Raw genomic sequence first — 72,089 nt, forward strand, 5'->3', positions numbered from 1 at the left:
GAAATTTTTTATGGAACTGTCTAACTAGTGCAGTGCTTTAACCCAGTACAGTCACTGCAATTATGAAGAATTATCCAATAAACTGTTTCAACTTTAAGACTTAATGAAGAAATTCAGTAAGTTTCAACTAAACTGTTTTCTTTGGTCCACACTGACTAGAAGATGCTACTCTGAAATAAAGAAGAATACTAAAATAAAAAGAAACAACGAAAAATTCATTGGTTATGTAAATTTACTGCCATAATTGTTTCATTATTAAAAATGTTTTGGTGAGAACATTTTGTTGAATAAAGATTGGTTGCAACAAAAAGTAAATCCAAGAAATAATCTAAAAAGATGTCAAGTACTTTTCCAAAAGAATTAAAATAAATCAGGATAGTATATGAAACATGCTGACTCTTTGTTCGTCTTTTGATGGTTAAACACACATCAATGAAAGATTTGTCAGAAGCAACTGTCTCACTTCCTACTCTTCAGTGAGCTAAGCACTAACTGAAGTCTCTGTATTTGTGAAGTGTTTATGATAACTTCAGAATTAGCAGCTTCCCATGAATATCAGATTTATGGACAATCTGTTAAATATTTCAATCAAATTTTCTTACCTGAACTAATCTGTCTAAAAACCAAAAACAAACAACAAAAAAAAAAAGGCAAAAAAATTCCCCATATTCTCCTTAAATGTCATGTAATATTGCCAGTGGGAAGCAAAGCATGTTGCTATCAAAGAGAAATTTGCTAACAATCCAGAGGATGTGTGATATACAGAAGCATTTAGACTGACTCTCCACTGCAGCTTTTCTTATTCTTAATTATTGGCTGATATATCCTTGTGGTGCCTGCTACAGTTCTGAGTTTAGCATTAAAATCCAAATAACATAATTTCCCAAATATCACGGAGACTGAAATAGTATAATATGTATGCAATACATTGGGTGACATCTGCTCTGTACCACAGTGTTTAGTAGATATACTCTGCTATTCTATTGCAGCATTTCAGAAACATTTCACTGCAAACATTAACGAATTGTGTGCCACAGGAAAGGACTAAATGGAAGAGGACAGGAAGACGAAAAGATTGGGAATGAGGAAAAGATACTGAGAAATCATCAAGGGGTACAGTAGGGAAGAGAGCTGACTGGCTACAAACTGACAAAGAGAAAACAACATGTGAAGGAATTGAAGCATGTTGCAAATAGTATCTCCAAAGCAGATATGCATATTTGAAACTCTCTGGAATCTGCCTTTTTGTTAATGCTTACTTTTTCAACCTACCCTTCTCTGTACCTCCCAGCTAATTCCATCATGTTTCTATCTACACCTAGAATATAGGGCTCCTTTTCTTTCCCCCAAAATTTCAATTTCCTTCCAAAACTCAAGCAACAGCTGCCTGTCCTACTTCCTTGATTCTTACACTTTCTTTTTCTGTGAGTTTATGGCACTGTTGATTCATAATCCCTACATACGCTGGAAGGACCCACCCCCAAGGATTTCACCACATCTTCTCAAAAATCCTTAGCCATGTAAACTCTGTTCCACAAAGCAGCAGGATGTTGCTTTTGTACGGTTATATTTAATTTGTGATCTGATCCAATCCTAGACCATATCACTCCAGATACAGCGTCCTCACATCATCCTTTTCCAGTACGCTTGGAAAAAACAATTCAAGCTACACCATCCTACTAATTCAAAAGCACTCATATAAACGTTTCTTGCCAAATGTACCTGTACTTAGACTTTATATCCAACCATCAGTATATAACATATGCACTTAATCAATGTATAACTTAGACATTTTATTAGCACATCTCCCAGGGAACTAGTTCAGTTAATGATAACAAATGGTCATGACTATCCCATAACTGGGATAGCATTTGCAGGGGGAGAGAAAGAAAGAAAAATCCTATCTTTGTATGACCAGTGTCATGAGGTTAAATAGTAATAGATTTCTACCCTCTTGCTTTTTAGTGTGGAAATTACTAAATAAAACATTAAAAAAAAGGAAATATGCATGGAAGATAATGAATGGCTATTTTACTAACTTTGCCATTTGTGTTTCATTTCTGTAGGGTAATAAAAGACACATATATCTGCAAAGCTGTAATGTGATGACCACACTTGGAGCAGTCACATCCCCCAGTCTCTGAAACAGATTTTTCTTTAGTTCAGCTTGCCGATGCTCAGCAGTTCTGAAAATCATTTTGGACCATAGAAAAGTCAGGAATCCATAACAGAACTGTTTATAATTCAGGACTAAATTTTCCAATTACATATCCAAAGCAAGTAATTAACTTTATGAAAACTAGAGTTGCCATAGATGGAAAATAGCACATGTGCAGATTAGATCTCTTAAAAATAAAACCTGAATTGCTAGGGGAAGTAACACCATTTGTTAATTCCAACGCTACACATTTTTCTGGAACATGTTTTACCCACATGAATTTTGTCCTTAACACTATAATGTCTGCAGATATATATGTCAGCGGTTCCTGCCTATTCTAACTTGCATATACTTCTCAAAAGGAGAAAAAGAAAAAGTAGACACTAACAGAATCCATAGTATTTCATGAGAAATTCTCCAAGCAAGCTTTTTCTCAAAGACTTTGAGCCCAAATGAAAAATTCAAGGTTTTAATAATTTTAATAAGTTTCCGATACGCATTCAAATTTGAGGTGTTTATCCAAATACCCTCAAGCTTCAGAGAATCCCTTATCACTGCTTCAGTTCCTAATAGCTGTCATTCCAATAAATATCAGAGCAATTAAAATCTCTATCAATCAAAGATATTGCCTTCTTACAGGCCTGTCATTTTTTTAAAAGCAAATCCTGATATACCTTTTCTAACAGCACTTGAATTTTATAGCAACATATAATAACCATCTGACTGCCTTTATTTCCATTTAACTTTTATCTTTAATGTCTCTGCTGTTTCAACCAAAATATTTATAGGATTTTTTCCTTTGCACACTTAATATTATTGTCTCTGTTTCCTGCTGTAATTTTCCTTCCATCCTAGGAGCAGAGAAATCCAAGCCAGTGAAACCAGTTCTAGGAGAGAAAGCTGAATTTTTCACAAATTTTATCAAGAGAGCAAAGACATCTTCCTGACATTAAGATGCAAAATTATTTCCATGGACAATGCTGACCATTTAAAAGACCTTGGACAAAGACCGTAAGAACAATCTCTCCTTTCACTATAATGTCATTTTATAAACTAAAATTGACACTTTTTATGACATGACATCTCAAAACTCCTGTTTAGACCTTCCTTTTGCTGTCATTTGATTTCTTGGAGGGTGAAGGGGGTTAAATGGGCTACAGAGGAGCTTGCAGCACTTGTGACATAAAACTGTTATGGCTTCGCAAAAAGATTTAGCTGCAAGGATTAAAATTAAATCTTTGACTTAAAAGAGGTTGAGGCAATAAATATCAGAAGTTAAATCTGACCTGTAAGTGGAGTCATAGTGAGAAGAAATTAAAAAAAAAAAAAAAAAAAAAAGAGTTTCCTCTTACTAAAATGAGGAACAATTACGAATTCTGCACTTCTTATGCTGCATTCAATCTGAAAGGTGGATGTCCACAAGCAGTTATCACATAGCTGACTGCTTTCCTGGAAGAAGAGAAGGCAGGCCAGGAAAAGATAAGGAGATATGAAAGTTTTCACATATTCTGCAGATCTTACTACTGATCGACATAGAGGTAAAATGAATGTGAATCAAGTTTGGAAGGACATTCTCCCGTTTACCTCCACCTAGACATGACCAAGAAAAGATTTCCACAACATGCTTCAGGCAAGTGCTCATCTTTGTTAGCCTTTTGTTCCACCCCTCAGGTTATAATCTTTTTTCTCTCCCTTCCTCTATCATTCATGTTTCATTGTAGCCAAATAAAACCATTTCTAAATCAGACCTCTTTTATTTTGGTTTAGGGCTTTTTTTAAAATCTACTCGTTTGGGAACAAGTGCAGTTACCTGTTTATCCTAAGTCCTATGGGCCAAATTTTCATCTGTAAAAACAAGCATTGAGAGCTGCCTAGTCAGATGACACTTAAAGGTTAAGGAGGTTGGATATTGTTTAGAGGACAAACTATCATTCCATTATTTTCAAATACAAAACAGTGTTTTGCAATGCAAATCCAACAGTTTCCTGTATATTTGGTTTATTCTGTTTCATGATTTGGCCATTCCACACTCTCCAGAGCACTATTAAGTTTAGGAGACCTGCATGCAGTGGTTTAAAGAATATGAAAAGAGATATTGTCTAGCGTATGACTGAGCTTCTGCAGATTGGATTCTTGAGCCACTTTAACCTTGAATTGTTTTCACAGATGTCACATAGATATTTTCAGTAAACTTACATTTCTTCATAACATATTCACTACACAAAACCCACTTCCCAGATAGTTTGATTAATTAGATATACAGAGATACACGTGTGTGCATGTGTGCTTCAAAACATGGTATAAATTTAAGATAAAGGAGCCAGACAGGTACTATTTAGGTGATCTGAGTATGTTAGTCATACAGTTTTTATATGCATAAATCTGTTGTTCTGGATTGATGTTCAGTTCTATTTATTCTGTTAGGAAAACAAAAGGTGATAGTAAATGTAGTATACTGCAGCTTCAGTAATTCTGGATGAGTAACTAATAGGAGAGCCAGAAAACTGCAGACCAAAAACTCAGTACACTGGTCATAGCAGCCAGATCCCTCAGAATATCTAGACCTCCCAAAATGCTGCTAATGTAGTTCCTGAAATAACCCAGCGTTCACATCTGTCAGCTCAACACTGGAATGACAGAACAGAGGTCTGGTGCTGGTGAAAGGTGCATCTTCCTATTCCAGTAGTATGACTGTAGTGTAGTACATTATGGTTTAGTATCTCTTGACAAAATATTTACTCTTCGTTTTGAGCACAGCTAGTGAATGCAATTTTAATTATTTCCCAGACTATTTCTCTGGATAAAGTTTTCCATTGAACCAGATTCACCTTTCGTTGGTTTATTCATTCTCTGTCAAAAAAATAAAAGTTTCAATCCCTTAATTTAATTAGAATGTTCTTGACTGAGATTATTAAATCTTGGAGAGATGTTTAATTCAAAATTTGCTGTATTCACAATAGTAGTGATTGAGAATAGAAAATCAACTTATGCCATAGTAGTTTGTTAGAATATTTGTTTACTCTTCAGCTGAAGCATGCTAATTACAATAAGAGGTCTTCATAAGCAATCCAGTTAGCAAATATGATTGGTTAATAGAGAAGGAATGATTTGCGATTAAAAACATCCAAAGACAGCATCTGCAGAAGAAGGTTATCAGACCTGGGACCACATTGTAAGGCATTGAAAATCAGGTTGTCAGATATACTTCAGCTGCCATGTAGATGTGGAATCAGACCTGGTTTTATTGTATGTGCAAATAGAAACTCACATGTACGTTTGCCTCTTCGGAACCACAGTGGCAGTGCCGCTACAAGGACTGGTCATGTCTGAGCCATGCAAAGGTAACATTTTCTCTACTCAAAAAAAGAGACCCTCACAAAATCAGAAAATTCAGGAAGGGATCATAAAAATATTTGCTCAAGCTGCACCCCAGAAAAAAATCTGAACTCTTTAAGGCATTTTTTATTACTGTGTAAGAAGCACTACAAGCTCAATAAAAATTTCTTTTTGTTGCACTTGGGGTTGACTGAGGAATGACTCCTCTTCAGTGTAGTAATTATGAATTTGGGTTCCAGAGTAAGGATTACTACTGGAACACAAGTACTTGCTGTTGGCCTCTCCTCAAAATCTTACAACCCAAGTTTATATAGATGTTGGGGAAACCTTAAACAATCACTATATCAAAGGTAGATGGTAGTTAATTTTTAACTGATTTGTGCAGATATAGGAAATTTGTTAATTAATAAGCAGAGAAAGTCCATTAAGTATCCTGCTCCATTTTTGTTAAACAGGAAACTTGCTTTTATTGACACAAGGTTGTTTTAAGTTTGGGGATTTTGAAATGAGAAAAGACTTGTTAACTTTTCCCACAGGCACTGGGGGGAATCCCTTGGATCTCCTAGCAATGGACAAGGTCACTGTCTGGCAGGTGTCCCCCAGATACCAACCCCATAAGACACGTTAGTCAGGGGATGCTAAAACTAAACAATCCTGGCAGCCTGTGAAGCTGTAAACCTGAGTCAGAATTCACTTGCCTCTACCCTTAGTTTACCTTGTAAATGTGAATGGAGCATTTTATTGTAATTATCTGGAAAGGGTACAGATTGTAGTTATCTTATAGAAGCAAAACTATAAAACCTGTAAATGTAGAACTTATAGCAGCCGTAATACATGTTGAGCATTAAATTAAATTATGTCATAATATATAGGCCATTTATTAAAAATGTAATGTCTAATAGCTCTTTTTTTTTTTTTTTTTTAATGAGGAGTTCCATATCTAATATCTTGGCAGTTGAACTTTTCTCTTTAGTCACATAGGTGCAGAATGTGACAGTGTGATCACAAGCTGTGTCTCAGCCTGGTGCCATCAGAAATGAAATGCTGGGCAGCGCCCCTATCTCTTCATCGTCTGGAAGATGAAAAAGATGATGTAGGGCACGCTACCAGCATCTTGACTGACCTCATGGAGCAAACGTGCACATACCCTTATCTACTGCCCTCTATTTCTGCTAATGTGGTCACTCAAAAAGGTAATGGAGACTTGATGCTACCCTACTGGAAGTCACCAATGACCATTTTGCTCTCTGACTTCAAAATGCAGTCTCTGTTCTTCAGTCTCTCAGCAAAGAGGGTTCTAAGGAATGGTCTTGGCAGCATCAGTGCATTGAACATGCTATCAAACTTGTCAAACACTGACATGTGTTAATATACCTGAGGATTTTGAGCAGGTCCAGGATCCTGTAATCCTTTCCTGCATGGGTGATTTACCCTCAAAATAGTCTTGATAGTACCCTTAGGGCTCCCTGAACAAGGATTGGAAGGAGGATGCTTCTTGCAAGGCAGAAAAATGGACAAATTCACAAAGTTGTGGGTTGCTGAGCCCAAGAATGCTAAAGTCACCAATTCCCAGTGTTAAGTGAATAACATCCTTACTACAGCTACTTAATGATTTTCAGTTGAAATTATTTTCTCTAGAAAATCTCAGGGTTCCCTCAGAATTCTTTTCTTTTTAATATCAGTGTTTTCAACACACTTGCCACTGCCACTTACCAACAATCCACTTTTTCTTTTGAAACTGAGTTTCCGAAGTGCAAGAAATATCTGTAATACATATTGTACCACTAACACAATGGGACCCTTAAATCCAATACAGCCTCAAGATTCTGCTGCAACACAAATTCATAATGATAAGGAGGATCTCTATGCCATGGGAGCACAACTTCATATTTAAATATTATTTTTAGGATTCCCTGGTTCACAAACAGATACCCAAACTGTCAGATGAGCTTCCAGCTGTTCCTGTTAGGTCAAATTCACGGTTAGTTTGCAAATGTTCATTAGGATTTTAAGCTGTAAGGAGACTTGATGGAACATTGCTGAAGATTCACCTTCCAGAAGCACACAAATGGTTCATGGAAACAGTGATGCACTTTATGGAGACAGATACTCCTAGTAGCAGACTTTTAAGTGGTATTCCCAAGAAATGGCTGTTGGATAGTATTCAGTATGTCCCAATTATTGTGCTTAGCCAAAGTGTCTGATCTCATCAGAGAATGCTTAAAACCTTGCCAGAAATAACAGATCAGTGGATGTAGAACAACTCTAAACAAGCCCTTTTGGTGGCAATTTATGTAGAAGTAAACACAGGTTATCCAGCACTAAAGAGAAAATATGCCATTTTTACTACCTGAGCTTCACTGCTGCAGACACAGAAACACACCTGTTACAAACATGAGAATGAGTATGTGGGGATATGGACTGTGCAGAATAGACAGCGTTGATGTAATCAGACAATATTCTCCTGTCCCTCCACCCCAGTTGCAATACAACTGTTGTATTATATGTGACATTGTAAATCAAGATATTTCATTACTATAAACATTAAAATCAACTTGATCAATGGGGTACAGTAGACCCCACTGCCACCAGAAACGCCATTTACAGCATCTAAGGTAACATTGCAGATGGTAATTTTATTTTCTGGAAAGTTTTCTTTTACATTTCAAGTGCTGCACTCAGTGGCTTATTAAAGGGTTTGCCAGAATAAGTTTTGTCTAAACAGTGGTAATAAACTTTACTACTGGCTCTTTACCCTGCAAGATTTTGCTTTTCACTGGTCATTGCTATTCCACCAGTCAGTTTTCCACTGTGATTTTCCCTTTGTCTGGTCTGCAACATATTTGTGGCTAAACAAATAAACAGCATTACTTCAGTAGATGGATCTTCAGACCCAAACTCCAGAGTAAATTCCATAATCAACTAGGCTGAATGATGCTTTCAGCAGGCCTAGGCTGATATTCACTATAATTCACATTCCCTAGGTACACCACTCCGTAATAAAGCTTGAATGTCAGGCATGTCAGCCAAGAGTTAACATACCTGTTTGAACTAGTCTTGTGCCAATGGAAACATATCACAAACTGAAAACATTTAACCCACTGTATAATCATAAATGGATTCTTTTTAACTGAATGAAGAATAATCACTTATATACAAGCACACAAATATGTTAAATGTTAATGTGTAATAAAGCCTTAAACCACTCATGGTTGGCATGTTCAGAGTAATGTCACTGTAAATAAATACATTGAAGAGCTATTAGAGTCCAAGACATTTTTGCCATCAGTAGCATTAGTTTAACTGGACAAACTTTCATTATATTCTGACATTTGGTGCATACAGTACGTTGTTTATGCACTAAATGTCAGAATATAAAGATGGTTTAGCCCTTTTATTTATGTATTTAAGAGATATTAATTTAAGAGTGACCTTATTTAATCAAAACTGCTGTTTAATAAAAATCATGTCCACAGTTTTCAAAATAGAGTTTTTGGTTCTGAAGAGACATTAGTTGTTTAACACTCAGCTATGTGCTTAGCCCTCCTTAGAATCCTTTTTTCCCTCTAAGCTAGCAACTCCAGCATGCACAATGGTTTAATCATATATTGTTCTCTGAGTACTAACCCTTTACAAATCATATGACATAAAAAGAAAAATAAGTAACATTGTAAAGACAGTAATGAGAACTGTTGAGCTAAAGTGCCTCTTAAAGAAATCCTAATAAATTCCAGAATTTCTAGTCTTCTGGCAAGCTTTCCATTTAGAATAAAATCAATGATCAATGGTTGCAAACAGTCAGCATCAGGCTTGCATGCCTCCAGAGCAGAAAAAACTCATAGACGAAAGATGACATTTAAAGGAAAAAAGCTGACATTGACTCCATCACTGTCATTGCTTCTGCCATAAAGCAGCTTCAAATATTAAAACATTTTTCATCTGTGCTGCATTATTGGCACCAGAAATTGTTTTCTCTCTGTCTGATACTCACTTGAACTGCAGCAGAGCTCCCCAGAGACTCCAGATTGTTACCAAGGCCTCATAACATATTGGCAGTTGATGTGGTGGTGTTCATGTACACTTGCCACTCACAAAGGAGCCTCCCCCTCCTTTCACACTCATAGGAAAAAGAAAATGCTCCAACAGGAATTTCAGTCAAGTTCAATGAGTTCACTGACTGGGATGTGGGAGCTGGTGTGCATCATTTTGTGTGGCCTCCTTGAACTCAGTATAGGTTTGGCTATGGGGCTGGGGTGGGTGGATATATCATCCACACTTCTGGGTTTTTGCCAGTGTATTAACAAACTGACTATTTGTATTGATTTTCTTTTTGTTTGTTTGTTTGTTTATTTCAAAATCTCTGGTTTTCTTTTACATAAACGCCTCTGAATTCATCTCACATTCCATACTCAAGCTGTTCCCAGGTAAATGTTTTAGAGTTCGAAGTGAAAAGCAGAGCTTTTGTGATCAGTGCATTTACAATCTATCAGTGGCAGGGGAGGCAGACTTAGGTGCACCACAGAAAGCCTTCACTTACTACAGGATAATCTTGGTATAAGTTTTTATGCAAATACACTAGTACTATATTGGTCAGTGAGAACTGGTAGACAAATAAACCACAATTAATATATCAGCTCACCAACAAAAAATTAGGCATCTAAATCCTTATTAGCATTAAAAACACCTCTGAAATGAATGAATATGGTGCATTTTACATCATCTAACAAAACCCCACAAGCCTAGTATGTTGTCAAGTACTGGTACTCAGTTTATGAAAGACAACACAATTAAATGCAACTTCACATCATCAAAAATGATTCATGTACCCTCCTACTAGGAGGATAACTGAACCTTTCAAGAACAGAGGCTTCTGTCAGAAGCACTTGCCCAAGATCTAATGTTCAGAAGGATGTGGGGCAGCGGGACAGGTGGGTCAGCTCTACCTCTAGTCCCTTTGGTGCATTACGACCATCACAGAGGCTGGAGCCTGAGTCACCTTTGACTTATTATCAAGTGCAACAACAAACAAAGCAAAGACAGGCAATAAATTATCTTCTGTTATTTTTTTACTGTCTCTACCCTCCTTGGCCGTGAATACACCCACTTGGACATTCCAGGTGTAAAACAGAATGAATGCTGCAATTTGCAACTGTGTCCAGCAGTTTTTTTAAGACCAAGGTCTCTGCCCTGTGACACATGAGCAACATTGTCCACCAGACACTCTCTGTGTCCAGCAGTTTTTTTAAGACCAAGGTCTCTGCCCTGTGACACATGAGCAACATTGTCCACCAGACACTCTGAGACAATTTTCAGTTATGGGAAAGCAGAAAATTAAGACTCAGGCAGACAGGAAAGGAGGATTTGCTCACTGTTCACAACTTCACCACCTTTATCCACCTTTTGACTAACAGAGCCAAGGGACTGCTACTCAAAACATCTCCAGCAGCTGGGGCATGACAGCACGCAGAAGCTGGCCATAGTCTCTGTGCCTGCAGTGTACCTCAGCTCTTACAAGCTATAAACCATGAATGTCAGCATCCCACACACTGCCAGACACTGCCAGGGAATTGACCTGCAATGCTGCTCTCAGTGCCACATTGTCTGGCACCAGCTGGTGTCAAAACTGGTATCCCTGCAAAGCAAAATGTGACCCTAAAGGATTGGCCCATTGCTTGGATGGCAGTGCTGGTGTACCTTGTTCTATGGAGAGAAGCTTGAATTTCCACTGCCATTATCTCATGTCTCACATCATGAGATGGACTTGAACCTCCTAACTGTGGATAACAAAATTTGCATGCACCAATACCCAAGCCTGTAACAGGATGGTCTGTTTTAGCAAGCTGAGCAATCAGCTCTAATCTCAGCTCTGACAATGGCTGGCTCTCTTGATAGTGGCAAATCAAGGTTAGCTTGGACGGGGCTTAGAGCAACCTGGTCTAGTGGACAGTGTCCCTGCCCATGGCAGGCAGTTGAAACTGGGTGAGTTTTAAGGTCCCTTCCAACGCAAACCATCCTATCATTCTAGAAAATCTTTGTCTTTATGTCATCTATCCCAAAGAGACAGTTACTTGCTTTTTACCAGATCTGCTGGGGAGCTGGCTAGTTGCACGCAGGCCACTGTCCAAGAGGAAAATGCAGAACAGGGATGAGCAGTATTTGTTGAACTCCTACAGTAAGAGAAGGAAATCAGAGATAGAAAATGGTATATAGCGCACAGGGTGATTTAAGGGACAGGAATGAATGTGAGAGAAGGATGCTTTATGTTGCCAAATGGTTTGATTTGTCTAGGTAGAAGACATCCAGAATCCCTCCACTTTGGGATCTGGCAATGTCACTGGGACCGTTTCCTGGAGACTAACAATGTTGGAAAAAAAAATAAAAACAAAATTGTGTGTTGAGGGGTTCAGTCTATGAAAAGGAAGTAATCATTTGCCACAGACCTTTTGCTGGATATTATCTCACGAGTCATGACCCATATCAAGGGAGCAGCTGTTCGAGTCTGACTTGAAAAGCCAGTGGTTGATAATGTTCCCCATATATTCCTGCAGGTAACAAGTGATATTTAGCTGAGAAGGTCTGTATAACTTTGCTTACCGGCCCTTTTAACTCAAGTAGCTGCCTGAGAGTGAATGACAGACTAGAGAGATTGTGTTGAAAACAAACAGAAAGAAAAATCAAATAAAAAGTATCTGTGTGGGTTGTTTTATTGTGGAAGTGAATGACAGCATTAGGATTTAGACCTCCTAGTTCAACACATCCTGCCTTCCCTGGTTTAATAACTATACACACAACTAAAAGACAGCACATAAAAACATGTAGCGATTTAGTGGATCAGGGTTGCTGCATTTGGATTATCAGGGCATTTAGGGGAAAAAAAGAGAAAAAAAAGGACCACACAGGGAGACAACGCAAAGAGCCTCTTCACAACCATCTGCCACATCATCACGTAGCTCTGTAAACTGACAGACACTCCTTTAGCAGGGCCCAGGCACGTCAGATGAATCAATCAATCAAAAAAATTCTTATGAAACTTAATCACGGAGGGTCGTGTTAGGGAGTGGGGAACAGATTAAATTACCACGGTATTAGATACGGGAAATGATTTCTGTCAAAACCATCTTTACTGCAATTATAATATGTTAATTATGTATTTCATTAAGTAAGTGGATTAGAGTCTGCACAGATGAAATCACGCTGAAGGCTTTGAATCATTTGCTGAGCAGTGTGGGAGGACTGGTGTGAATGGAACTCAGTTAATTTTGAAAACTTTCACATGCTAAACATGTGGGGGGGGGGCCCCCCAGCTGCAGGAAATAAATGCCTCCCAGCTTGCTGTGTAAAACATCCAAAGACCACATTAATTTTAGTGATGTAATCAGATCATGCCTGATGTGGTCCAGGAGCTTGTCAAAGATGCCATAAATGTGTTTGTGTGTAACGAAGCTTCTCCCAGCCATAAAAGGAAGATGACTTGGGCAGGATACCAGCTTTCTTTTAGTCTGTGCTCCAAATCAGAGCACCACCCAGCACAGAAGGAAAACAAATATCTCCCTTATGTTAGGTACTGCATAGCCATGTAGGCAGCTGCCAGCCACAGGCTGACTGCAACATTTAGTCTGCAAATGCACTTAAATAGCACAGCTCTGCAGTATCCTGCAGCCTTTGTGCTCCTGCTTATTTCTCATTCAATGACCAAGAGGTCCTGGATTTATAGGAAAGGGCTAGTTAGTGATGTATGAACAGTGGCCTCGGTGAGCCAATAATTTGCCCTGTGTTCCTGTGTACCTGAAGGGACTCACGCTGGGTGAAATGCTCAGATATCTTAAGTCAGCACAGCTACTGGTGTCAGCAGAACCAAGCTGGTTTACACCATGGGAGGATCTGTCCCAGCAATGCAATACTTAATTTTTTTTAGAACAGATTATTGAGGTACATAGGTAAGGCAAAAAAACTGCCTGCATAAGCTATGGGCAAACCTGAAATGACCATTTTCTTAGTTTGAATTCTAGGCAAATGAAAGAAAGAGCATGTTTCTGTTTCAGCAGTTCAATGTTCCTTGTTCATTTAATGTTGTGTTTTTGACAGAGAAAAGAACATGAAATAAGGGGAAATCATGGTAACTATTGTTCTCTTCACTCCCCAATAAATTTAATGGCTCATTTTAGAGGTTTATCTTGGAAAAGCAAATTAATGAATAAATAAAAATAAATGTGTCAAGCTCTAATTAACAACAAGAATTGGGCATCTTGTCATGGAATTGTAGTCTTAGCAGTAGGTAACCTTCCATTCAGGAGGCACTACCCCACATATTAAAAATAAAAGGACATTCAGTGCCACAAAGGAATAAATCTTCCAGCTCTTGCATATCCCTCTCTTCTTTGGAATAGCTTCAAGGGTGGGAGTCTCATTTAATATATATATACATGTGAAAAAAATTAGTGCAAAATAATTAATTTTAAAAAGGAGAATATATACAATATACATAAATTTGCCTCATCCCAATTATTTAGTTATCAGTAATAATCACAAGGGATTTTAAAAGAGAAGGAATCTGAGACAGCATAACACCCTGCATGGAGTGAACGTTGGTGTAAATGACTGGAAAAGGTTGGCTGATTTGATGAAAACCCAATCAGACTCTCTAGGGAGATATTACTTTCCTCATTATTCCACTGATTGGCCTTATTTCATCTGAAGAATGCAGCACATTCTTTACAGGGCTGGCAAGCCTCTTTAACAATATCCAAGGAAAAAAAGCCCGATCACCTCTGTAATCGAAACAACAAGGAAATTAACCAGAGTCACTTTCCTTGGGGAATGGTTACAGAGCCCCCAAATCTCCTGACTGATTGGTATAGGGAGGCTGTGAAGCAAAGGGGGTGGGATTTTGTCAGATTTGGCACACAGCAAAAGCCTTTCATAAATTTGCTAAAAGCAATTAAACCAGCAGGCTCAAACCATAACTCCGCCTTCTGCACTGGAAAGAAAACAAATAACACTTGAGTTGTTTGCTTGTAGCAACCTAATCTTAACCAGTAGTGACATAATTTACTAAGGGAGTTCGTTCTTGTGATACAAAATTTGTTATGCCCACATCACTGTGCAGGGCTTTAGAATAAAGCAGCAATTTCAACTCAAGTACAAAACACACTTGTGAAATTCAGTCTGAGAACTGTGTTATCAATGGCCTCAAGCTTGCAATAACTGTTAATTAAGTGTATTTTTCATTATTCTTTAGTAAAGAAGCAAGATTTAATGATGTAAGTTAACAATAGATGATAATTTAGAGTAGTGACAATAGTTTAATTATTCACACACACATAAAAGTTAACTTCATAACTTATTTCTTTGTAAGAACAAGTTCATTTAAAATATTTTGAACAGTGCATACAATTACCACATACGGTGTCTTGCCACACTGTTTTTGTGGATACAAGTCAATTTGCTACAGAAGTATCCTCTAGCAATAAAGCAGGGGAGGAATTCTCAGCTTAAATTTTTTTTTCTGTTTGGGAGGAGAATAGGATTTAGTAGGGATAGATAGCACTGGGCCCACTAGCTTAAAAATTGAGGTCAGAATCCTCAAACAATGGACCTCAAGATTGCCTAAGCTATTTCCAAACCTTCCATAAATGCTTTTGTTGAATTACAGAAAATACTGTAGGCAGAGAATAAAAATACAGCTTAGGATGAGCTGGAAAATGATGCTCAAAGCCTACTTGAACACCAGCTTCTGAAGGCATTTGAATGTCTTGAGACCATCGATATCCTAGACAAAATCTAGACTAGAGTCAACAGCCTTTTGTAAAGAAGATGTTTCTAGTATTTGTAACAGAGATATCAGTTTGACTCAAAGACTGAGAGTACCCAAGGAAATTGTAATCGTAATACATTTTACTATTAAATGATCCAAAAGAACCACTTATTAAGTAAGCAACAATGAAATAATGATTCAATCTGCTCAATCAATTAATCTGTTTCAACACTGTATTTTGTACATTTCACTCTCATTGAAATGAACAAACCTGGGCGACCGAATAGTCAGAAATTTTAGACTAGGTTTCCTGACTGGGAATGTGGAGATGTTCCTCAGTAACTACTCAAAATGTCTGTCATGCAGAGAATTAGAGCTTGATAGGAGTATGCCGTATCTATTTTCAGCTGACTTGTTGATTTACTTTTTTTTCCAACACTGTACCTGCAAAACTGCAGGGATAGTGTGATAGCAGCCTGATCCATTGGCCCAATCAGGCTGTTCTTTCTCTCTGACAAGACTACATTTTAAAAGATAGATTCAAGACCAATTGAAGATTTCATAGAGTCCTACACCATGACAAGCTATGAGGGTCTCTATTTTCAAAGTGTTCATCCCTTCAAATAAAGAGAAAGGAAAAAAAAAAAAAAAAAGAGTCAAGGCAGATGCACAGTCTTACACCCATGAAAACTGCAGTGGAAATAGCAGTAAGGTGAAGATTATGAAGAATATATCCATTTGCAAAAACTTTCCTGTTTTGCAGGAGATTTGCTTCTAAGCAAGGCCAGCTGAAAGTACCAGGGCCAAGCCACGTGTTTAACTTAAGCATGGATAACTGACACACACATTTTGGACTTCCACATGTCTGTGGACTTCCCTCGAAGCTTGGGAAGCCCCCTCAAGTTTATAGTGGCTGCAGTGTAACAATGGTGGGAGATGTTACATTCCTGTCTCTGAATGGTCTCAAACATAATTGATGGTGTCTTTTTCTCCTGCTTGGATTCATATTGCTGTGAAAGCCTTGCTATTTGTTCTTCAGCAAACCCAAGACCTTTCTTTTTGTCAAGCTTATCAAAGTCACACAATTCAGTATTGAATCTTCTTTAAATGAACAAATATTCTGGGTATAATAGAGCGTGAAAATGTGACTATGTCAGGGTATGCTTGTCCATCAGTGCATTGGAAGCAAGGAGAGACACCCTGACCTTTGGACCTGTGGTTAGGGAAGTACCTTTGTTAGGTGATGCCCATGTTCTGGAGACAAATATCTGTTTCTTTATATTAAAAATGCTGCTGCTTTTTGCAATATCAAGCTCAGTGCCTTGTGAATGTCTATAAATTCTGAAGAGAAGACAAAATTCACTGCTTTGCAAGTGATGTTTATTGGGAGCTGCTGAAACCAGAATGATAGTTTAAAAGATGAGCTTTTTAAATAAACTAAAAGATTGCCATGCTATCAAGCATCAGCTCCTTTCCTCTTTGGTCATCAGAGAAAAGGAATTTGAAGGAAAATCTCAGGAGTGGAAGTGGGGAGCATGAGGAAAAAGACATCCAGTGCCACTGAGTATATCTTGAGGAGAAAACAGCAGCACCTCTGTCATTTTGTGTGCATACTGTGGGGTCTGAATCCTGCATGCTCCTCTTGCATTCCTCTGCGGCTCATCTTGAGACACAGAAATATCTATTCTTGGGTCCTAAGGGTTGACCACTTGCATAATTTTTCCAACAGGCTTTGAAGGTCACAGCCATCCCTGTGTTGCTCTGATAGTGACGTTTGCCCTTACACCTATTGAATTAATGCTTTTGGCCATTAAAGAATTAGAGTTTCGACCACTTCTTTGAAGATAGATCTGCATGGTGTTTTGCAAGCCCCAGTCAGCACTCATGCACCTCTGCTTGCTCAGAGGCTGCAAGGAGTCAGGCACAGCAACAATATTGAACAAGACACCTCAACCTTGCCTCAATGCTACACAAATTCACACTGTTCTTAGCTCACAATGCAGACAGACCTTCCTCACATCTGCCTGTGGAAAGACCACATACACCTCCACAAAGACATGCAATTAATGGCTGATGTATCTATCAAAAGAAAGATGTGCTTATTTGGGGGAGAAACAGGTGTGAAAATACATTCCAGGATGCTGCAGCAAACCAGCGATCATTCAAGACCACACCTTAAGCTACAAGATTGTAAAGAACTCAGTTGGACAAGAATACCCATTGCCTTTGATGAATCCAGTGCTACCTATCATTTATTTATCACACTTTTCACTAAAGAAAGCTGATTTTGTAATGATGGGAGATTTTAACATCTGATTACATTGCACATGACAGGATTTATATCCTCTATAGCATCTTTCAATTAAATATGTCAATCTTGATGTGCCTTCTTGATAAAAAAATAAAACTGAGATGGGAGATCATAGTGCATTTCCATAGTACAGAAATCAAACACGCACATATCAACAACCTTAATAAATACAGCAGCTGAACTGGCAGTACAAAAAGGCTTGTTCAGTTCAACTCCATCCCAGTTTCTAATTTTAAATTAATACAAGCCAAAATATGCCAAATTAGAATAACCTCTGAAATTACCCCTATATAATTTATTTAAAATTTCCATCTAAAATTCATTGCTTGAGCAGAAATTTAACCTGCAGCATATGAAGATGTACAGATGAGTAAAGTCACTTTCCTTGTTTTGTTTAGGTTTGGTGTTTTACTCCAATGTTATATACAAAATCTCAAAAAGATTAAAAAAAACCCAAAAACAAACAACAACAACAACAAAAAAAAAACCCACCACACAACAGAACAAACAAATAAGCAAGCTAACAAGAAGCAACTAAAAAACCCTCTTGCTCTTCTTTTGGAAAGAAATAGGAAAAAGCAACCTGCTTTCAAGCCTCATGGAGTCATTTGTGTCCTTCTTGTAGAGCTCAGTCTGACTCACCACTAATCTTTTCCAGCTCTCATTTACCCCAATAAAAAGATACTGCCTCTTGTGTGTCCTGACTTGGGTTGCTTAATTCCAAATGGGTGTGGTATTTGAAGAAAGCTCTCTCAGATCTGTTTCGGGTGAGATAAAGTGCTTTGGGACTTGCTCCTTGTCAGAAATTTAAAAAAAAAAAAAGATATCCCTGCAATTCATGATATCCAGTTCCCAGGAATGGAGACAAAACTAAATTAACCCTCACTGGTCCAGAAATAAATTCCAGGAGGTCTTGTGAGCTCTGCTTTTGTTAACCAACAACAAGAATATAAAAATTAGCCTAGTCTTCCCCAAGTGGTCATAGAAGATAAACAAAGATGAAGCCCATGGTTTTAATAATATTTGGCCAGTAAAGCAACCTATTTTAATTTTAGTGTATTGGTGCCATGGATGGGCAGTTTAGAAGCTATGGAAGTATCAACCTCCCATCAGCTTCTGAGTTGTGACTTCAGACTAAACTCAACCCTCAGTCAAATCACTTAAGGTTGTCTAGTTTCCTTTGAAGCCTGGGGGGGGGGGGAAGGGTGCAAAAAAAAATAAGAAAAAAAAATAAGACCAAGAACAACAACAACAACAAAAAAATCACAGCTTTGACCAAATGCGTGGAAAACTATAAATCAGATTATGGTCATTGAAAGTTAGGTTCAGGTTCACCATATGGTTAGCAAACCTGGGGGATCACTGATGCGTTTAGAGTTTCTGATGAAATCTGAAATGTTAGCTGGTTTCACATAGTCTCAGATTCCCTTGCAAACATTTCAAAGTCCCTGTTCTCTTAAAGCAATGAAATTCTTTCATTCATTCTAGAATGAGTTAGATCACCACAATGATGAAAAAGAATTTTAAAAAATAGAAACATACAGTTTTCACAACTGTGTATACAACCAGCTTAATGACCCGGACAAATGCACTTAATTAAGCATTTGTGTGCACATTACCCACTTTGTGAATAAAGTCTTTACAATTGTTGTGTATTATCCAGATGTCAAATGTGCCTAGATTGTCCACACCCCATCCTAAAAGTGACCTCACTTATATGTGTTCTTCAGCTTACTTAATTACTTTATCTATGTCAAGGCATGTATAAAGTCACACATATTCTGCACACCAGCTTGGTGCAAAATTCAGCAGCCAGCCTGGGAGGTTCAGTTTTTGTTTTAGTTTTCGTTTCAGTGTAACTTGCCGTAGGTGCTTGGAAGCTGAGAGAGGGTTTCTTTTTCATAGACAAGTACGGAAACTGCTTTAAAAAGAAGTAACTGCATACTTTTTCCATTTTGGCTAGAAATAGTTAATGTTCCATAGTCTTTGATTTATTTATTGAAAGTATTTTACCAGAAAACACAACAGTGACAGGCCTTCTCATTTACAGTGAGACCCTAGAGAGCAGTAAATTTACATACACAAAGGACCAGCATCAACCCCTGAACCTTTAATGTTTATTTTGATAGCCCACCCTGCTGGTAGGGCCTTTTGTTACGAAGCCAGGTACAACAAGGCAGGGATCCAAACAAACAACACTGGTAGCTTTGTTGACCAGGTCATATGATGTCCTGCCCTTGAACAGTACCCCTTGTCTTTTACCCTTTGCCCCCAGAAAATGAAGTTAGTCAGAGTCCCTGTGGTAGATTTAGCATTTCCTTTCAGTGTCTGCCAATCTATCAAAATTCAGCTACCGCTGTGAACCCATCAACTCAGCGCAAAAAAGAACAAGGCTTACCACGGACCCCCTCAAAGTAGCAATCATTTATCCCTTCCTGAACTTTAGCTGACCTTTGTAAGCACGCTAGCAGTTGAAGCATGTAGCACCTTGTCGTGTATGATCTAGGCTGTGGGGTTTTCTCTCTCTCCACTCAGCCCCAAACCAAAGCTTTTATTCCTTTTCATTAATAAAAGTGTTGCATTTAGGAATATTCACTTGAAGGGAAATAAAGTCTTCAAGAGAGAAGGCAGTTGCTTTTGCACCATGCAAAAGGATAGAAAGAATACAAATACTCTACATTTACAGAACCAGTTAACACCACTTTGTAGAGGAAACAAACAAAACAAGTGGATTTGATTCACAAAGATTTATCAGAGAGAGGAGGGGAGATATTGTTCATGGAATACAATGACTCATTTATATACAAATAATTGCAAAGTAAAATGAATCATATGGAACGTTCAACTCCAAAACTGAGAATACCACATAACTACAATATATTGGCTAAATATTGCAGTAGTTTTGGTTTATTTTTTAAAGCAGGAGGAAAATCTAGATTGAAGTAAGGGTTATACACAGTGTAACTCCCTCTGTAAATTTAAACTGACCTAAGGGACATAATTACATACATCTCATCATGAGACAATATACTTTTTATTTGTTTGAATTTTATTTGTATTGGTGATACTGACCCGAAACTGACACAAGTTTATTAGAAAAAGGACTCTCAAAAACAGAGTGGGCTGGTCTTCTTACTTAAGATGGATGTGCCAACTTCTAGTATGATTAGAGAAATGGATAACTCACTAACATCTGTGCAAACTACAATAAAAAGGGATTTAGTGTTACCCCAAGGAAGGTAAAAGAGGCTGTCTGTCCATTAAACGCTTTATTACAGTGCCAGCAGCTTTTTTCTAACTCAGTTATTCCTGCACAGAGCTCAGCACTGTGACTGCCTGTCATCCTTACCAGACAGTGCTTGGGGGTTCGTAGGTTTTTTGTGCAAGGTAGATGACAATCAAATGACTCATTGAGCAGGGAAAGCGCCTGACCCCTAGTGAAGGATTAACTACGGAAAGTGAGTGTGATCATGTCACACCATTACTTAGAATTTTCACAGTCAATTTCTGAAAATATGAGATAACTCCTTAAAGAGACAGCTCTTTCAAGAAGCGCTATGAGCCAGCAGAAATTCCCTTCCAGTACAAAGGCAGACAGTGCCATCACAGAGACATCTGCTTAGCTGCTCAGTGTAAACCAAACACCATCTTTCTCATGATAGGAGACAAGGTGAAAAGCGAGCAAGACAGAAATCAGACAGCTTAGACCATTCAGGTGGTCTAGGCAGAAAGCAAAGTGGTACGAGAGAAGACTATTAAATCCTATTTAGTGGCACAGTGTCTGTTTAGGTTAATACAAGGACTTTTAAAATATGAACACTAAAAATTCTGTGCTCATGTGGATGGACATTGCATGTGATCCCTCTTTTCCATTAACAGAAAAAACTTCTCAGCATACCACATGAATGCAACTGTCCAGCAACTGCATCCATGGAAAGCAGTACATGCTGTACCACACTTGCAAAAATACTAAGACTGTGCCACACATGGGAATGCCTTTTTCTCCATGGCACAGCTGAGCTACTGTAAGGAAATCTCAAGAAAAAACAGAGAACTGCTGCTGGGTTCACCAGCAGCATTAAGCCCCAGCTTGTTGTCTCTGTGAACCTATTATCACTTTCTCACATTAAAACCCCCTTGTGGTATAAGAAGAGGGGCTTGACCCATTAATCAGCAATTGAAGGGCCCATTTGCTCTGTTTTTACATAACATATTTTTTTCATGCACTGTTCTAAATGTGAGATTTATCAAGTTTCCACAAAAAAAAAAAAAAAAATGTAATTCAGCCTAAGAACCTCAAAGCTTGGGCGTGCCAAAATGAGTTAACATCTGCTGCTGCCTGAATCTAATTGAAATGATTCATTATAAAATTTACAGATCTGCTTAATGATTCTGTATTTCTTTTTCAGAATCACCTTGTTCATTATCTCACCTTAGGTAAGCTAAATTCAACAGAGCTGTAGTTTCCATAACCGTTCGGAGTTTGTATGTAACAGTTCCTAATAAAAGGAGGCTCATTTTTCCTCTTAACATTGTGTTTGTGATTTTTTTTTTTTTTTCTTCCTGTGAATATACTCCCTCAGAGAAAAGCTCCATTATCTTCAAACAGAGACCCATTAGGAGCACCTTGGAAATTTGGACCCTTTTACTAGAAACAGGGCTTAAATAGCAATTTAATTTATGGCAGTTTTCTGGCTGATGGCATTTTTGCTCTCAGGTAAGGTCATCTCAATATATATCCCTTTAGAGAAAGCAAACACAAGAATCTTTTTATGCTTTTTTTATTTTCAAGAAGCCAACTATTCAGCTGCTAAAATGTAAGTCACATACAGAATGTGTGCGTTTGGATCTACACTGTGTTTTTTAAAGGGAAGATCCTTTATGTGTGTAAAAAAGGAAAAAAGTGAAAGAAAAAAATGAATAAGCATGTGAATAATTAGATCAGAGAGAGATGCCACCTTTTCTCAGTGTTGAAACTGTGAGGGGAAAAAAAATGCTACCATATAATTGACATAATTGATCTATTTTTTCCCTTTTTTGCTGCAGTAATTTTTTATGCATGCCATTGTTGCTGTTATTATCCTAGATGTGATCTTGTGTGGTTGATAATACTGACTAGATATGAATACTGGTAAGTACCAGCCAATCACAAATCTATAGTGTCTATTTCTGCATCACCAGGTGCTATCTCATGGGAAATATCCTCTTTTTTGGCAGGCAAACAGCGCTCTGCATTATCTGTCATTTTCATTAGATTCAAGCTACAGCTGAGCCAAAAAGACTTAGTTCTAGCATATGTGCTCAAAACGGCCAAGATGAGATTGTCCAAATTCACCCTTTCAGGATTGTGTTAGAAACCAACTGGAGCTAAAGCTAAAAATTTGAGCTAGCAAAGTATCTGAATTACATTTGGGAAACTGCAAACACAGTAAGCTCAGAAGATTTCCAGCTTATCACAGTCATCACCTCCAAAAGCTCTAAGGAGCCTAAGTCAGCAATTTCGATGTTTTTCAACACTTCTTTTATACAGACTAAATGTGATGATGTCAACAAAGAAGAACAAGGACATCACAAGAAGACAAAATCTTTCTGTTTTCCAGTGGCTCTGAGAACTATAGCAAGAAGCCACTGACTACATGCTGATGCCATATTTAATAGGTCAGTGTTATTTATTCTGAGTTAGCACTAATATATTAGTCGGGACTGTTGTTTATTAATAATTTTGTAGCTAAACTATATGAAATGGGACCATGTGCCTTTCTTCAATTACAATAAAATAGTAATACAGTATCCTCCATCTAATGAGGACAGGCTTAATTGGGATGGTTGCTTTATTAAGATACCTCCCAGGAAACTAATTTGGTATAATGTTAGTGAATAGCTGTGACTGCTGTTTAATTGGGATGGTACTAACAAAAACTCTGCTTAATGGGGATACATTTGGTCAGTACCAAGGGGTTAAGTGATACTTAACTTGGTGCTAAATGAGTGTGAAATTTTGAGTTTTGTTCTTTTAATGAAGACATAACTAACTAGGGGTCAGGCAAGTAAAACAGGGAGGAAAATAGAACTCTTATCATTTTTGTCTTCTCGTTGTATTGCAGTGTCTTTAAAAATATCTTCATAGTGTGCATTCAGTTCATCAGATATAATTTCTTTCATCCTTTTTCTGTTAAAATTTATTAGCATCTGATTTTTAAGCTGATATGAGTTCACTGAAAGAAGATTTCACATGACTGATTTTGTATGATTTCATCTTGCATTTGGGAAGTATTTCTAACTGGTCACTTAGTCAAGGGCTATGAAGAAGCCTTTATCCACTTAAATCTCTTTTAATCTCATGAGCTGAAGTATGAGCCTTCCGTTAGTTTTATGCAAAAGGAGGAAACTAGCAGGAACAATCAAAATGAAAAACCAAAGGCCATAGCCATGTCAGTTCTCCTGCAAGCCATCTATATACAATAGAAAATTTGTATTAAAGTTCAGTCTCTTGTAACAAGCAAATAGTTTACACAGACCTTCCTCCTGCACACGAGCCTTTTATTCAAGGATCTAGGGAAGCAGAAACAATAACGATCTCAGTGATCAACACATACATAGGAAGTTACCAATAGTAGTACACCTGCCATCAACTGTGGTATGTATTAGCTAATAAATACTTAATGTGAAGAAGTTTTGGTCTGTGGAATGTAAAGCCTTAATTATGAGCTCTACACCACATCTAAAACATTTATCAACCAATATTGAATAGCAAACATCTGTAAAAATCAATCTTTCTTTGTGGCTCATTTGCAAACTAAGTTGGAACTAAATTGTGCATAATAAGCACAAAAATGATCAGAAGATCTGCAGAAATGCATAAAAAGATAAAAGGATATCCCATTATGGTACTTCTATGTATTGCCCACAACTAGAAGTCAAAAGTTATTGGTGATAGGAAATATACTTACTAGCATTTAATTAAAAAGTTTACAAGAAATCAAGTTAAAGTCTATGTTTTAAAATTAAACTTGAGGTGCAAGTCCAAGTAATGATTGTTAAAATTTAATATTTCTTTGAGTATTGTTTACTCTTACCAATTATTAAACTACACTTTCTTGATTACTCTTGCTGCACATTCACTCTGGATTTCTGGGAGGACGAATCGCATAATGCTTTCTTAGGACCAAAAGCCATCAAAAATCAATGACAAAATCCCTTTAAGGTCCTGAAGTTTAAATAAAGGTCTTTACCATAATCTATCTGCTAAATAAGAAAAATACAGAAATTGCCTTATATTTTGGTTTATTGTAATGTTAATGGAAACGAGAGAATCTCAGAACGTGAGGGAAAGAACATATAAATAAACTTTCAAACTGTCTTTTAGCAAGCAAGCCTAAAGTTATTGAATATGTAAACTGACTTATTAAAAGAAGAATTATGTCTTTTTCAGCAATCAATTCAATTACATTGAAATCTTTCAATAGAAAAATACAGTTCTACACAGAAAAAGCCTTTTAGAAAAGGGACGCGGGCGTGATATATGAAAACTAGGAAAACATTCACAAGTTGAAAAACTATCAAAATTAAGAGTATTTATAAGCTGTTACAATGGTACAATAAACTGACATCTTCACCAGTGTACACTGACACTGTTCTATTGCGGCACCACTGCCCTATGTTGTGTTTGGCCTTTGTGACACGTCGCTATCATCTATTCTCATAAACAGTACATTTAAAAAAACAGTTTTATGAAACATGGCTTTTGAAAGGAGCCAAAGATTCTGATGAGAAACACTCTTAATCCACCATGAGAAATACAATATAGGAGGTTTTTTCAACATTTTTGTTATTACTGTCTTAAAATAGTCATTTATATTTTATGTTTCACTGCAGCAAAGTGAACTCAATTTTGACAAGGAAAATCATAATATGAAATTATACTTTAGGATAGAGGACTGAGGTTTCTCTGGAACTTGAGGAGTACAATCTGACCTCATAAAATACCTGTGCTTAGATCTCCCTAACTTTTTGTAGAAACTTTCAATATTGGAAGTCCCAGCTAGGCCTTCTATTTGGCAACAGTGCTAGCATACAGAGGGCACGAAATCCTTCACCAGGCTGAGTCAGATGATGCACAGGCTAATGGTGATTTCTAGTAATGAGTAAACCTACTGTTTATACCATACAACAACCAAGGATTAATGGTCAAATGACCATCAGGACAAAAGCTCAGCTAGCTCAGCAGCGCTCACTAATTGTTGTCCAAATGTGGATTTGAGGGCACAAGGAAGATAATGGACCATACTTTGAGAAATCAATCTGTATTTTTCCTGTGGATTCAAATGAGCTTTTTTGCTGCAGCAGATCTGGAATGCTAATGGAGGCTCAGAAAGGCCCTGGAAGAGGTAAAATACTGCTTTGATTTTTGAATGAGGGAGAATATGACTTGTAATTGGCCTTGGTCTTTGAAATTTGTTTACAGTCATTATCTGCTAAATATTTTTTTCCTAGCTTTGTTAGCCAGGATTTTCAGTGTCCTATGATCTGTGGCTGATGAAGGTAGTTAAGGGAAAACATTAAAATGGCAATTTGAGTCTAAACAATTGCTGCAAAAATTAACAACATCCTAAACCATTATGCAATCAGGTCTTTGCAAACTTCCCGCATTAATCTGGGGACATCACTTACTCTGCAACTTGAACTTTGAAGAGCTTTGTATCTCATATAGTCTTTGGGGTATCACAATTCTGTAACAAATACCCCTCGTATTTTTAAGTACAGCATGCAAAATGAAACTACATATGAAGTCAGAATAACCAAGCAAAAAAACCCAGGCAATTTCTTTGACACTTGTATTATATGTCAGCTAAATATCAAGTGTTGAATGTGACTGGGGTTTGCATAATACAGAGAGAACCAATAAAACCTCCTTTTTTCCCTTTGTTTTTTGTAGTGTATGTAATCCCTAGAAAACATGCCAACAGCTAATGTGAAAAACAAAAGCATGATGTAGACTTATGTACTTGTCTCTACTTTGAAACAAAACAAATTCTCAGTTCTGTTAGGGTTAAAGGTTGGTGGTCTCATTTGAGTCTACTGTGGACAGTTATCTGCATGACAGGGCTGCTATGCCTTTTGGCACAGTTCCGTGTGATTGACAGTATTTGCTCAGGAGAGGCCCAAGGCTGGATGATGAAGTAACTTCCATTATAGAATACAGACAAGGTCAGCTTCATGCAGAGAGTAGCAACAAGGAGTCCTGGTCCCCAAAGCCTTTGTCCTACTGGATGTACGCTTTTGTATTTTGCTGATACGCTTTAATGAAAAAAATGTTTTTCAGCTGTTAACTGCTATGTGCATGAAGGTTATCAAAACTGTGGAAAAAACTACATCCTATGTACAAGTTAAAAAACAACTGTGCTTATCTACTGCATCTAAAATAATCTAAGGCTGTCACAGATGTTTTTGCAATACTTTAGATGTAATGATTGATTTTAGAGAAGTCATTTAGACTGTGTCTCTCAGGAAAGCTGTCCATACAGCAGTAACTAAGAATAACAGTTGTGTTTTAAGAGTTATGCCCAGATTTGAGAGGCCCACCTGCAGAGCCTCTCAAAGTCCTCAAGCTCACCTACAGAAATGTGATTGCTTAGAGCTGGAAAGGAGAATTTGACATTGTTGTCAGAGTTGAATTTTTTTCATTAAAATCAGAGTTACAGTAAAGCAAACCCCCTAGTAAAGCAGGTCATTCAAACCCAATGAACTTAGAAAATTCAGGATGAAGCTAGAGTTAATAAGAATGTTAACAGGAGCAATTCAAGTACTGCAAGAGATGTTCTCATGCTATAGCCTGTTTTTGACTACTCAGTAGTCCACATGGCAAAGATATTTAATAACCTGAAATTCAGCTTATGCAAGTGGGCAAGTAACAGTTCTCAATCCTTGCTTCAGCCTTAGTGCTTTCATACCTTTGCTCCCCATGAGCCTATCAAAGACCAAAAATTCTACTAAGACAAAGAAGCAGCTGACAGTTTACAGAAGAGTTCATGGAAGTCAGCTTTTGCAACACACCCCTTAAGAAAACTCAAAGAAAATTCTGTTTAGTAGCAAGTAAAGATTTTCCTTCTCTTAACTTGGAAAAACAAGAGCTAATATACACACAGAGATTGATATAAATCCAAACTCTGCTTCGTAACAACATAAGCATGGGGACTGCTCTTCACCATCCCATGCTTTTTGCAATCTAGCCCAGTTGACTGAGACTTTTTGAGTTATTAATTATAATCTATTTTCTTCTTGGTCAAAGTCTGCTCCCGAGGTCACCAGGGAACATTGACAATATTCCACACTGTGTATTTAGTACTTCACTTAATTCCTTCCTCTCCCCCACTGTATGCAAAGCCATCTTTCACTTGTATGCTGCCAGACAGTACATCTTGAAGGGTGAAAACAAAATGTACAGTAGATATTGTACCAAATTCTTTAAAATCACACACAACAAAAAAAAACCCGAACTACTAAACAAGTAGACGCTTAAGAAAGAATGCACCTTGCTAGAGCCTCATGATGCCACTGACAGATTATTCCCATTATATATGTCTATTTACTTTGTTAATCAATTAAAACACTGAAGTTAACATATGCCATATTAAGTGGTGCATATGCTATGAAACAGTTTGTTAAAAAAAAAAAAAAACTAACAGAAATACTTTTTGTGAACTTCTGTTCCCATCTGATGTTTTAAAACAGTCTTGAAAAATTATCATTTTCTAGCCCCAACGCAAAAGCAATTCTCCTAGGCAGCTGAAGTTAATGAAGGAGAGCTTAGGGGAGAAGAGAAACAAATGAAAATGCACCCATCTTTGGCAGGAGAGTGGGCTTCAAGTCCTGCAGAAAGGCCTTAAAATGTTTAGGGTTAAGCAAAAGACAAATTGGCTCAGAAATTAAACATCTCGGTTTTGGGCAATAAAATCTGGCTGCAAAAATCTCCTGATGGCAGACTCATTTCTGCAGTTCCTATGTGACACTATTCCCAGCAAGACTGGACATCTAAGGAAAAGGCCATTGCTAGGCTACAGTGCCACATATTATCATATAATATCCTACACCACTGGCATGGCTTGATTGCTTAAGATTGTTGTCACACAGATGAAAACAAGGGAAAGGCAGGTTTCTTTCCTTTGCTTGAAAATAAGTGCTTAAATGGGGAAGGGGGGAGGGGAAGACATTAGAGAACATTGGTTTTTATATTCAGACTTCTAGGCCTTTCCAGATGGGACTGACAAGCCAACTGCACACTAACATTTGCCCATCAAACCTGAGTATCCAGAGAATGGGTGAACATGTACAAACCTACCCTTCTCAGGGGTAGTTCCTTCCTGCTTTAAAATATTCATACACCAATCCCACCTGTTTCTGGACACCATCACCTATAGTAAAAAGCTACATGCTGGTCTTATAGTAGACCAAGGTACCAAAACAAAAAAATAAAATTCAAGCAGCATTTTAAGACTAAATGTTCTAGTCTGGTTAAACAGCACTCTTGAAGTTTCCCAGGCTTCACACATCATCCTGATGAGGACATGTCATATTCTGATACTGGCATGGGTGGTTTAGACAGGTACAGTTAAACCACATCGCAGACTTGAACTTCAAAAATTTACATCTTGCTTGTACAGCGAGTCAGAATGGCTGGTGATCAACTTTGTAAGTTGACCACAAAAATAAAAGAGGGGTAGTGTGGCTTATTAGGCAAGACAAAAATAAATGTAGGGGGGGGGGATAGACCTAGATCACTTTCTACTCCCTGTATAGACTTGTACACAACCAATGAAACAACAGTGTGGAGAAAGAGAGGCAGCAGAAGCAGATTTAGCTCTCCTGAGGATTCAGCTCTTTGCCGCTTCCCAGCACACCCATTTCAATTTGGAGTTCCACACTGTCACAGACCACTAGGCTCACAGGTTGTTTCTTTTGTTGGTGGAGACAGTTCCTGTGACAGGATAAACCCATACTCAAAACACCTGTGCAGCACATAGACATGCTGACCAGACCAAATTTGAAGTTTTAATGTATGGCAGGCACCAGCAGACTCAATTAAGGTATGCTGCTAAGCTAAATTTGCCCTGCCACCCCTTGGCAGTAGGAAGTTTTTCCTTTCACAAATTTCCTCCTTTGGAAAGCAGCACAAAAAGACTTTCAAAGACCCCTGGAAGCCAGACAGATGTAATCACTGAAGAGAGCTGCAGGGGATTCGTATTGGTGCTATTAGCTTCAGCAGTAAACCAAGACACCCAATGATAAAATCAGTTATTCTGACATAAGAAGTAGAGACGAATGTGTGTGATGCCTCCTCTTCCTTGCATTCCACCAATAGTCCTCAAAATACCACTAGAAAGAAGAGCAAGCCAAGGAGTTGAGATCAGCACAGGGATGTTAGCTAAGGATGCACCTGGAGTATGGTAGCAAGAACCATGTACCAGCACTGTCCAGATGAGAGCTTTGCATCCTACTATGTAGTATATAATTTTGCACTGATGGATTTTGCTGTAACTAGTAACAGCCTAGTGCATTTAAAAACAGAACTAGATGCTCTGGCCAAAACTGATGTCAGATATTCCTGTATCTTTGTTTCACATCTCCAGTGGACTCTTTCTGTTGCAAAATCTGCTGGAAATATTTCCTGGCAGCTTAAGAATCTGTAGGTTTTGGGAAACAAGACATAGTCCACTGTGTTAGAGGGAAGTGCTAACAAGACTGGACTTCTTTTTCAAGAACCCTTAACCTAAACACTTACAACTGCTCCAAGAAACCTGAGGAATCTCCAAGTGAATTAAAGCAATCCAGCTTGCAGAGCAAGTTCATTTGAAACAGTCAATGTTTTTTTCAATCTGCAGAAATTACGTATTGCTAATTCTTTAAAAAACTCTTGTGCAATAATGCCCAGGTTTTTCTCAAACTGACACGGTATCTCACCAGCTTTGCAATAAAAACATAAAAGGCTGTTTTCTAAATCATAGGAATTTTCACCACTGGCATAAGTGAGAGCAGAAAATAGATACTACAGAATATTGAAGGCTGTGTTAGGAGAGGATGGGAGCATTCCAACAACACAGGTCATCTGATTCTTATGATAGAAAACCTTACTAGCCCAAAATTTCACCATTGGGAACTAACTCACTTCTTGGTTGAGGTTATTTCTGGGAAGATTTTTCTGGTTTTGATGTTCAAAGGTTCCCCTGAACTTACATTTTTTAACCCCTGCATTTTTGTTCTCTGTATCATTTTCCTAACTCTCCTTCCTAGAATCAACAGGAGTTCACCAAAGCTGTTGGTTGCCGAGACTCCCCTCCACACAACTGTCCACCAAATTCAATTAACAACTGTTAATGGAGAATTCCTTTTCCAAATAATGCAACTATGTGAAAGAGAAGTTGGGGCAGAAAAAAGAGGAGCTAAAAAAGAAAAAAAGCAACCATAAAGCTCTATATGTTTCAAGAACATGACACCTTGATGGTGGCAGCATCTGTGGCTTAAGACTTTAGCAACTAATTACTCAAAGGTTCACAGCTTTTCCCAAAACATCTTCTCACTTAATAACATGTTAATAAAACACAGTGGACAGTGACAAAATTCTTGGTCTTATAACATAGCTTTTTTTTTTTTTCTTTCTACAGTTTTAGTGAAAACACATTTCAGTCCCAGCACCCAAATTCCTTAAAAAAAATAAAAAAGGCAATTTCGTAGTTCAAGCCTCAGCCTCTGGTTGTTTGATGGCAGTCAGAGGTCAACTCATTTTAAACTACTTGATCATGTCATTTTACTTGACCATTTTTGCCTTAATTGCAGATCACATCGGCTGTAGCATAGTATTCTATAAATACTTGAACAATCTGTTCAATAGATGATAAAGCTAAGCAATTTAAAAAATAAGTTGAGCTGTGTCACCTTCTTGTCAACTAAGCTACTAATTTAACTATATGTAGAACTTATATAATGAACTGCTATGCTGAGCACTGAGTAGAATTTCTAGTTATTCGCTTTCAGTGCTCATTAAGGTGAGAGATGACAGGACTGGCCACGTGTTCTTCTACAGCTGGATATCACTGAGCTTATAACTAGCCTGGCTAGAACAGAATTAAAAACACTCATCAGCATTTAAGGAATGGAGTATTTCAGCAGTAAGTTAGTCCTGCTTGCCCAAGACTCCGTGTTTTACTGTTACTACTGTGGATCATAGTAGAGTTTTAATTATTATAGCTATTTACATGTACAGTTGCTAAAAATCGTTCCTTGTCCCCAGATTCTGTCCAGGCCATGACCTTTTTAAATCACCTCACTGACCTCTTCACCCTCATCCTTAAACGCCAGACTTTGTCAGCCACTTCTACCTCCTACACCAGGTCTTCATTGCAAAGGCTATCAAATGTTTTTTTCGAAGGACCCAGACTACCTTCAGCTGCCCTTTCCCATCTGCCCTCTCTCATGAGCCATCAGAGAAGAGGTTTCCTTTCAAAGGCTAAGTTCCTCTTGGTGATGCAAGTTGACCACAAGGAAGCATGTTGCCTCTCTAAGTCCAAGAACCCTGGAAGCCAGTCTGCAACAGTTAGCAGGTAGCTGAAACAGCAGTTTGCTAACAGTTCAGCCCTCTGCTTCAAAAGACCTTTCTTTTCTCAGGATCCTTTCCTGGAAACACCTGCTGTAGCAGGTAACTAATGCAAAAAAACCTTTCCCATTTGCGAAAATGTTGTTTTAGATATCACAGAGAGAAGAATATTGCATCATTACAAAACACACAATGTCATCTATATTTCCTGTAGCATTCACTGGGTGGTTCTATGGAAAATGGTAATTTCAGAATTCAAAGCAAACAAGTATTTCTAGAACACTGTCTCCAGTAGATTTATGTCTTGGAGTCTTAAATATGAAATCTATGGAGAGGTGTCCTGGGTTTAGCAGTAGGAGTCAGTTTTGTGGCTGGGTTTAAACCACAACAAGAGGCAAGGTCCACCCAAGGCTTTTTCACTGCTGGTACACTTAGAAGGGCTCCCTACAGTGCAAAAGCTCTGCTGTCTAATAAGGTATGAACACCACACAAAATTTTTCTCTCAGGTGAGGACTATTAGACTCTACCTGTCTGATTGCCTGGAACTCACAGGAGATAAGTACCCTAAAACCAGCATCCATCTGTTCAGTTTTGAACCTAGTTTCAGAGAAATTTGTGCATGGGAGGAACCCCCAGAACTAAATAGTCTGTGTGACTGTATGGGTTTTTTTTCTCCTTAAGAAACCTGGCTAAAAGACTAGAAGGTGTAATTTAGTTTGATTATATTGCAAAAAGAAAAGTCTTAATGTACAAACGTATTATCTGATAGAAGTCGTACTTTTCTGGAGAGCTGTGCTTGCTGAGTTCTGTTTGCCCAAGGAAATGACATGGCTTAAGTTTTGATGTATACCTCTTCTTTAAGGCATGTCATAGCTGAAGAATTCTAAGTGTTAATAGGTACTTCTCACATGGATTTTTTTATTATATCAGGGCTGAGGAACCTTTTACTTGCTGAAAGCAAAACAGACCTTCCCAAAGTATTTGTCAAGCACACTAACACATATCCTAATTCTAACCCATACTAACATGGAAAAAGGAGTATGACAACACAGGGCACAAGAAACAAAATCAGGGTCTGTAGCAAGCCCAAAGGCTTCAATTTGCCAAATGCTAAAATAAAATAACAATAAAAAAGTCAACCTTCCCAGGCCTAGGTACCACAGATTTTCCTCTCAAAGGATTCCCCATCACTGCTCATCCTAAGTAAGACCCTGCAAGCAGGGTTTTATATTGCAGGAGTGACAGCATGAAGAAAAACTGCTGGAGTTAAAGCACACAGGTTTAGAATTCTAACTGAAATGTTTCCATTTATTAAGTCAGTGCAAATTATGGACCAGGACACCTTTAAGAGTCTAAGCTCAAAACTGTCACTGTCTAAGAATCAACATTTTAGGGACTTAACCATCTTCCTGGCACCCTTGGAAAAGCTTGAAAAAAAACCCCCATGCTATTATAAGTAAGAGAACAACTCGTTCTTTCTTAGAACTTGTGTTTAAGTTCTAAAAATGTAGACTTCTTCCTAAATCACAATCATAGATTTCTCTATTAGGGGCAGCCAGGAACTCCCCTTCAGTTTCAACCTTTCGTGTTAAAAGATTCTTTTGCCCTTACATTTGAGAAATTCTTATGAACCTCTTGTTTCCATCCAGCTTTCAAAGTATGACATGAAGAAATTGCTGGAGCTAAGGAAGTTCTTACACTATTACTTTAATGCAGGGGGAAAGAAATGGTTGCAGCTTAACCTGAACTCCTTCCCTCCCACAAATACCATTTCTTTTCTGCTCTCAGAGTCTCTGCTGGGTTTTCACAGGATTCCCGATGACTGACTGAAAATTAATGTTTTAAAAGGCCAGCTCACTCTGCAGCCAATGCAGCAGTAGTGCACCCATGTCCTGCAGGGGAGCAAAGCCTTCATTTAACAGGACTTCCTTCAGACATCCTCCACCTCTGTGTCCCCACACAGCAGAAAAGTTTCTCACAGTGTTAGGATGCACACACAGCCAAGAGAGCATGAGATTGCATAGACAGTCTGCTCTAGGTCCCATGGCTCAGTGCAGAGCTGCAACAGTCCAACCTTTCCAAGACAAAAACCTTTTCCTGCTGCCAGTAACTTAAAAAGTCATGTCATTCAAATAGTTTAAATCTGTCCCGAAGAATCAGAGTCAAAACACATGCCTGATGAGAACTGTTAAGACTGCACAAAACAGATTTTTTTCATTCCCTGCATCAAAAAAAAAAAAAAAAACAAACAAAAGAAGAAAATATCAGAAAATGACATTAAGACTATTGAGAGATTATGATTTATTTTATAAAAGTTAAGCCCTCGCAAGGTAGGGAATGCTAAAATTAGGTAGCCCATACAACTGCAAATCTGCTTTCTACTTCAGTGTAGCATAAACAGTTTTCAATTATATTATGACTTTTCTCCACATAAGCCCTGCTCATGAAAAAGTACATGGGGAATGTGGGGCACCACAGCTCAAGGAAAGCGGCAGCTTTTCCAAGAATGCCTTTTCAGCTCTCCATTTGGGTTTCTACCTCTGATGCATTTGCTGCAAGGAATGTTGAGTTGCTTTGACGTCTATTACTACAGTATATACATGCCTCAAAGTTACGGATGATCTCTCTCCATGGGGAGATGGAAAATGCTATTTGTCCAATTTTTCAAGCAGCAGAGTCCCAGGTAAGCCCAGGCCACAAGTTAAAGCCCCTTGTGTCCTGGCCACATGCTCCAGCTTCCAGGTCACATGTGGGATTACTGCTTGGTTGACCTTAGCCACCCCTGTAGGAGTTTAGGAAGTCTGCTATTCTGGCTCTATATATCCCATACTGAGCAGCCATATTTGTGATTGACTTTTCTTGCGTATTATTTATTCTCATGCTTTAGCCATGTCTTTTCTTGCAGTAAAAGGTGTTATTGTTAACTTTCAATTGCTAGAGCTACTAAGGCAAGGGACTTGCAGATAATTGGCAGATATTGTGCCTTAGTTTATTTCCAGAAAACAGCTAATCCTGAAATCACATATGTACAGGCCAACACCAACAAAGTGTAGTTTAAATGAGTTGCTTAAAACTCCAGATCAACAGTTTGAAAGTGAAACTGCAATGGCCTTAACAAGAGCCTGTTATGAGCTCAAAGTCCTACAAGTTCTTTACTTAAAACAGTTCTAAGGGTAAGTTATTTAAAGGAAGGCAATGCAAAGTATCATAATCTTATTGTTTCCTACATTCTTATGACTTCCTTTATCTCACTTTTTCAAAATGATAACCTGTCCTGCAGAAGATATTCTTTTTCTACCTTTTCACATGACTTTAGTCTCTATTACAGCTCCAACTCTGAATTTACAAAGAAGGAAGGAACAGTATGTGAAAGTTGCAGTAAGAGAAGCAATTTATGTGCAGTGAATATTAGCTTTTCTACACTGTTTCAGTGAGTGCGATAAGAAGTGGGCACCCATGTACTGTATGCACAGAATGAAACCTTTCCTTAGCAAACAGAAACTGAAATGTTTGCCCGAAGGATCAAAGATTCATGCTGCAAAAGACTAATATTAGAGGGCAAGATAACCAATTATGTTTCCAAGCCATGTGCAGAACTATTACATTTAACTCAGGTACAAATTTAATCTTTTGCCCCCTATAAACTACTGCAGCAACACAGACTCTGAATATGGGAGAGAGGAATGATTTCTAACATGATCCATGTGTGAAAGCATAGGTAAATTCAGATACAATTCACCATCTAAGAATTTGTCATCAATATAGGAATCACGTTTCTAATGTTTTACCATTTTTTTTGTATGCTTAAATGAAGGTAAGAGAAAGGCAAATTATGAACATTAACAGTGTTTTCACACTACTCAGCCTGTCTTATTTAAGCCAGAGAAACCCCTTGAAGAATAATTACTAATCAAAGTCAGGTTTGGCGTTTGCAACTTCATCCTATACATAGTAAACTGGAAGGTGAGGTACCATAATGTCTTAAAATACCACCACAGATTGTTTCTGTTCCTTCCAGGATCTTCAGGCTCATCCTATCATCTATGCCCTCTAAATACATCTAGTGAACAGTTCTGTAATAAATATGGTAAGATCTGGAAGCCTACGACATTCAGCACTCTTTAGTTAACATTTAAAAGTGCGGGCTGTGTAAAATTCAGGTGGAAGAGCACTGATCCATTACTGAAGATATCTCTATTAAGGAAATACAGAGGGCTGTGCGGACACCGACAACTTTCTAGCATTGTTATGGTTGTTAAGATAACTATAATTTGTCATTTAGTTTCACTCTTCAGAGTATATCTATCCCATTCTTTTGGCTTCCCATTCTTTCCTCACCCCCTCTTTTCTCCTCTTCAAAAAAGGTAAGCAGGCCCACAGCTGGCCTAACATATGCATAATGTCCCCTCTCTAATAATGCCCCTTACATTAGTGCCAGTCAGCCTTTCCTAAAGCACTGAAGTAATTCTGCAATGCCCTTACTGCTGTGGAAACTGCTGAGCAAAACCCTTGCACAATGGGTCTCCCTGGTATTCTTTAACCCTGTTTGTGATGATAAAGTCTCATAAATCTAGATAAATCTTTAATTATACCTTAGGAGCACTCCAATATTATAACTATGAAGTAGTAATAAAGAATATGCCTACAATTAGCTCAAGTAAGTCTACATTTTATTGAATAGGGGGAATTGTTTCTAGGGTTAAGCTAGAGTTGCATCATGAGTTCTTGTCACTATTTTTGTTTTTCCTTCACAAGCCCAAATTTTATAGATTATGTATGTACAAAGCATGTAACACCTACACTTTTTTTTCAGGAAGTATTAATGTCCTCTACCTTTTTGCTTTTCTCTGGAACATTTAGATTTCTTAGTATTGGAAAACCATTTTGCTTCTGAAAGAACTGAAGACATATTTCTGCTATGAATGGTTCTTTCAAGTAGCAGTTCTTTTTTACCCCCTCCCTGCTTGAAAATTAGCAAACGTAGACCTCTAATTGTGTTTTTGGGGTTCTGGAGATACTGTCAGAAAATCAGACCATGTGTGACTGAAGGCTATAGCTTTTTTTAGAAAAGCCAGATACATTTGCCTGTTTCTTACTAGTGCATGCAAGTTACATGTATCTTAAGCCAAAGCACACATTTAAACTTGTGTGAATAATGCTGAAAGAATAGTAAAGCTCTTTTACTTGACTAATTAAATCATCTTAAAAAAAATGGTCTAGGTAGTAACTGACACTATTAACAAGGGCATTTTGCACAATTTTGATGTTTTCTCGATTACATCAGGAGTCTTTTATACAGAAGCAGTGTTTGATGAAGTGGTTTTAGCAATGTGAATGAATGCGTGACCACAGTTTATCTCAGTATCTTCATAAAGAAGCCATCTTAGCTGTCAAGGAAGCCCAAGCAAGAGTGAAATGACCTTCACTCACAGCTCAGCAAAAGGTCAGCTGAAAAGAATAGTGAGAAACATTTGCAGTTCTGATCCTTTGGGTTAGCCAGTGCCATTCCAAATAATGCATTGTACTGAACTTTAACAGGTCAATATTACAGGAACATTAGGTTTAAGCCCCCCAAAATTATTTTTACTTTTTATTTACTTTCAGCAAGAAACGATGGCTTTCCTGTTAATATAAGGAACTTGCTGAAAAGATCATGTGAATGGGGACTATATTTAGAATAGGTGCATGTCAAGATGAGAGACTTTTCTTGAAATAGTAAGAGAGATGGCCAAACTGCTTCAATTGGCAGCAGCCACACAAATTAGCCTTTTTTCAAACGTGATTCCTAAACCTTTCTATTTTTAACCTAGAATAAATAATAAAACTGTCAAAATGTTTACTTATAATGTCTATCACCTGAGGTCTCAGACTGCTCTGTCAATATCCTATTAATTGCATTATAAATTTTATAGAGCTCTAAAGTATAAAAATTCCCATTTTACAGATGGGGAAATGGGAATATCAAGAATTCATGCACTTAGTCACAAAGGAACTAGAAAGAAGAGGGTTAGAATTAAGATCTCCAATTGCCCAACAACAGAGCTCATTAGATAGATGTCGAGCAAGGAAAAATATTGCATTTGTCCCTGTGATTTCAGTCTTCTAGATACAAAATAGTTTGGTACTAACACAATAACAACACATTTCCATGGATTGCTCCAGGAGGACAGCAATTTGGAGCAAGTTGCAGTAACTCTCTGGCCAAAAGCAACACAGACTTTTACAAAAATAAATTGCAAAATAACAAATGGTAACAAATTTTTTTTTCATTGAAATATTAAAAAAGAAGGCAAATAAAAGCCAGGGAGGATTATTAAAAAGCTACCTTTCCTTCATAAAAATTCAGTGTTGGTAAATGCAGTAGCCTGGATTTAGTTTGCATATGTTATATTAATCCTGGTCATACTTAAAATGGAAAATGGAGGGTATAAAGAGATCACATGCAAAGTACTCTTCTTGAGATTTTTAAAATTACAAAGAAAATCCAAGAGCACTCACAGAGAAGGAAATGTGGAAGGTGATATCCACTGATCCCAATCCACCTCTGACAGATGCCACTGAGGCTTTGAATTTGATTCAGTTTTGTTTGTATCACTTATATTTTGGCAGATCTGTATACTTCAAAGGCAGCAGGATTTATTGCATTCTTTGGTTAGGCTTCCTCCCATTCACACTCTCACCATAGTCACCTCTCAGTCTCTGCAAATGTTTTGCACAGAAATCTACTGCAGTCATACAAAAAAACTGAGACTGTTAAAAACAAATATGTATCAGGGTTGAGATCTCAAAGCACCTTGCAACAATTCACAAAATATGCTTTAGAAATCACCCTAGAAATGTTTTCTCTATATATGCTTTCAAAGCTTCAACACTGAAAGAGAACAGTTTCTCTGGGAGAACATTCTTTTGGCAAAACTTGAAATCAGAATTTTGTATTTTTAAAATAGGGTTCAGCAAAATAATTCACCCCAAAATGTAAATCTTAAATGAAAAAAATTCTTTCAGTTGGAAAACTGTTTATACTTACTAAAACCAAAACAACCCCCCCACATTATCTATCTAAATAACTGGATATAGTATCAGTAGCCAATATCCTGTCAAAGTTCTTTAGAAATTTATTTCTTTACTTGCTTTGTGATTTCACATTGTTTTTGTTCTCTCCCTAACTATAGCTCTGGGAATAGTTTATTGATTATGACTCATTGCTTGAAATTACATACAGATTTGGAAGTCTACCACCTTCTCCATTTTTGACAAGTGAATTCAAACTATATTAGAGTTTGAGAGAACTCAAGGAACATTGTACGTCAAACTTTTGACACAGAGGCTGCTTTCTGAAGCTTAACTGCCCATAAGCTACTCCAAAGTTTCAGAGTTCAGTAAAATGGAAGTGTAAAGAAGTTCTGTTTGCTTCTTTTTAATTACTATATTTTTTCAACAACCTTTGAGCTCACTTTAGCATATTCTTCACTCCTAGTTCTTTGTTGTTGTTGTTGGTTTCCTTTGATATATTTATTAATATACCATTTTTCCCAGGATATTTTTGAACTGATTACATCCAGCTCCATGTTGGATACGTTTCAGCTCCTGACATGTTCTTACAACACAGTGCAAACACTGTTTGTGTGATCTAGGTTTTGGAAAGCTGTTTCCTAACCAGAGTAGGAATAAATGGATGTCTACAATTTCAGACACTTTTATTAGGCTGCAATTTGAATCCAGCTAACTGGGCATGCTGTTCTTCGACCTTCAGCAGCCCCACAACAGAAGGATCCTCTGAGAGAGAAGGCAAGGTCGACAGCTGCTCAATTTCCTGTCTCCAAAGCAGCAACACCAAAAGCCCATCAGTACCCTTTTGGGTCTTTGAAGTACCCTCTCCTGAGGTAGTCTATGCCGGGGATGCATGGAGCCTCTGGACCAGTCACAGTGCGGTGCTTTTTCATTTCTTCTCAGTCAGGCTGATTTCAGCCTCCAGTACAGTCAACTCTTGGGATCCTCCTGTCACTCCAGAAATACAAATGGGTTCCACCCCTTGACATCTTGATGGCACCAGGGCACACTGTGCACAGGCATCTACTAGAGCCTTATACTTCTGTGGGACTGATGTGCCAGGCCTTCTCATCCACACAGTCCAGTAAATCCGATTGTCCCCTACCTCCACCCGGCTGGAGACAGGGCCCCTCTAATAGTGATCACAATGTTGGACACTTAAGTCTTGTTGACAGGGATTAATCTTCTTTATCACAGGAGCTGGACTAAAATCAGCTCTTCCACTCCATTTGGAAACCTTCTCACCAGAGACTGAAGCTGCAGCTTTTATGGGATGATCAGCCTTGAGCTTTGTTCTCCTTTTCAATTCACACACCCATGCCTTCAAAGCTGAGGTAGGTTTTTCGTCCCACTTTCTCACACTTTCTCTGTGATCCCACAGGTAAAACCATAGGGTGGCCCATGGTGTGTACCTCCTATATCTTCTCTCTCGAGCAGTAGAATGCCTTTTGTTAATAGCTGAGACGTGTGCTAGTACACATGAGGAGCTGGATAGATCAGATAGATCGTCTCTCAATTGTTTGAACTCCTGGGACAGTTTTTCCACAGCTGAAACAATGGAAGGGGTGAGATTGTCTTCGAACTCTCAGAGCTGACGAATCATTTCATCCACTGTTGATGGTGATACATCATGCCAGGTTATTACTGCCAATGAGTGAATATATGGTGATGGTGTACTCTGTGTAAATTTTTGCCACATGGGTCATGTAGATTCAATTTCATTTGGATCTATGGATACATTCCCAGCATCCAGCCTACAATAGATCATCTCTACAGTGGCGGATTCCCTCAGAGACTGGATACCTTTCTCTAGCATGGTCCAGTAGACCAAATGACTCATGCCATTGTCCTTGCATGGAAACCTTTCTTTCACAGCTTCCAAAGGCTGAGGGACTGTTTCTCTTTTGCAATTGCTTTGTAAATTCCCCCTTCCCTAGCAGATGATCCCAGCTGCTTAGCTTCCCTACCATCTAGTTCATGACCGTCAGCTCCATTGTCCCAGCCTCGGAGCAACCAGGTGATAATGTGCTCCCCTGGATGACAGGTAAAATCTTTTCACATATTCCGTAGCTGTTGAGGTTTGGGGTTGAGAAGTCACCTCTTCTTCTTCCTCTTCCTTTGACTCACGTAATAATAACTGTCGTTCAGGTGCTGTCCCATGTAGTAAGTGCATTGCTTCTTCATCTTTCTTCATTGCACGGGCTGATTTTTGTGCCTCTTGTTTGCTTTTCCCCTTGCATACAGGAGCAACTGATATTGGCACAAATTGCTCCTCTGGTTTAGCTGCAGTGATTATCACTGTGGTTGTAGTGGCTGCAGTATCTTGTTGCCAGGGTTTGTGCAGCCGCTGTGCTTGGGGGTTGAGTAGCACCAGCAGCTGCGCTGTCTGTTGCTGTCAGGGTTTGGATAGCTGCTGTACTTGTCACTGGGGTTGGTGTAGCTGCTAGGCTGGGAGTTGGAGTAGCTGTGCTGCCTGTTGTAGTTAGAGTTTGAATAGCTGCCGTACTTGTTGGTGGGGTTGGTGCAGTTGCTGTACTTGGAGCTGGAGTAGCCACGTGGTCTGTTGCTTTGCTATCAGATCCAGAGACAACTTTTTGCCTTTGAAGGTGCAGGACGGTGTTGAACAGGGCTCTGTAAGCATTGGCCCAGCCCCAGCACATTGCAATGATTTGTCCCTCTCTGGTATGGCCAGGATGACAACACACCTCATTTAAGTGTTTTACTAATATTTTGGATTTTGTACTTGTTCAGTGGTGAAGTTCCAAAGCACTTGAGGGGCCCACTGGCCTAGATACTTGCCCATAATATCCCCAAACCCTGTCCAGGAAAATTTTTTGGTCCTCCTATATTGTCATCATACCCTAGACAAGACCCAAACCCAACTCTGCTTAACTTTCGAGATCAGACAAAATGGTAGTTGGTCGAACATAGTCTGTATGTGTGCCAACGTGGTGATCCCCATCACAATCAGCAGGCAGGTCCAAAGGATATTCAAAACCTTCAGAACTCTCAAATGATGTGGTAAATAATCTGGTGGGAGAGCTGAGAGTGTAAGGGAATGTCTTCTTCATAGGCTGACCACCCAAGAAGAAATAAAAAAGATGTGTAATTGCTAAACACTTCCATTATATAGCCCCAAAGTATAGAGGTGATGACCACACTGGGAAGCAAGCAAGATCAGTTTCACGATCAATGAGTCTATTGTATTACAAGTTATTACCATAAAGTATGGTGAAACAAGAACCTTAGCCCAAGCCCAGAGCCGATAAACACTAAAACAGCAAATACCGGATGTAAGTAAGGTACAATATGTTGAAACTCTGAGATCAAGCACAACAACTCTGAGAGCCAATAAATCAGCATGATGAGTGACTATTAATCTGAAACAATGAATGCTTATCACAAATACGATTAGATACACTCAGTCAGATCTGTAGTTATCTCAACCCTTAGCGCCCCACATTGGGTGCCACAAAAACCTGTTGTCCTTTAAGCCCAGCCGGTAACTCAGAACCACGCAGCCACTCACTCACTTCCCCCCACCCCCCTCCTTGCCCCATTCCCGGAGGGATGGGGAGGAGAACCGAAAGAGTGTAACTCCCACGGGTTGAGATAAGAGCTGTCCAGTAACTAAGGTATAACACAAACCACTACTGCTACCACCAGTAATAATAATGATAAGGGAAGTAACAAGGGAAGAGAATACAACCGCTCACCACCCACCAACCGATGCCCAGCCTGACCCAAGCAGTGATTTAGCCCTTCTGGGTAACTGCCCCCAGTTTCTATACTGGGTATGATGTGCTGTGGTATGGAATATTCATTTTGTGAGTTTTGGTCAGGTGTCCTGTTTCTGCTTCCTCCTGACTTCCCCTCCTCCCTGTCAGAGCATGAGACTAAGGAAGTCCTTGGTCAGAGTAAACATTACAGAGCAACAACTGAAAACAACAGTGTTATCAGCTGTGCTCCCAGGCTGAAAGTCAAAACCACTGCACCAGCTAGAAGAAGGAGAAAAATGACTGCTACCGATGAGCCCAGAACACCAGGCTCAGCTACAGTCCTATTCCACACATAGTTTCTGCTTGAACTCAGACAGATTAGGGTTAGGGCCAATCTCTGCAGAGTTTAGTGGGCTTGGTTTGGTTTTCTGCTTTCCTCTGTGACAATAGAGACTACCCACATTCGATAGTAGGATAAAGGATAGAAAACAGTGCTGGTACTGTAGGTATTAAAAACTCTCAAAGTTTGATTGATGCCTCCTGCTTACATTCCCAAAATTAATCCAAACCCCAGGCCTTGTGTCAGAAAAGAATCTCCCCAAGCTAAACAAGGAAATCGGGGTGAACAGAAGTTACCCCTTTCTGTACTGTTAGAATTAGTTTCTTCCATATGACTGTTTGCATTATTTTGCCTACTAGTGCTTCATGAATTTCCTTCCTGTAATGTTTCAACATTTCAGAACTGTGGCATTATTCTGTAGCAAAGGCTTTATAGAGATGTATTTGTAATATAAATACACACTTATTTGTTGGCAAGCGCTTTGTGTCTATCGGGGTGGAGAGGTGCATGGAGGGGATGTTACTTAGCCAACAAGGATCCTTTTTTCTCTTCAGAGGCTGTTTTTTGCATCTTACTCCTGCTGGCAGAGTCTCTTCCCAGTTTGACACCTCTATGGACAGATCCAGAGAAGTCCTACTAGCACATCATTTGCGTCATCTCAGAAATCATCATCGTGGCTTGTTATTGCCACCGTCATCACGTAAGCACCCCTGCAGACACCAGGAATTGCTTATCATCTTCTGATCCTCAACTGAAAGTGTGAAAAACCTTCTCCAGGCTGCCAACACAATAAACAGCTAATCCTCACAGTTAAACATCAATTAGAGTTGCAATAGGTAAGCTACAAGCACAGAGGTGGAACAAAACAAGGACTTTTTTTTGCCTTCCTTAACACTTGCATTTTAGGAAGCTCAATACCTATAGTAGTCCATATGTGTTGCTTAGAAGTAAAGCCACTATTCCTTTAACTCTGAGACACGTATTGACAGGTTGTCACCTTTCAACTGCTTTCCAAATCACCAGACCAGAGTTTTCAAAGAAAGCATTTTGCATGGGTACTAAACACATTCCTGGCGTTCCAAGTATATCTAGTGATCCTAAAGCACAGGTATTCCAGATTTTGGGCAGCCAGTTGAGACATCCCTATTTTTTGCCCTGAGACTCTCAGATTTGTTTGGTGTCTGCGATTTGAATGCAAGATCAAGATAGATTAATGAGAAAGAACTACTAATGCAGTCTTAAAAAAGATTTTATCTTTTACATTGAAAGTTAAAATTGAAAGTTAAATTAAAAGCAACAATGCCAATGATAAAAAAATATGTTGATAGAAATGTTAAATAGGACAATTTTACTGTAGGCAAGTGGTTTCCAACTTCAATTGAATTCCTAATTAAAGCCATGACTGCTATTTATTGTGCAATATGCTTATTTGGCGCTGCAGCATCTGCTGCTTGAAAGCAGCATTCACCCTCCTCTCCTGGGTTAATTTAAGTTCACCCGCCTCCCCTCAGTTCAGCACTGGCAGTGGAGTCTCATAGAATGGGAATTCAGCACATTGCAGAGACTTAGCACCTATTCTAAAGCCCAAATCTTCTTTAATGAACACATTCTAAATACTAAAAAGCTTGTTTATGAGTGACAAGAACTGTACATAGAGCATCAAGGTGTCCCAGTGCATGCCATTCACTCTGATGTGCATAGGTAGCATCCACAATTTGAAGTACTCTGTGAGGAGAATTGTATGATTAAGGGGAGAAACTGCCCTTTGCAGCCTATAGTTCCCTCCCCACAAACGCAACCACCCTGAAAATAAAAGGAAGGGCAAATTGCTTCCTTTCTCCCTCTCTTTACATTTTCAGCAGCCTCTGGCACAGTGATTTATTACCAATGTGGCTTCTCTCCCAAAGAATCCTTTTGGAGCAGTACCACAACATCCAAGCAGAGACAGGGGCTACAAGGCTGGGTGCTCCACAGACACAGGGCAGGATCTTCTCTTTTCTCTGCATTTCATTTGGAATTTAAATGAACAGACAGAAACAACTGTGGGGTAAAGCTGGGGTCACCATGGGAGACACCCTTTTGCCCACAGTCACATATGGAGGGAAGAGGCCACAAAGGGGAAAGCATTGAACACAGTGGACCTCCCCTGCTGGTGCAGCATCCTTATCCCTCATTACACAGAGAAGCTGCTGAAGACAGCTTGGCAAAGGTGTCAGTTCCTCCAGGTAGACCCTGCAATCAAGACATGTCCAGTGCCCAGCTTAGCATCAGTGCCCAGCTCATCAGCTTAGGCTGATTGAGCTCCTTCTCAAAGGACTGAGAAGATAAACTTCCAAATCCATATGAGCAAACACCTCTTTCCTGCTGTGGCAAGAAGCATGCAAAGTTTTTTTCACTGTCCTCAGAGAGGTATAGCCAGCAGTGTCAGGCCTGTAAGCCTACACTGAAGGAGAAGGAGGATAAGTTTTGTTAAAGTCACCCATGAAGATGCTGCATAGACAACAACTGGCAAGATAGACACACTTCCTCAGTGCAGGTAGATAAATTGAGAAAGCATCACAAAAGTTTTTATCTGAACCAATTCACACACACTTAAACTTCTCAGGGTTTCAGTTACCCAGAAGAAAGTACCAGCACTGAGCTGTCAACTGTTGGGGCCAGAAGAGAACCAGGGCTGGAGGAGACAAGAAGTTAACAATCCTATCTTTCCTCTCTCAAGTCCGTATCTTTCTCCAGGTGTTTGCGCAGCAGCACATAGCCCAGCAGAGCTGGGATTTCAGCCTTGTTAATCTGCACAGCCATGCATCCTACTTATGCTGCTGAGAAGGGCTGGAACAAGCTTTACCCTATAACAAAGATGCCACTGAATCAAAACTCCTCCCGTATAGCCAATCTTCTCCATGTCTCTCAAGATGCTAATTCTGGTAGTGGATTTTGTTGTTTATTTGTTGTTTTAGGACTTTACGTAAAGCATCTAGTTCTCCACATGACAGCCTGGAGGTCCATTTGGCTGCTCTGTCTAGGGCTGGCTGTCCTAGAGCCAACCAGGAAGTAGATCAAAAAGATGAAAACCTTTGCACAAAGTGCATGCTATTGCCAAGGACTATAGAGTATGACTGAAACATAAAAGAATTTTTGGTGACTGTTTCAGGGAGGGAGAGAATTACATGTTAAAACATAAGAATTCTCTTCCAGCATAGTTTAAATTGCTTCACAATACTGATTAAAATAACAGAACATTATAGCTTGCTTAACTAAACATTGTATTTCCAAATCCATTTTCAATTGTTTTCCTTCAATTTAAACATTTTGAGCAATTTTATTGCTATTCATACCTGCTAGTTTTTTTTTTTTTATTAGAAATTAAAATGAGTATTTCTTATCTAGGTTCTCAAGTGCTAGTAGATTTAACTCTTTCATATCTGCAGACTGAGCACAGGAGAGCTACCAACAGCACAAAAATAGTGTCTGTCCATTAGATTAAAATATTTATACTGAAAGATACTTATTTGTAGTAACAGCAATTGAGATGAGAAAGAAATTAACAAAGGACTTAGAAAGAAAGGAGAGGGGGTGGCAGAGGGAGAAAGCCAAAATAAAGCAAAGGGTAAAACTCACAGCTTCAAGATTAACATTACAGTTTCTTTATCCATATCCCTTCTTTACATTTTGAGGGCTTCTCTCCCTAAGACTCAATTGGTAGAGAAAATAAAGCAAAAAAACCCCAGAAGTTTTAAGAAATAAGAAAGTGAACTAATTCTGATTAAAGCAAAAGAAGTATCTTTTACACTGTGACACAACAGTGAAATGTAAATACACCCCTGTAGCAAGACAGGCACCTAGAGTTCTTCTCATAGAATGAGGTAATAATTACGAATACTGAGAGACAGCCAGGCTTGCCTGGATTCAAGCTGCACACCAGTTGAAAACCCCTCTTTTGGGTTGACACCTCCCACATTTCCTTTTCCCCAGCCACCCTTCACTCCCTCTCTGGAAGGCTTCTCCCTGATGGCACAAGCCCATGCCACCACCCTACATAAAGCGGGATTCCCCTGAGTACCTGGGTAAAAACCTTATAACTGGCCCGACCACACTTATACCTGAACATTTCTAATTTCCCTAAGTCAGCAGGGGACGTTCAGAGACCAATAAGTGTTGGTAACCACATCAAAACATTAATTAACACAACTATATTCCGACACAAATAAAACATTAATATGGTAATTTCGAGCCTATAACCACCTGGTATCTTTTCCCCAGCTATATAGATAGTAGGATTAACAGTGCAAAGCAAGTATTATAACAAAGTCAAATTAATATCACCTTTTCCCTGTTTGATAATTCAGAATCAAACAATAAATTATAGAAGTCCTTTAGAAACTGTCCCTTGTGAAATAGTTCTCCTGGATCCATGCTCAAGTAGTAAATGCCTTTCCAGCAAGTTCTCCTGGCTTCTATGTAATTCAAGGCTACTCAGTGGCAACTTTTCAGCCTAGACAAGTGTTGCCATCAAATGGTCCTGATCCACTTTCCACTTGCTATCACTGACTTTGTATCTTGTCTCCCTAGCTTTTTCTCTCTTAACACTTCTGATATAAAGCAGTATATTATTTAAAGGCAGTTGCTATAGATCTATTGTTATACAGACAAAGAACAGGAAGAGAAACACTGTTTGTTCCAAGATAAAAACCAAATCAAGCCAGAAGAGTTTCCTCCAAGACTGGTACTTGATCTACTTCAATCTTTTTTTTGTTTTTTTGTCAGAAAGTATACACATGTATTCCTTGGCACTCCTCAATAATTTTGGCATCGCCTTCAATGAAAAATACATTTCATGAACACTAACATATTATACATACATAATTTGAAAGAACTACATGGAAAACAAGCAGCAAAAATATGAGCACTGTCAGTTAATGAAAAGCTTGCATTTTCAAACTAGTGTTTGGCTAATTAAAATTGAATTAAGTGACTACAAAATTAACTATGTCAACTATTTAGCATAAAAAGTTGTTAAATATATCATATTGTATGTAGGAAGATCCTTGCAATCTTTAATTGTAAGAAATAGTCATGTACTATTTAACTGCACAACTTGGTCAGATATAAAATTCAGTCACATGAATTATATTTAGTAAAATATTTTAAAACATGTTGTTTTTAAGACTGTGGAATTTAATGGATAGTTTAATAGAACTGAAGAACATTCTTAATTACGTAATTATTTCCATTTTCAAAGTCCAGCTAACAGCATAACTGGTCTTGTTTTTGCAGTCTAAGAGATCAAGTTAAGTGCTTTGAATTAACTTACTAAGAGATTATTTTCAATTCTTACTTGAGTCATTTTTCCACAAAATTTTTGACCAAAGTTAATTCAGTATCAGACTGCACAAAGTTCTCCAGTTATTTATGGAATGTGTGTTCTTACAATCATACATACATAAACATACACAGAAAAATTTTTGGCAACACTGTAAGTTGATACTAAATTTATCATAAATAGCATGTATAAAAAAGACTAGAACAAAGCCTGACAAGCTTGAATAGGTCCAAAGAGGTGGGGAGTTTTAATACAATTATTGCCATTAAACTTCTGACATGGGGAAATATGAATCCCTCTTTTTCTTTCATCCATAAGGAGATTGTTCTATTTCATCTACCACAATATCACCTTTTGGTTTTACAATTAGATGGGTTTCCTATCCTGTTCACCTCCCAGCATACAAAGGCACTTACTAACTTTTCCAAGAAGACCACGATACAGGTTGCTACATATAAACACCGTCATCAGTCAGGACAGGTACTAGGGTAAAGAACCTTCTTTACTAGGGTAAAGAGCCTTCCAGAAATAAAAAGTCAAGTAATAGTCAACATTCATTAAAGTAATTATTTTAAAAGTGTTCTCCACTCTACTAATAGTATGACTCACCAACAGCCAGATTCCTGGTATTGCCCACATGGTTAAAGGACAGAAGAACAGCACTTACAGCAGTGAGGAGAGCTCTAGCTGCTCTCTGAGGATCACTGAGACTCTCAGTTCAGCTCATCTCAGCAGCATTCCTTTGCTTGGTTTCACACAATTCCACCTGTGCTCCCTCATTATCTATCAGGAGTTTGCCTACCAGTGTAAAAGGGAAGTGGCCTGACTGTTACAAGATGATGGAATAAGAAACATGCTATCCATAGCCAGGACAATAAGCACAATCACTTAAATCTCTCTAAATTGGAAATTTTCAACTTTTGTTGTTTGGGGTTGTTTTTCACCAGAATCTTGAGTGGTAGCAAAAGCTGTCATTCTTAGCTCTACCTCCACCACTTCAGTGTAACTCATCACTAACTCATTTAAAAGCCACATTTTATGAAGCTTTCAGCTAAACTGTAACTAATCATCTGGGCCTGGCCCAGAAAAGGAATCAGTGATTTTAAGGAAGTGAATAAACAACAGACGAAAAACAGATGAGAGACTAAAGCTTCCCTTCAGTTATCTTTATAAAGAAATTTACAAGGAAAAAGGTGTCACAAGGCTCTGGCACTAGTGCCAATCATGCATCCAGCAGCACTTACATTGAAGATCAGACATATCTAATGGATGCCCAAGGCCACACCAAAGTACAGTACAACCACAGGCACCCTGCATGAATACCCAACTCCGGACCCAATTTTTAGACGTCCTTTTGGCAGCATGGCTACTGAAATGGACACTCAAGATCATACCAAAACATGGTGTACATCTAATCAAAGCTGTCTTGCACTGAAGTTGCAGCTCGCCCATCCTGTCCTTAATCCCAGTAGGCAAGAATCCCTCCGGTTTATTGCAGCTGCCACACTTTTAGACTCAGTCTCTCAGAGGTAACCAAGTGAAGCACCTTAAATAGCACAATTAAAGAGCCAAAATAAAGGGCTTAACTTCACTGTGTACAATTCACATGCAAGAAAGGAAATTAATGAAAAGATACGAAACAGGAAAGAAACTAAACTACTCAGGAGAAGCACATAGAATCCCTACTTTAGCCTGAGCAGCTGTGTCACTAGGGGTCAGCTAATGGAGCTAGCAGACCCATCTGCAATCACTCCATGCCTTCCTGAATTCCCAAGCTCCCTTTCTCTCCTAACAAAGATTTAATCAGATCAGGTGACTATTACTCAGGCAAATCCTACTGCTGTAATTCTGTACGATCTCCTTTTGGGTTTGGGTTTTGGGGTGGGGGTTTTGGCATTAAATACTTTTTAATTGTCTGTTTCCCCCTCACAAGTTCCCCTGATTGTCATGTTAAAATCAAGCAATACACACTGTTAGCAGACTAACAGACATGGTCCTGGATAGAGTAACACAAACAAAATTAACTGTCAAAATCAAGCGCTCTTTATACCACTTGCTGTACCCATTCTACCTTAATGAATCAAAGCTTTGATTCCACATTTCAGCTCAGTTTCCGAGTTTTGTAAGGAATACAGACATACGAAAGCTAATAATTACAAGGGAAACCAATAGATTTTATTGCTGTCCTTTATAGACAGGGTGATCCACTGGATGAAAATTCTTTTTTAAAGTGCTGTTTTATGATCATCACCATTTATGTTACATTCATTCTGGCATTAATATTTATCATCTCTGATGAGAATTAATATAAACAAGTATAATCAAGATTATTTTAGCATCCTTATTACCCAAATGCTTTGCAGTAATTTTATGAAAGAGGAAAACATGGTTGTATATTTATTCAGAGCTACAAGTATCACACAGGCCAGTCATCTTAGTAGCAACCTTACTAGTTTTATAGCTACAGCGTTAGTTAGAGTTCAGCAGCAATATTAATGAACTGGAGAGAGGCCAGTGGGCAGGAGATGTGAGAGGCTGAGGGTACTAAATCTGTTCATCCTGGAGAAGTGGTGGTTTAGGGAGAATCTAATCACTGTCTTATAGTAGCTAAAGCAGGGCCCTAGCTGACCTCTTCTCAGCAAAAGAACAAGATGCAATGGTCGCAAGTTGCAGCAGGAGAAATCCAAGTGGCCTAAAAACAAAATAATAAAGTATCACAGCAGGAGTATTTTCACACTGGGACACTTTGCCCAGAATCTCCACCCATAAGGATTTTAATTTTTTGTCTGCATAAAGTTGCAAGGAGCAACTTCCTCTAATTTATAGAGCCTTGTGTGGAACAACGGGCTGGCTTCTCAGCCCCATAGGCCCCTCGAACCAAAATTATCATATTCCAGTGAATGTGTAAAGCAAAGCAGGAGGGTGCCTGCACTTGTTCTGTTTTGCATGGGATGAATCCAAGCAGCCAACAGAAGCAATGTCTCTTAAAGCACTTACTTTCTTCAACAAAATAGCTACCATTTTTAAATATCATACACATGAGAGAATCCTTTAAAAAGGTAACAGAGATGAAACTTGTTTAGTCATGGCCCCTGCCCTTCATATCTTAAGAAGCAAAATGCCCCCAGATTTCATGTCAATCTAAAAGAGATCTGCCTAGCTAATAGAGGCTTTTTCTACGACTCTTAGGTGCTAAAACATGTTGATGGCAAACAGCAGGAAAGGACCTTTTACATCCAACTGTGTTTCTCTGGTGGGACTTAAGAGACAAGATTCAATGTGTTTACTTTAACAGTTACTTTACCTTCCATTAATAACCATGAAAAATCCACTGTGCAGGCTGGAAGGGCTTACTCTCACTTGTCTGTATGGACAGAGTGAGAGTCGAAACAGTAGGTGACAAGGTGCATGGGAAACTGCAGATAGAGCCTTGCATGTGGGCGGTCCAGCACATGGGTAGCTTGAGATTGCTCAGGAGATGACAGTCTTGATCGGACACTTCCTGATTGTCTAAGCACCCTTTTTCAACCAGATTTGTAAATCCCACTTGCCCTTGGTCATTGTGCTTGTAGTAAGCGTGGTTAAAGCCCTTCCCAAATCTTCTCTTGTGAAGCCAAGCCATTAATAACCATGAAACCCCTAGGTCATTCATCCCAAAATTGTAACAAATACAAGTTAGTTACTTAAATTAAAAAAGCTTCCTCCAAAATGGCATCATATATTTTTAAGTCCTTAGCTATAATCTTTTAGTATAAAAGCTTTTTTATGAGGCAGATGACTTTGTTGGACATTCTTAAGCTAATTTCACAAAACAGTTTTTGGTTTTTTTGCTTTCTGGTACAATATCATGTCCTTTGGTCTTACCCTGCACTGTTTTTCTCTGCTGTAGTCTGTGAACAGATTGTCATTCAAGCTTCTGTTCTTGAATGCCTCAGTATATCCAGGTTAACTCCTGGCTCTCAAACAGAAAGAAACACACTGCAACATGGATCAAAGCAGGTACTTATGTTAAAAATCATCCTGCAATGGGAGCTAGGGACATTTAAGTTGTCAAGTGAAGACAGAAGAGCCACATTAGACGACTGCAGCCCAGAATAACTAGACTCTCCCTTTACCTCTGAGGGTAATGGCATTAGAAGCCCATATAGCACTTTACCAGTTACCAGTCATTGCTCCCTCTGAAGATCTGTTCCTTTCACTTGAATTACTAAGAATTTTGCAAGCCAGACTTTATATGTTAGGAATCTTTTCTACAGATTCCTTTGGATGAACAAGGGGTTGCAAAACAAACGGCAACATTTAAAGCATTTTCCCTAGTTTTGAGTGGGTTGTTTTTTTCCTGTCTGAAACAGAAATGTAAAAGTTACTAGCAGAAAATAATCTGCTTTCCCCTGCCAGATAAAGTTCATGAGTTATGTTTATCACAAATGAAGCAAAGACTTGATGAGAAGCCCTCGCACACAAAAGCTTCAAGAACACAATGAACATTTTTTTATTAAATCTTTGATATGAAAATTTTGAAAATCCATTTACTGACAGAAAAAAAAAAGATTCAGTTCTTTTATAGCATGAAAAAAGTGCAAACACAAGGAAAGTAATTTCCATTATTATATAATGATATAGTTCTTTTAGATGAATATTACAAGCCAGGAAAGGGGAAAAGGTCAGCAAGATGACTAAAGATGTTAGCAAGAGTTTAAGTATCAGTACTGCTTATTACTGCTCATCATTAGCATCAGTATTACTTACTTCCAATCAAAACTGGGAAGTCTGAGTTGGCATTTCAGAAGAATCTGTATATGAAAGAAATGAGACTTCCCCATCCTCCCTATGCCAATGCTAGTGACATCTGAAGTATACAAGCTGTAAAGCTGTGTCCAAGGCTGCAACAGTAGAATGGCAGCAACGTATAGCTGGAAAAGTTGCACTCTCTCATGCAAGCAGCTTTGTCATTCACACTGTATTACTAGTTGACAGGACTTCTTCTAGATCAAGACAGATACCAAGTTTTACTTCTTTATGCCCTCCAGAGTGGTCTTGTTTCTTGTGTCACTTCCATGATGTGAAGGATGTTAGTGAATAAGGCCTTAGTCAGTCCTACTGAATGTGTTTATGATGAGAACCCAGGAAACAGGTCTTCATACTGCTTCTAGCATGGATCACTATAGTTTGGTACTTCATTCTGATGGTATTATCACTGCTGGAAATTATGAATTGCAAGGTAAGAAAAAGTCCTGTTTAAAGTCCAATGTTCTGGGCTCAACTTCCCAGCCTTGACACTCAACCACGGTAGAACATGGATTTGAATAAACTGGATATGTTGCTTGTAAATTAAATGATACATTCTTCCTATGTGCAAGACTGGAATAGCAATTTCAGTTCCTAACATGAATAGAAAGCTTGTCATGTATAACCAGAATATGTTTATTAATATAGTATTCTATTTTTAATTGTACGCTATTCAACTAGATGTAACTCTTATACATCTTTGGCATCTAATCCACATCTCTTTCTTTTCATCTTCAGTATTTCCCTTTTTTAGTTTTGGAATACACCTCCAGAAGAGATGATGGAATCCTTAAACCAATTCTGTGATTTGGGAGTGAATCACAAGGGTATGAAAACTGTAATTAGCTTTGGTAATGTGCCTGTAAATCAGGCAACCATACAACTGCCATCAGGCTTTCTGAGATGTGAGGTTAGGTACAAGGGAAATAATCTTAGTTTCTCCTTGTGATCACAGTCACTGAAGCACAGCCTGCTGAAGTGTTTAGTTCTCTCAGTTTTGCATTAGGATAATGACTTGGATTTCCTGATACTCTAATGATTGCTTTCACCAGTGTGACCCTCCTACCCATAGCTACTGGCAAGGCTGTAGGAGACCAGCAGCCTTTTAATCAGTGCCCTCCAGTCCAGGCAATATCCAACATTCATGTCCAAAGAGGAGACACGATTTGTGATCCAGTAAGCAGCTGTTTGGCTCTAAGATCTGACTAGGACTGAGTGACCTTGAAGCTTAGAGAGGTTTACAAAATGTACATAATGCTATATCTAGCTCAGGATTTGACCTTCCTCTTGTGTTAATGAGGTTAGTGTTAGCAGAAATTCCATATGTCCATAAGACATAACTCCACTTTCAACACACACTTTCAGGTTATATATTGCTATATAGCTTAAGGGCTATGACTTTATTGCCATTCAGCTTTGTCTCCTATTAAGAACCAAAAGTTTATAACTCAATAAGTCATGCTAAATAGAGTATTTGAGATGTTTTTGAATATGGCTGTCTGCATTCAAAAACCACAGGTATTTAATACCTGTTTCTCTGTTACTCCTTCTGGAATATATCCTGGATTTTTCTGATATCCGAGCTATGTTGGAGAGCTATTCATGTCAAATAGTTTTCATTGTAGAAGACTTGGCCACCAATACAAAGTCTGTGTAGCTGCGTGACCCCTTGGAAGACAGCTTTGGCTCCACGGGATACTGCAGCAGAACAGATGATGGCTCTGAAGCAGGGATGTAAGCAGAAACACATCAGAAAAAGGTACTTTATGACTGTGGGTGCAGTCCTGCAAAGATCTTACCTGAGGAACAAAACCTACCCTAGTCATTGGCCCTTGGTCCCACTTTGGCACTGCTGATTAGTCACCTTGTAGTCTGGCTCTAAAGAAATCCAAAAAGCCCAGGTTGTCTTTATTGCTAGCAACATCAAGTAGGCCTCAAAAAACCCCAACTTGTCCAGCCCTGGATTCACTCTGTTAAGTGCCATTGTCTCTTAGACTCTTTTGTCCCTAGATGACTCTTCTCCCTTGCATGCAGTCCCTCCTGCCTGGTTCTCCCATCAATGATACCCTTAGTCTGTTATCTCCACATCCTGGCTTGCACCTCCTCCTTCATCACATCCTGTACCTCTGCCACACAGTGATGCTACAAAGGAAGGGAGACATATAAAATTCAAAGGATCATCAAAATATCAGTTTCAGTGGACAATAAAATTCATAGCTATGTAATTATTGCATGGCATCACTACAGGGCACAGCAAAGGTTGTTTACTTACCTTAATTAGGTATTTCCCTACTTCAACATGTTTGCATTTCTTCTAAGTTTATTCAAGTCTATTGAATTTTGTTCTTTTAGGGATAACTACAACACCCTGGTTATTTCTTTTACCCCCAAGTTACCAAAATACACTCTTAACTTCAACTCTATTTTAACTCAATATTTTCATGGGAATGTATGAGCTTCTTGGAATATCCAAAACTGAATTCTGTTAATGTATATAAAATGCAAATTTCATTTGTAATTTCTTTACTTTGAAGCTGAAAAAGTAGTCAATTAAAGATCCTATTATAAAAATTAGTGGCACTCATTTACAAATCTCAGCTTGATATTCCTGACTAACTTTTTAACTTCACAACAGTTGAATTCTAAAAAAATATTTTGAAACGCAAGCTATTTTTCACTCACAGGTAGGTGAGAGGAAGCTGTTCCCAGGTGAAACTGTCAGAGGCAAGGACAGGTATCTCCTCCCCCCCCCCCCATATCACTTTCTCTGTCTCAAGTACTTTTCTCATTTGGATACTAATTGAAGCTCTCAGATCTTATCTTCCAAGTGCGTTTGCCCACTAAAGAACATGGAGACTCCCTGCTGCATCCTGGTTGGGACTATCTGAGCTCCTGGAGGTCACCACAACTCTGCTTGTCCTACTGAAAGTAGGCAGTGCTATGATCATGTCCCTCATCCAAGATCTGCAGCTTCATGTGACCACTGAAGGTGGAAAGCAGGAGGAGAGGAAAAGCACTGAGCTGTGATGATAGAGGATCATCAAAGGCAGATTGCTTGTTCTAAGCAAGTGGTAAGGTGAGGGGAAAAAGAATTTTCCATGATCATGGAAATGTGAACCCAGAATCTTCAAATCCATGTTAGAATTCCAGCCACCAAGATGTGAAGCCCCTAAAGAACCTATAGGACAATTTTATTCTCTAATATTTGTTTTGGGACCTAAATTTTGCAGTGGGAATACAAATTCTTTTGGAAATTAAAAAGTGAGGAGCTCTTTTAAATCCTTTTAATGATGTCTGCATGCAATTAGAGCCTACCTTCCCCCAGTCTCAGTCTATATATTACATTAGTGGAAAGGTCTGTTAGATTATTGGGGTCTAGGGGGATTTTTAGTGGATTTTGGCTCCTTTCAAAGGGACAGCCTGCTATAACAGGTGCATTGCAGACATGTGCTGCATAAGGTTCCCTACATAGCTGCGCCAATACTTTTCAATCATGATCTACAACACCCCTGTTACTCCTGTGTGGGGCCTCCCCTCCACTGCAGTTGCCAAGGTTATGAATTATACCATCGTGTATTGATTTGGACAAATGTCCACTGACTAGGTCAACACCACTGAACTTGGTTTGCAGGTAACACAGGCCAAACCTTGGAAAGCTCAGGCTGAGCATTTAACCCACTGTACAGTCTTTCTCACAGTTTTTCTTTTTGATTCAGTCACACATTACGTACCCTGACTCCCATGTAGAAGATTTGTGGCAACTGTATGATGTATGAGGTGCCATTTGTAAAATATTATTTAGTGTAAAACATGATGTTTTTTCTGTTGATTTACAAGTTGGATTTATAAATCTGCACTTCTCACAGTTTGAGTTATATATCTCGCCTCTGATTTATAAAACTCACCAGTAAATCTTTAGCAGAAAGTTTTGATTCAGAAATCATTATTTTAAACATTAGATTTAGCTAAAACATTCAACTGCTTTATAAGTCGTGAAATGGATTTACATACCCAAATCTGGATCTACAAATTCTACATCAGATTTACAAATCATCCTGAGGAATTCCTAAATAAAATGCTTTGATTTATAAATCTTCACTTTGCACCTTAGGATACAAGTGACTGATTTATTACTCTGAAGCTATACAATAATGATTTAGCTTGTAAAATCCTACTTTTACTTTAAGTTAAAGTTCTGATTTATAAATACTGATTAGGTTTACTGCAGAACAGGCCACAGAAAATAAAATTGTTTGGTGCAGGGCTGTTTAGCAAACAGGTCCCTGCACGTATGAAAGGTGAGATATTTTGAGAGGTCATAGTTAACCAACTGATCAACTAACAGGGCAAATAAAGAAAAGTTGGGATAGAGAAACTATTTCTTGCTAATAAGCCCAAGGTTTCAAGATGGAACATTTTGACTCCCCTGTCAAAATCATTTCTCACTTCAGAAAGCTTTCTGTAACCCAAATCTCACACTCAAACTACAGTTTGAGCATCTCCAACAACTCCAGGAGTTATGGAGACTCCTGAATGTCATGAGGAGTTTCACTGAACATTGGAGAAAATTTGTTCCTCTCAAATGAACTGAATGGTTGCCAGCTTTTAGGCTCTGATCAGATGTCATTTATTTGCACCATTCCAGCCTAGATGTTTTTAAGTATTCAAAACCAAGTAGGCAAATTGGAAAGTGTAAGAGTGAAGGAGATCTCTGTAAATGACTCAGTCTTTGATGTGCTCAAAAAACACTTACGTGACCAACAGGGCATTTAAATATTTTAAGTACTTGAGAAGCAGTTCATCATTAATACCCATCAAGGACTCAGAAGGGATACTGGGTACAGACAGAATTGTCAGATATTATAAACATAAAATGCAGTGGAATAGAAATTAAACTGGCAGTTTTCCATAAAAGCCAAATTTCCTGGAAATGTTTGTTTTCTCTTTTGAAATTACGAACAGAGTATTTCATTCAAAACGAAAAATTCCAAGTAATTACCTGGAACCCCCTGAAGTAACCCAAGCATCCTGACAAATTGTGGAACATAGTGCCAGCATTCAACCATTGCAGATGAAGCTACCTTTCAAAGCTCACTTCATAAATCTTCAAGAAATATGAGCAGGCTGGAGAACCCCCATTGATCTGAAAGGGATTTTCTTTATCCAGGTAGCTCTATTAGCTAGAGGGTAACAGCAACACTGATGCTGAAAGAAGTTCTCTCTTTCACACAGCTGGAATGGTTTCATAATACAAGGTTCCTGAAGCACAGGTTAGAAATCATGATTATTGATTTCATCCTTTTTTTCTAACACTAGATTGCCAAGACTTAAATCTTTTGAGGTATTTGGGTTCCTAACTTCCAATGAAAGCTAGACATTTACCCTAACTCCGAGGGTCTGATGTTAAAGGTGTCTTGAGATTCTCTCTTCCCTCTTTGGTGTGTTTCCACCCCTAGGCAATCGATCTGACCACAGCCATGCTGGGTGCTGTTAGAGACACAGTGGAGCAAACACTGATTCTCTGCTCTCTCTGCTCTGCCTCCCACTCCTCAGATAAATGGCCAAGTTATGTTTTCCTTTAGGAAATGTAAACACAATACATGTGAACTACACTGTTAATCTTGAATGTTTCCTTTTATTCAAATAGCATGAGAGAAACTAAGGGCATATATGACTGATACACTACAGACAGTATACCTGACTTTTTAAGATGTAATGTTCAAAAGCTCTGTTTATCATTTGTAAAATTGAGATTATATTTTTAAGCACTCTAAAAGTCTATGGATGAAAATGAAATAACAGAATAAGGTATTTTTTATTACAAAATTATTATTGTCAGTTTTCTGAAACAATTACATTTGTTTTTGCTGACAGATTTTTGGGATGGAATAGGGAGATAAGATTGAAGCCCTAGAACTTAAAAATTAAACTATGGGGTAGCCACATCTGTGTGCAGCTACATGTGCACACATGCAGGCAGCAGATGTCATTGTACATAAACTAGGTACCCGCATACCTGGCCAACTTGCCAGAAAATACCATTCCATAATTCATGTTCCTGGGAATTTCATACAGGACCTACTTTTGATCAGTGACTAGCCAGGCTCTCATACAGCCCAGTTGTACTCTGTCATAAGCACCTGACGTCACTGGGAAGTCTGCCTCCTTATAACATGCTTAAATGGCTCTCCCAGTTCAAAGCCAGATTTGTACCATATTTGACTGCTCGCATTTAGTCTCTGGACATGCAGCTTTTCACTGTAATTACAGTAGTAAAATTTTTTACATCTCTGCTAACCATTTTTAATATTCTCAGCATAGGACTAAGAACACACAAGCAATGAAAAAAGAGAACTATATAGAGCAAAGGAGAGCTCTCATGCTGTTCTTCCTTTTCATTCTTCAGTGGGACTGACATCCAATTGGCCAGAGATAAGAAACAAAGCTCATAAATTTGCTGAATAAATCTCCATATAGTGCAGCAAAGGTATTTTGGTGAAATGCTTCTGTGACCGAGATGTATGGAAATTCCCAAGAACCACCACTTTTGTGTAGAGCACTCAAAGTGTGATAGCGAAGGTTTTTACCTTGGTCTGAGAATACCAAGCAGACCAGCTGAACACATATGTAGCCCACACCTTCCCTATTCTAGATTGTTTCTTATCATATGTTCTCCAGTTTTTCCTCTATTTACTGTTTAAAACTCCTAAGTGACAGGGCTTCTTCTGATTCTCTCAGAAGACTATTACACAGATTAATTACATCTCACTACTAGGAGCTTTTCTCCTGACATCCAGGCTGAGGTTTCCATTTCTAATAACATTTTCATACTCCTACTGTCCTCTTTTCCTTGTCTTTCTCTCTTCTTGCTAAGTTAAATAATCCTTCTCCACCCTTGAGGTCTGATTCTTAGGCTGTTAAAGCTGTTTTGCCTCTCGGTGGCAATACAAAGCAGTCTAAAAGCCAGTTGAACAGCTATCAGAGGATTTCACAGAAGATAGGAGCCCACCGGTTACACACCAGCCTTTTCCCCAGTCTGGTGCAGTAGAGTTGGCTGCTAATTCTGTGTTGCATTTGCAGTGCAAAGCTGCTTTGGACTACTGGGGTTTGGTCTGTGCCAGATGATGCTGCAGAATTGGGGTGCCTTTGAAATCAGCCTGTGATACTGCTTGTGGTGCTTCCCCTCCCAGACAGCAGAGCTGTTTCCATTTTCCCCCAGGGCATTACCTTTCATTTCTTTCAGCTACCATTCCTTTCCTTATTTCTTTGGCATGTTTCTGATCTTAGTTCCTTTTCTATTATTTTGTTGCTCTCAGTAATATTTATAATGTCTCCAATTTAGTATCATCTGTGAATTTCATTAACCAGCTGTTTACTCTCCTCTTTCAGATCATTAACGAGGATGTTAAATAACACTGGACCTAACGCTATTCCCTTCATTACATTAGTAGGAAACTTCCCTACACTTGATACATTACCATTTATTGTTCCACTCTGCACAGCTCTAGCTACGTGTTCAACACACATGCAGCATTTCTAGAAGTGAATTAATGAATTAATTTCTAAAGGCACGATTTTGTAAGCAAAGGTATCTAATGCTTTGCTAAGACCCAGTGTGCACCTAGCATTAGATATTATGGGAATTTTATTTCTAGCAAGAAATCAAGATTGTTTTTTTTTCTGCTAAGAAATGTAGGAGCCACAGTGCTCATAACAGCAATGGAAGGACAAATGCTGTTTCAGTGACTGCTACTCTCTTGTTACAATATTTTTTTCCTAGCATTAATGCTGGTTTATCTACAGTCAGTACATTTCCGCTTTTGCATTTGCAAAAAGGAACTATTTAAAAAAGACAGATTTTTGCATGGTTGTGTTTCAAGCTAGGAGTCTCCCACGCTGCAATCAAGGGTAATGGCAACTGCTCACAGGTGTACATATATCACATAAACAAGTGAAACATTGATTGTGAGGGGTGCAGTGACAATCCTCTATCCATAGCATAATCTTCTCAAGAGATATTTAATCAGATGATTATTTACATCTTAAAGACCAAGGAAAGGGAAAATGTTAACATCGAATTATGGGAAGGAATGATAAAGAAGATGCTATGCATGAAGTGCTCATCACAGAACTGATGAATAAAGGGTTTGCCTGAATATGCCTTAACACCACAAGTGCAATCTAAGCCCAGCCACTTGCATGATCTAAATCAGCAGAACCCACTGAAGCTCGTAGAGTTTCAGCAGATCAAAACCCAGGAGACCATGCCCTGACCTGTCATTGAAGAGATGAACAAATTTCATGGTTTTTACCCAATTTAAGATTTTTTTTACAATTTCAAAGTTAATTCATATTATACAACATTATAAACCACATTGCAGAGAATACTGAATCAAATGTCACCTTCAAAGGCTTGTTCTTTTGTACAAAAAATTCTCCCAGTTTAAACTGACTCTGGGCAGAGATAGAACACTGAGCTGAAATTTATTCTGCTAATACTGAAACGGAAGAAGGCTTGCAAAAGCCAGTGAGGTTTCTAGTGGTGCATAAAAACACGTGGAGAGCTTATGGCACAAATGATAGTTAGGTCCCTTACACTAAGCCTTTCTTTTAGTATGTACACATTTCCTGCTGTAAGAGCCAGCTTCTTTTCTTGGCTATGTAGTTCAAGGAACTTGCCAGAAGATACCTAGATTGATGCAGACTCAGAACTGGGACCGGAAAGAGCTCTGAACAAAAAAGAATAATCTAATGTTACAGGTGAAATTCTTCCACTAATTCAAGACTTTTCACTGAAGAATATAAAACATCTGGAATCCTTTGGGTTGGGAGCCATGGAAAGAATAACAACATGGAAAGCAAAACAGGTCATTGTGCTGTCTGTTGGATTAGTTAAATACACAGCCCCCAAGTCACTTACATCTAATACAGCTTTGACTCCAGAATTAACTATCAACTGCAGAGATGCTAAATTCTTAAACTAAGTTTTGAAACAGATGACTGGATACTTTAAAGCCTGGGAAACTACTAAGGGCTTAAAGACAAGTGACTCGTGTACATCAACAATTACTCCTATTTTTATGATAGTTGTGCATTTTTTGACAGCTGATGCTGTTAAGTAGGACATGCCTGCAGGATTCAGAACTCCACATCCTGCACAAAAACTATTGTCATGAATCTAAAGTTTTGGGTCACTGTATTCTGATCACCGAACACCAAACATTGTAGACAAAAACCACATTAGAAATGGTAAGATGTTCATTATTCACTTCAGTAGCTCATCAGAGCAGCTGCTTTGCTGCTTACCCACAATCCGCAGTATGCGTACCCTTATTGTCCATTAGCTTGTAAATTAAATACTGGAGTTGACTAGCTGGACAGGATTTACATAAAGTCTCAATCAAATTCACGCCAGCACACCTTTCTCTTTGGTTATTAGATTCAGTGTCATTTTTGGTTTTCTGAACCCAATAACCCATTTCTTTATGATATCTTAACAATTTTCCTTAGCAAATGCATTCCTATGCGTCACTTTTAAAAAGCACCAGCTGCATCAGTAGAAGTGTGTATCCATTCACTGAACAGTCAAAAAATCCAAATGCATATTAATATATCTATACTCACTGAACTCTCAAGCACATCTAAATAGCTATCACCTGTTCCTGATTCCCAGTGCAATGCTCCACATACTGCTGAGGAAAATACAATGCAGTTGGTGCAAAACTGCTTGAAGAATCGCATCTAGAGGGCAATTCTCAATAGACCACTATCAAAATTAAAAAAAAAAAAAAAAACATCAAACAGGGGATCTAGATAGGTTCTCTGTATTCAGCACTTCCATTAGTGACCTGAATGGTAAAAGGCTAGGCTTATAAAACTCTTTGAACAGATCAAATTAGAATGTACTACAAGTATGATGAGCCTTAGGAAAAGACAGATAAATTAAGAAAAGATCTGAAAATATTTTGGGGCCACAAAGAATGTTTAATGTCATATTTGAATGCATAAACACATGAATGAAGAAACAAAGTAATTTTTCTGCTCCCTATATTGGGAAGACCCCAGATGACAGCAGTCTGAGGCACATTTCTTCAACAAAGCTGAGATCCAAGCAAAGAAAAAAATCTAAATGTAATGATAAATCAAGAAGCCACAACCTAGCAGGTTAATTAACCCTCATTATTAAGCCAGAAAAGGAAAAAGAGGTATGTTTTGTGTTAACCTGATAACAATTTGCAGTCACATTAAAGGCTGCAGAGAAGAAGAATGGATTCAAAGCTGCCCTAAGCCACAATGAATAGAGCAAGAAATAAGAGGTTGAAATTGCAGGAAGGAAGGGTCAGATTGGATATCAAGAGGGAACTGTTGTATGGGAAAAACAGTAAAGTAGATGAAGAGCTTTCCTGGACATATTGTGCAGTTTCCCAGAATGATGTTTTTAAACAAAAATCAAGACAAGCATTTGCCGGGAATGACACAGCACTGATCAGTTAGACCACCCAGGGGCAGAAGGATGGCCTTGATGCCTCTTAGGAGGCCTTGAAGTTCTTGTGACTAAATTTAAAGTTGCAGCTTTAACATTTTCTAGGGATGGTAGAAATGCGAGAGTCCTTGAACTGAGATGAAAAATACATGGATATCCAGCTCTTCAAATCTTCCTGAAATTTTGAGTTAAGATTTCTTATTCATGATTCCTGCCTATAAGCTTTTTTGCAAGACAGCATCATGTGATGAAGAACTTCCCCGTGTTGCAATCTATTCCTACAGCTCCTCATCTTCATTTGTTACTTCAATCGCTGTATTTCTTTTGATACATTGAAGAAAACTGTACCATGTATTAATTCAGAACTGACGGAACCTCTCTGCCATACTAACTGACTGGATAGCTAATTGGCTATTACAGCTGTAGTTCACAACAACATATCTTTTTTCTTATCTTAATGCTCCTTTTTTGACGCCCAATGATGAGAAATTGTAATTTAAAAATCTATTCATTTTCATACTTGCTGACGAAGGATTCCCGATAGAAATTTGTTTTCCTTATCTCATATCAAGTTCACAGATGAACTATAAACTTGGACTGCTATACATTCCTCTGTCATCAACTTTCAGTCTGGGATGCTGAAGGGCTTTTTTCATTTATGAAGGCGATACAAGGCTGTACCTTTTCCAATAACACAACCATTCTTTACTCCATTCTGCATAGCTTCTTTTGTACAACGCTTCTTGTAGATATGGGAGATTAATTCCCTATCACAGTAAAAAGTCCTCTGGTCATTTTTTAGACTTAGTTCAACTAAAATTTGAAGTCTCCATGCAGTAAACTTCTTCATTTGATGCTCACACTTCAGGGCACAGAGGCAATTTGATTTTCAACCTCTAGTCTAGAAGATTGATCCTTAAAGGCAGGGAATGATGGTTTAATCACACCAAAAGGATACAGCAATTAGAACTCAAACTAAATCTGAACTTGCAGCAAACACTGGTGGAGAAATTTGTGAGCTACATGTTCTCCATCTAGCATGTTCTCCCACTGTTATGAGCTGTAACAAACCAAAAGGCTGTGACAACAATAATGAAATGTTGACAACTCTGCTCCATCATACAGCTCCCTCATTTAGAGAGGTCCAAACACACTGTTATTAGCTTGTATAGGAATCTTTTAACTATTAAAATGAAATCTAGTGAAAAGCAGCAACAAGGCTTTGCATAGAAACAATCTTCAGTAACACAGAACATTTGAAGGCAGGAAATTAAGTACAACAAAATCATATGTCAAGACTACTGAGAAGAAAGAAGGATTAGATTAAAGATGGATGAACCCCATAGTCAAAATCAGAAGTAAAAACTCTCTTATTCAACCTCCTTTTTTATTTAAACACAAAAAAGATTTTGAGTCTTTGCCCCACCATCCCGGGCATTCTGAAAATTTAGGAAACCACCCTGGGGCTGGAGAAAAGAAACATATCCTCTGCTGACATGCTGATGGGCCAGTCTTGGGGCCAAGGCCTAGAAGGCTTTGAAAGGAGATACATGTTCAGCTCATTTGGCAGGCACACTTCTCTCTAACTACTGCCTTAACTTTTTAGGTTGTACGGACTGGCAGAGAAAAGATGTGAATGTTTTGGCACAGTCTGAATCAGTTTTTCCCATGAGGATTCTGGAAGGAATTTGTCCCTGTTATCTACCAAAATGTTGCCAATGTAAAAAGGAAGCCTATTTTTATCATCATTAACTTCAAGGAATAACCACTGTTAGCAGAATGGCTTGACTACCACGGAGCATCCTGAGTCACAGCAACACTGCCTGGCCTGGACTCTTACTCCCTCACTGAACTAGCTTTAAAAAAGAACATAACAATAGGGCAAGAACTGATGGCAATGAGCAGCTCCAGGCATGCAACTGAGAGTAAAACAAGGCTGCACAAATAGGCACGGGAACACATGATCTAAACTGTCTCTACTGAACACCCCCAGTACGGATAAGGTCCAGCTGTGAAGATGACATTCCTCTCTGGAGAAGAGCCAAGCTGAAAGAGAATGTGTCCCACCACCATTGCCATGATGCTTCAGTTGCTACCAGCTATTCATCATCTGTCAGTCAAAGTTTTCATTGCTCAGAAAAGAAAAAGTCATACAAAAAGTGAAACATCTGTTAGGAGAATAAACTGCATTTTACAGTGTTTGCTGTATGCAGCAACATGCCTGTAATCCCAGGACATGTTTGCTATAATACACTGACTTACTGCCTCTCCACTACACAGTTCTGATGCCCGAAGTCACCTTGACTGGAGCAAGTATTAATTTCTGTCAGTAGCGTTTTAAATGTTTGCATAAGCAGAGTTATCAAGGCAAGTGTGAGCAGATTGTAGGTACAGCTCCTTACCCGGCTGTCCTTTTGGAGCTCTGCTCAAGTTACATACCCAGCAGTCACCGAGTTTTTCCTTACACATAGTCTGGAGTGTAAAGTCACAGTAGTATTCAAAAGGTTAAAGCAGAGTGAACTGTTAATTTTAATGCTTTCTCTAAGCTTCAGTTTTAATAAGCGAAAATGATGTTCTTATTTGCAGTAAAGTGGTGTTATAAAATTCTGTCTGTCAAGCTCATTTTAAAACCATGGAAATAAATGATCTGACAAAATCAGGCTATTAGACAAGTGAAGAAGAGTGATTTCCATAAAAGTAGAGGAGCTGTTCCTTAATTTCACACTTGGTAGTCTTTTGGGTCGACTAAATTTTTAAATAAGTGATAAAATTATATTAGCGCAATTGCATTTTTATAGATTTTTTTGGTCATTGTACTCTTTTTCAATTCCTTTATTTTAACTCAAACCATTCTGCTGAAAGGTTACCTCTCAACTTATGTTACCTCATAAGAGTTTCTGCTCACACAACAGACCTGTAGGTTCACAAATCCTCTATAAAACTACCCAGAATGACCACACTGACCCAGAAGAATTGTGAAGTGGAAAGATCATTTTATTGCAAATGCTGGCTCTGCACACTGCAGGAACAGACATGTAGTAAGTCACTTCAAAGAGGCTTGGTTTCATATATGAACATTTTTCTTGGGAGCAGACTAAAATTTCTGTCATCTACATCATGAATGTAAGAACTAAACAAACAAGATATTTCTCCATATCCAAGTGAGCATGGAAAGGATAGCTTTTACAGACTCAGAAGTCACTGTTCACAATACCTCCAGACAGGCCTGTTTCTCCACTCAAAATACACAGCTAAATGCTGGGAGATGTCACAAAGTCATTCTGGGGCTGGCATCCTTCAAACACACCCTAGGCAACAGGAGACATGACTGCTCATATTTGACCCTCCCTTTTAATCCAGAAATTAGGGAAGTTTCCACAGCCACAACCCAAGGGTGAATATCTGTTGCCAGTTTTCCCAGACTGAAAAAAAGGGAGCAAGAACGTGGCTTCTCCTCACCTGAGCCAAACAACCTATTCTGGGAGCAGAGCCTGCTGCACACAGAAATTTGGAAACACTTCTAGGACTACAACCTCTATTATGGATTAAATTTTCCACCTCTGGAAATTTATGACAAGCTATTTTTCTGACAAATCAAATCTCACATTTCAAGACAAAAGCTAATTCTCCTCCTCACAGATTTAAATAATGTTCTTATAATTATGTGGTAGTAGGGAGGTCAGTATAAAAGGAATTTGACCTTTTATGAGGTCAATGACTCTTCATCTCATCTGACTCAGTTTCATTTGTTTGTTGAGAGAAGAGATCCAATACATTGATACACCGGTTGTGACATGCTATTTGAACATTAGCTTACTATAATTGGTCATGTCATCATGCATCATATTAACAATATACACAGAACTGCCCTGAAACAATTGTCTTATAGATCCATCACATATCACAGTGAAGCTTCTGGGACTGTTATCCAGCAGCATCCAATTGTGATGCACATTCTACTTGAGTTCTGAATCTAAACATCACTGTCATCTTAATAGTAAGTGATAGATTAATAACTTCCTGCTGGCTTGCAAAACCTACATGCATCTTTTACGCATGTAAAAGATGGCAATACAAATTTATTGCCACTGAGCATGCTCAAAATAGAAAGCCTGTACAAAAGCAAAAACTACTTGGTGTACATTTTTCTAACTAGCTGCCCTAAATTTCTTCAAGTATGGCAATTCCTTACACCTAGTGATGCAGCTAACTGTATTGCAATAAGTTGTTCCAGAAAGTAGAACTAGAAGAATATTTTCATCTATCAGCTGCACGAGACACACATGACCTTAAAACAGAATGAAAAAATGCACTATCACCTTGGATTTATGTCATAAAAAGCATTTTTTGCAAACACTTTTACATCCTCTTTTCCCGTGCTTTCATAGATTTATAGATTTTTTTTTAAGTGCAAAATCAGGTTCATTCTACACAGAGCAAACTAACTGTACTTTAGCCAAATTTTGGTGTAATTAGAATGCCCTAATCTCCTAGGATGTTTTGAGATTTTCAGCTAATAACTTTCTTTCTCCCGTCCCTTTTCCAGCTATTTGACAGCAAGAAATACAAATGATTTAACTCCTGATGCAGTAATCAGGATTCCCAGCAATTACTTTATTAAGAGGTTAAGTGCAGAGGCAGGTCTTTCAGTGAGAAATCCTCCTGCCTATGGTTGTTGTAGCCCTGGAACACCATCAGCTTGACCCACACTCGATAAAGTAAATACAATTATCCTCCTTATACCCAGCATGAACCATTGGCAAGTAAATGCCATAATACCCAGCAGAGGACTTTGTAAGAGAGAGGACCGGCAAGTAGATAGAACTAGAGTATAAGCAGAGATCTTAAATAAATCCAAGAGATTTTCCCTCACTCCCACCCCTGAAGTCTTCCTGGAAGGGTCCATGGGCAGCAGTTTACAGAACCCAGGCTTTATAGTTCTTCAAAAGAACCCCAACAAACCACTGCTAGCGATTCTGCAGGGTCTGCACTATTCCTCTGGTGAGTCAGCACTGAGTGAATGCAATGGTATTTGTGCATCTGGCAGTACTATTTTTCAGATAAGATGGAAAACTATGCAAATTTTAACAAACCGTGCAGACAAAACTATTAACATTCCTACAGCTTGTTCCAAATATTATCTTGGTCTTTTAACTAGATTTCAGATGATCTGCTGCACCCTGCATGGCTGCAGACCCTCTAGACTGCAAGCACAGGGCAATAGCATTCTGCAGCTCTTAAGCACTAGCAACACATGCAATGGGTCTGGGCCCCAGTGGAAAGGGACCTATGGAGCAGGAAGCTGTATAACTATGCTTCTGCTCCCTTCACCACTCCCCAGCCTTCCTCCTCTCCCTCCCTTCCCACATAAAGCTTCCTATACCCCGTCTATCAGAAAATCATAGAATCCCAGACTGGTTTGGATTGGAAGGGACCTGAAAGCTCATCCAGTTCCAACCCCTGCCATGGGCAGGGACACTTTCCACTAGACCAGGCTGCTCCAAGCCCTGTCCGACCCGGCCTTGAACATTGCCAGGGATGGGACAGCCACAGCTTCTCACATGTGCCAGTGCCTCACCACCCTCACAGGGAAGAGCTTTTTCCTAATGTCTAATCTAAATCTCCCCTCTGTTAGTTTAAAGCCATTCCCCCTTGTTCTGTCACTACATGCCTTTGTAAAAACTCTATCTCCAAATTTCTTGTTGGCTTTAGGCACTGGGAGCTGCTCTAATGTACCCCGAAGCCTTCTCTTCTCCAGGCTGAACAAGCTCAGCTCTCTCACCCTGTTTTCATAGGACAGGTGCTCCAGCCCTCTGATCATCTTAATTTCTTTCCATCCCTACTGTTTCTACTTGTTGATCTCTCCTTCTCCTCAGCACAAGCCAAAGGGTATGGGACCACCACTCCAGAAAGCTCAGACAGCTGAACCAGTTCCAGGAAGGGAGCTGCTCTGTAAAATAAGCTCACTGCTATGGGGCAACCCCACAGCTTGAGGATGTTCCTGACAAGTTATTAAGCATCGTCACACACTATGCCACCTTTACCACATGAAAGCCCTCAGCACAGAGCAGCACAAAGTCACCAGTGCCACCACCACCCTACAACACCCCTTAAAGCCTTCAGCCATGGCACACAGAGTCTAGCAGGGATGCTGCAACCTGCGGCATCCAGGAGACTCATCATTTTTTAAGCCTAGGAAAAAATAAGTTCCACTTAACAGGAACAATGTGTAGCAGTACCAGATGCTTGGCTGCAGACTCACGCACTTCTTCCTGGATGCTAAATACAAATAAGCCAGCTTTGGGCTCTGCAGCAGCTCTACTCCACACAAGAGATGCACAGTCAACACAAGTGAATCCATGTTCTCACTTTTTTTAAAATGAAAGCTAGTTTAAAGCTCAGCAATCTTGGACTCGGGAAGTGCAATACACATGACTGAAACAAAGTGATAGGAATTGTGTGAAGATGGCAGGGAAGGTCACAGCCCCTCTAGTTCCTCCACAGCTCAAAGCCCCCATCTGGGAAGATCGGAAGGGAAAGTTATTCAATCACAGTGGTTGATTCAAACACCACAGAAGCATTCAAATCAAGATTTTCAGCTGCTCCCATAGATTTCATGCAAGGCCCTTCTGCAACATTAACTTCAAAATTAGCCATCATTTAGAACACCCAGTTATTGATTTATTTGAACAGATAAGGTTCTGGTTATTTAAACAAACAAGGCTGCAATACAGACAATGCAAATCCACCTGAAAGCTGGAAGCTGGGGCGTTGCACTGCAGCTAGTTTTTTGCTTGGAACACCTTAGCATGAGCACAGTGCAAAGAGGTTTTGCTTTGGAGCTGATTGACAAGGAAGTTAGAGTTTTGTCTTTTGGACAGAAGCAGCCTTCACTGTTAAAGAGACCACCTCACCCACCACAGGCTTGGAGTGGGGTGTACTCATCTTCCACATCCTCAATTCACTGAGCACTTCTTGGCTGGTGGAAGGCTTCTTCTCATAGTGACCGGAAGGACTGGCTGAGCTCAAGTGCTTTGATTGACAAAGCATAAAATTAGAAGAAGAGTTATAATAGTTAACAGGTATGTTATGAAACTGAAAGTTGAATAATCTCCACCAACAGTTCCTATACTTCAACATGGTGCAGGTATCATCTTTCAAAGCTGCCAAGACACTCCTTAAAAGATGTTTGTAATGAACACAAATTATTCTGAGACACCTTCTGGTAATAACAAGGTTCTTATTATTGTATTCTGTTAACAAATAGTTTTTATTACATCAAATAAAGGTGTGAATTCACATCAGATTTGACTATTAACATATGATTAACAGCCACACCAGCATGAGGTAAAAAGTATGTAGTGTGTTTGCTTTTCAGTTGTAGTCATCTTTTATATGAATCTTGTTTAAAATCTACTGGGAGATCTTTAACAAACAGGACCAAGTCCCCAGCCATATACTATGAACACAAAGCACCATAGCTGTTAATAAGGGTATTCATCATGAGACAGCCTATTTTTGGCATTGTATATGACAGTCTTGGTAACTTACAATTGTCCCTTGAATGCGAACCTATCGTTTAATTACACTCAGAGACTGCTTTCCCATATCACTCAGCAAGTTAGTTAACCACACAGCAATTCTCCAGCTAATCCAAGTGCAATTGGATCAATCTAAGATTGTGCACAACACATCTCTCAGTTCCTGGGAACCCCCTATGGAGGGGTCTGTTTATTTCCACCTTTTTGTTGTTGTTGTTTTCTGGTTGTTGGTTTGTTGGTTTTTTTTTCTTGAATTTAAATATGCACTGTCAAATGCTTCAAGATTTTGAACAGGTAAATAAGTTGCTTAAAGAAAGGTGAATTTCAATTCATCATAAAATACCCAATGATGTGAAGCTAAGTGGACATACAAAAGCCTCAGAAAAAAAGCCCAGTAAAACCTTCGAAACAAAAACAGGTCAGTCATTGGCAAAGATTTTACTGATTCATAATGACTGTATCTTATAAAAACTGGTGTCACTGTGTAATTTACTCATATTTAGCATGGATTAAGAACACAGTTTGCAAAGGATGTGGGGTTGAAGAGGCTTTTATTGCTATAGGAAACATCATCATCATCATCATCATGGCTTGACTTCGCGAACGAAGATTTGGGAAGGGCATTTACCCACGCTTACTACAAGCGCGCTGGTGACTAAGAAGGCCAATGTGGGATAGGCAAATCCGGCTACAAAAAGCACA

Source organism: Neopsephotus bourkii, unplaced genomic scaffold, assembly GCF_033783945.1.
Source record: "Neopsephotus bourkii isolate Nb327-2 ecotype Australia unplaced genomic scaffold, CSIRO-AGI_Nbou_v1 NB_1513, whole genome shotgun sequence".
NCBI lineage: Eukaryota > Metazoa > Chordata > Aves > Psittaciformes > Psittacidae > Neopsephotus > Neopsephotus bourkii.